Raw genomic sequence first — 72,089 nt, 5'->3', positions numbered from 1 at the left:
AATATACTGTACGGTATATGCTTTTTTTCCACCCTTTGTTTCTGGTGATTTTGCACATTTCCATTTCCTGTGAGTTGCTGCTTTTTAAAATCTTCATTCAATTAGGGAAAGCGTGTTTAGATCACTGTAAAATTCAGTCCAGATGAGATCTGTGTAAATATTGAGGGGCGAACCCTGACTGAGCGAATGCGTTTTAGCTCCAGCATTATAAAATATCTCCCAATGAAAGCAGTCTTCCTGAGGAACAGGTTACATGTTTGTGCAGAGATAGTGAGAAACAGATAGTGGAAGTCAATGACTGAGCTCATGAATCTCCAGATTAGATCAAGATGTTCAACATCTGCAGCTCATCAGCACCGAGAGAGAAGAACCAGAAACAAATGCTGCCAAATGGAGGGAAAAGGAAGTGTTGGAGTGTGTTGGTAGATGTTGAGGAGGTGCTCTCTGAAACTTACAGCATGCAAACACACACGTATATAGACCATAAAGACATGAGCAAAGACCAAATTTGGATACTGAATCATTTTCTACAATATTTCTGGCAATCAGTGACAGTCATCTTGTATATTTATGTCATGTTTTCATACGTATTTTATTTCCATTTAGCAATTAAATTGTGAGTTTACTAGGGAGGGGAATCTCAAGAGAATATTTCCAGGTAATATTTCATTAAACCTACTGTATTTTAGGACCATTGATCATTTTCACTTTGTCATTGTGATTATTGTCATGATAATCAACCACGTTTAAACTCCCAATTCTCATTATAGTGAGAATGAATCATATTTTTAATCAGTGTTTTTGTCTTGTTTTCCAGTAAAGAACATCTAAATATCATTAAAACAAGATTAGTTTACTTGAGAAGCAAAGCTGAATAAAATAAGACTTGTTCTCATATTATTTTATCATTTTTATTTTATAATATTTTTATATATAATATTTAATATTAAAATATTTATACATCTTATTTTTCCTTACAGCTTCGGCAAAGTTAGTGGACAAATACTTGCATATTTACATAAATATTTGTATATACAGGCCATACATATACACCGATCAGGCATAACATTATGACCACCTTCCTAATATTGTGTAGGTCCCCTTTTTGCTACCAAAACAGCCCTGACCCATCGAGGCATGGACTCCACTAGACCCCTGAAGTGGTATCTGGCACCAAGATGTTAGCAACAGATCCTTTAAGTTGTGAGGCGGGGCCTCCATGGATCAGACTTGTTTGTTCAGCTCATCCCACAGATGCTCGACTGGATTGAGAGCTGGGGAATTTGGAGGCCAAGTCAACACCTCAAACTCGTTGTTGAGCTCCTCAAACCATTCCTGGACCATTTTTGCTTTGTGGCAGGGCACATTATCTGCTGAAAGAGCCACAGCCACCTGGGAATCAATGAGACTGGGAACACAAGAGCTGCAGTTTTGGAGATGCTCTGACCCAGTCGTCTATAGCCATCACAATTTGGCCCTTGTCAAACTCGCTCAAATCCTTACGCTTGCCCATTTTTCCTGCTTCTAACACATCAGCTTTGAGGACAAAATGTTCACTTCTGCCTAATGTATCCCACCCACTAACAGGTGCCGTGATGGAGATAATCAGTGTTATTCACTTCACCACTAGATCCATCTGAGTATTAATACAGTATTCATAAGGGGTCTGATGTAACTGATGTCTGTGCTGTTGTCTCATGCGCAGGTTTGTAATAATAATAAGAACTGTCACTGCGAGGCTCTGTGGGCTCCTCCGTTCTGTGATAAAGCTGGATTTGGAGGCAGCATGGACAGCGGCCCGATGAGACCGACAGGTATTAAACACGTGTCTGTGATTGTTGTCCTGCTCTTCAAAAGTGTCTGTTCACCTCACAGATGTGTGTGTGTCTCTGTACAGACAGCAGCAGTGTGACGGTGGGCATCCTGGTGGCGTTTCTGTGTCTGCTGTGTGTTGGAATAATCGCGTGCATTAAGAGGAAAACTCTGCTCAGTCTGTTCTTCAGCAATAAGAAGAACACCATCGAAAAACTGAGGTATTAAACCTGCACAGCTGCAATAAACAATCAATTTGAAGGAGCAAGACACCATGAGTGAATATAAAAGGATTTAACAGCTAGTTTTGTTCCCAATAAAGTCCACTTATGCACCTCACAAAGTCATAATTTGGTAACATCTTATCTCGATATTCCACTTTATACATTCTAAAAGCAACTTTGCAACTACATGTCAACTAGCAGTCATTAGAGTATTAATAGACTGTTTGCTTAAAGGATTAGTTCACTTTTAAATAAACTTTTGCTGATAATTTACTCACCCCCATGTCATCCAAGATGTCCATGTCTTTCTTTCTGCAGTCAAAAAGAAATTAAGATTTTTGATGAAAACATTCCAGGGTTTTTCTCCATATAATGGACTTCAATGGGCTCCAAATGGTTCAAGGTCCAAATGACGGTTTCAGCACAGCTTTAAAGGGCTTTAAACGATACCAGATGATGAATAAGGGTCTTATCTAGCAAAACGATCAGCTTCTGCGAGAAACCGAGCAGTATTTATGCTATTATTTTACCTCTTATCAGACGAACGTGATCATCTCTGAGCTCCACCATAACTTCCGCTAAGTGAGGTCAAAATACGAGCGTGATCATAGATGTATACGTAGGTGCCTCATTAGCGCCTGCACGGATCAGTAGAATGAGGCATCTACGGTCGATATATTTATGACCATGCTCGTATAAGTGAGTCAGGGGCGGTTCTAGACCCTTTTTAGGGGGGCTTCAGCGTGTTCTTCAATCCGCAGCAGAGGTGTTTGCGTTCTCTGAGCCTCATTGGTCTGTCACCGCTCATCAATGTCAAAATATTTGCGAAAACCAATCAAATCAGAGTAGGCGGGCTTTATGTCACACATAATCTGCTGAGGCTAAACGCGAATTTTAGCTGCGCAACTCGACGTCAAGTGAGAGAAATATAAGCTAAGACAGCTGCTTCTTTAAGTCAGAAATGTTAAACAAAGACAAAAGTATTCAGGCAATTGAATAAACTTTTGTCTAATTTCGCCATTTTGAATTGACAATAGGCCTATGTAATGTGATTCATAATGTAATTAACAAACAAGAAATATTAACAAAGCCGTTTTCTTCAGATTAGGCATAAGATTAATAATGAATGTGTACATATTGTAAATGAATATTATTCCATTTGTAACCTTCAGTAAATTAAAAAAAAAGCTCAGCTATTTCAGGCTGTATTGGGCATAAGATTAGTAATGAATGTGTTTATATTGTGAATTAATTTATTACACTTACAACTTTAATAACAACTTTAATTAAACACACCTGGTTTTCAGACCAGCATGCTCATGGGCGAACAGATGGGCACGAATTAGGGGTGTAACGATTCGTTTTAACAACGATTCGATTCGTATCACGATTTGAGGTTGTCGATACGATTCAAGGACGATTTTGGTTCATTTAGAACGATACGATCCGAAACGATTCAGTGACCTGAAATCGATTCAGTAACTTTTTAGCCAAAAATTGTGTGACTGAAATAAATATCTGGATACTGGTCAGTGCAGGTGAAGTTTCCTAGATTCCTGTTGTTTCTTGTAAGGGAATCAGGTATCAATTAATTATGGATATAAACAAACAAGTAAACAACAATTAATGGCAAATGCATTCAAATTTTATTTGAATAAAGTGCAACCAACAGTTTAGGTTGAATTAACAGGAAGTTAACCTTTTCTGCTCTCATTTTCAATATTCAATACATTTTCAATAAAAGCACAGTAAGTGCAACCAACATTTCAACAGTAGGTTAACCTGCTACTTCTGCTTTTGTTATCCAACATAATAATATTACAATATTAATATCAAAAATAAAGTGCAACTAACTTCTCTTCAGGTTTAATTAATAGTAGGTTTACCTGCTACTTTTGCTGTTGTGTTTCAACATTAAAATAATACAAATACAATATTAATATCAAAAATAAAGTGCAACTAACATTTCTTCAGTTTGAATAAACTGGCTGAACCTGCTACTACTCTCAGTTTAATAAACAAACAATATTTAACAAAAGATAAAATGTAACCAACTACTCTTCAATGACTCTACATATTTCTTTTTCAAAAATATCAACATGATCTGACCGCAGAACACTTCTCTGTACGTTCACTATGTTGCCAGCAGTACTAAAAACTCGCTCTGCTGGCACACTGGTGTCAGGAATGCACAGGTAACATTTAGCAAGGGTTGAAAGTACAGGTAACACGTTAATAACTTAGCTCTTTCTCCTGGTGACTTGATCATTTCTCGCTGGTTGGCTTCTCCTCTGCCATACGCCATGCTGTTTTGTTTTCTTAGCGCTGCTGCTGGTGCGTGCGTTGCGATGATGTCACAGATAGGCAGACTGAATCGAGTAACGTTTAACGCCTTTATCATTAAAAGTGCTAAGAAAAAACATCCATTTAAAGTCTGACGTGCTTAAATCCAATGCGTTATTTCCTATGATCGATACAATCGATTGATTACCTTTTAAAACGATGTTAGATCGATATATGTCGTCCGGAAGGCCAACTTGCCGAGCACAGATCGATGTAGTTAGATCATAGGAAAATAAATCGATACATCGATGTAGTAGATGAATCGTTACACCCCTAGCACGAATGCATTTGCTATTTAATCAACGTGGCGCTGGACGTGAAAATGATAACTGCGTTGGGCTGAAACTAGCAAAAAAACATGTGCGTCACGCCTGGGTGTATGACAGGGCCTAAATGTTACCCATAATTTTGTTTTTCAAGACCATTTTCCGATTTTTAGAACTAAACAGGCTGTTTTTGCTACTCTATGTAAATGAGTTGCATTGTGATTGGCTAACCTCTATGTACTGCCACTGCCATAGTTCATTATGTTAATCGGTCAGGGCAAGTTCCTAAATTCTGAACATGCATTGATATGTAAATGTGGGTTCATTTGCACATGATTGCAATGCCATAACCATACAAATTTCCATTTGCAGCCTGGGAATGGCTTTACATTTTTAAGTACAATAATGCACAACATTATTGCAATATCCTATATTATCACTGTTTTATTAATTAAACCACTCGTACACATACTTTATCACTAAAAACACCTAAATAACCCATTAAGTATTATGCAATCATTTAAGACATTTCTCCTTATAGTTTGGCATGAGGGTTCTTTAAAACACTAGAATTCTATATAGAACCCCATTGAATCTTTTTTTTCTAAAGACTGTTCTCTCTTTTTCCTTTTTCTGCAGGTCTGTGGGACCCAACAGGCTGAACAGTCCAGCTCATACACACACTGGCACTCAAACACACTCGATGTACAGAACGTCTCCTCAACGTCAGACTACAGCTTTACCACAAAGTGCCAGCATTTATAAGGTGTGTGTGTGGCCTGGTAAAGCCTACGTTATGGGGACAAAATGCCCCCACAAAGATGGCAATATCTGAAATCCTTGTGGGGACATTTTTTGGTCCCCATGAGGAAAACATCTTCTAAATCAGACTAAGTGATGTTTTTTGAAAATGTAAAAATGTAGAATGTTTCCTGTGATGGGTAGGTTTAGGGGTACGGGTAGTGTATGGGGATAAAATATACAGTTTATACAGTATAAAAACCATTATGTCTATGGAAAGTCCCCATAAAACATGAAAACCCAACATGTGTTTATGCTGCTCTCCTCCCTCATCACTCATCTGTATACACACATATGCATATATTACACATCCCCTCAAACACATAGAGCGAGAGACAGGCATAAACATATTTGTGCATACACAACACGCGTGCATAATGTGTCTCTTCATTATAATTGTCACATGACAATTGCCACTCATCTCACACTCCAGAGGTTTGTTTAATAAAAAACCCAACAAAGATAAATGGAGCATTCAGCGTTTGAAACCTGCTTTAGCTGTCAGACCACACAAGCTCTATACAGCAATTCACAAATTGCTGGAAAATCAGTGGAGGCAGATGCCTGTCAGCCAGATTGTGGATGCATTTGTGATCTCAGGCTTGTTGTTGAGAAAAGCAGTTCAGATCTGTGATTAGAGGATGTGAGAAGTACCACGACTGACCCCTGTGGAGCAGCAGATGCCATATTACGTAGTCAGAGTGAGATTGATCAAAGGTTTGGGGTCAGTTTTTAATGACTTTTATGCTCATCAAGGCTGCATTTTTTAATCAGAAATACAGTAAAAAAAAAGTAAAATTCTTAACTGTTTTCTATTTGAATATACACTGCCGTTCAAAAGTTTTTGATCGATAAGATTTTTCATGTTTTTAGAAGAAGTCTCCTCTGCTCTCCAAGGCTGCATTTATTTGATCAAAAATACAGCAAAAACTGTAATATTGTGAAATATTTTTAAAATTTAAAATAACTTTTTTCTTTGTGAATATATTATAAAATGTCATTTATTCCTGTGATGTAAAGCTGTATTTTCAGCATCATTACTCCAGTCTTCAGTGTCACATGACCATTCAGAAATCATTCTGATATGATGATTCGCTGCTCAAGAAACATTTATGATTATTATCAATGTTGAAAACAGTTTCCGATTCTTTGATGAATAGAAAGTTCAAAAGAACAGCATTTATGTGAAATAATTTTTTTTGTAATATCATAAATGTCTTTACTGATTCATTTAATGCATCCTTGCGGAATAATAATTTAATATAAAATTAAAATAAATTACACTGGCCCCAAACTTTTGAACAGTAATGTAGTTCAGCCAAAAATTACTTTGTTTCTTCTGTGGAACTTAAAGAGGCAGAATGTTCACGCTGCTCTTTAACATGTAAACAGACAGTGACAAAAATGACAAAAACCCACCATATTATTTATATAGAATATAATATTGTAAGCAGTGTTGGGGGTAACGCATTACAAGTAACTTGAGTTACGTAATCAGATAACTTTTTCAAGTAACTTGTAAAGTAAAGCATTACTTTTCAAATTTACAACAAAATATCTGAGTTACTTTTTCAAAAAAGTAACGCATGTAATTTTTCCGCATTTATTTGACTGACAGCTCTCCTGCCCCCATGTTGAGAAAAATTGTGAGTAAGTGCAGAGGCGTTGTGTGTAAACATGATGGTTATTGTTTTTCCTAGACTAAATGTGAGCATTTATTCATCTCACTTGCGCAATAAAGATTCAGTACTCCTCAAAATGAATAAAATCAGTCAAATGCAAAATCAGAATACTATGCAAACCTTCAATAATTAAATGTTAAATAAAACAAATATTTGTATGCATTTAATACCTTTATTGACCAATGTCTTGCTGCTGACCTTTGATGATTCAGTTAAACCATGAGCAAAATTTAATAGATTTTTTTGTTTTTATTGGTAAAACTTTTTTCTCCTGCGTCCTATTCTTCCCAAAGGGGTAATCCAGCACCCGGAAAGCGTACCTTCCATAGGGGCAGCTATTGCTCACCAAACCATCACCTGCTGTTAGCATCCCATTGACTTCCATTCATTTTGGCGTCACTTTGACAGCGAATAACTTTACATCTGAGGCATTTAAAGACTCCATTTGTCCATTGTTTATTTCTAAAGAAACACGACAATGTATAAAAGGCTCCATTAACTTGTATCTTACACTATCGCCCCGTATTAGCCATTTTTGTAAAAAATAGGCTAACGATTGCGTCATAACCACGCCACTCTTTGTTGCTCAGTAGAGAAATTACCATACAGACAGGAGGAGAAGCTCGCAGGCAATCTTTCACTGTCTATGAGGCAATCGGGGGGACGTGGAGGCATAAAGTCTGATAAAGTCAAGGGAGAAGCATGGGGAGAAGCCCATAGAGAGCCAAAATATTTCATCAACGTGATTCAGATTTCACTTTGCACAACTACTAGGAGACTTACAACTGTCAGACTGGTTGCTCACGTCACATCTACGTCTTCAAGCTCAGTCTGAGGCTGCGCAGTACATCAGCCATCAGGAAGTGAGTGCTTCTACTTGACTTCACTTTTCCCCGTCTGAGCCTATGGGGTCGCTGTGTCCATTTCTTTTATGGTCTATGATTCTTCCATTATCCAGAATGGCAGCACAGCACAGCAGAGCTGCCCCCTCTACTGTTCATGTGTGAATTTGCATTTTTACCACAGCCTGGGGCTTAATATTTAAATTTTGTTATGAAGAGGTCTTTATATTTGCACCAAAATATAACTTTTTTGTTATAAAAACACAAAAAACAAGCCCAGCCCAAGTGAGAAAAAGTAACGCAAAAGTAACGTAACGCTAGCCTGACAAGCCAGACCCACATCCAGATGTTGGGTCTGGGAACACGCCATTGGCAGGGCTCAATCTGAGGGGCGGGATAAACTGTCGTCTTTCAAATTCCCTCTGCACGCAATAGGATAGCGCCACAACCAACCAGAGCAACGAAGAAGGTGAAGCGGAGCTAGTTGATAGCTTAAACTTTCGCTGTATCCGGTCGGCAAAATTCAGAACACATCTTCCTTTCAGTGCTGTTCTTTGTTCTTTCCTCAAAGAAAAGCTGAACTCCAAGTCTTCCAGAGTCACGGCCAAAGCCGGTTCGAAAGACCGCCGTTCGCCAGCTTCTTTGTTTACAAGTAGAACGCGGAAGCGCCGCAACTCTGCCGTCATCATGTTAAGCCCGCCCACCGACTCTATACATGATGTGATTGGCCTGACTAGAGTTTGATTTTTCCAGCTCGCAAGCCAACGGAGAGTTGCTAGACAGCCAGGCTGCAAATTATATTTGCTCCCGCTAGTGTGCGTCTAGATTTCTAGGCTAACGTAACGCATTTCTTTTCTTAAAAAGTAACTAAGTAACTCAACTTAGTTACTTTTTAAGTGAGGAATGCAATATTGTAATGCATTACTTTTCAAAGTAACTTTCCCCAACACTGATTGTAAGTACTATATTCTGGAGCTTTGAGGAGCAGGCTGAAATTTAAGTAGTAGTTCAATAATAATCTTACTTAGTTCTCAAATCTTGTTTCTACTTCTGCATATTCAAACTGGCATGCTTTTCTGTTCCAAGGAACAAAGAAAATTAAACAAAAGTAAACAAGTAAATGTCGTTTTTTGGTGTACTGTTCTTTTAAGAGCGACTGCAGTATCTGGTCCTCATAATGTGTGATGGTAACAGGATAGAGAGGATGTAGGTCTGTTTGATGTTAGGCAAGGTGAGGTTATACAGACACACACACGGTTTCTGTCTCTCATCTCCTTTTGTTCTTGTCACATCTGGCTGCAGGTCAAGAGCATAAAGCTCTTCTGATGTGTGTGCGTGTGCTCATATGAGACTCATTTGTATCATTTAAAAGGATAGTTCTGCCAAAAATGAGTCATCATTTACTCACCCTCAAGTCTTTCCAAACCCTCCTTTCTTCTGTGGAAGAGAAAAGGAGATGTTAGGCGGAATGCACATAGTGTCAACCAAACATTATTGGAAGCTTGTGTGACCTGAACTCATTGTGAAGTGTGTTTTCTCTCTGTCCAGCCTCAGTCTCCTCTCCAGACGGTGGGTTCTGTGGTCCCGTCTCATGGCCTCCGCCGTCTGCCCCAGTGCCCTCCGGTCCACCTCTCTCACCCGCTGCCACTGACGCCAACACACACACCCAGAGCCCCCCCATCAGCACTCCCAGCGGGAGCGGCTGTCCGCGGCCTGGCCTGCCAGAACGTCTGCAAGATCGCCATGGTGAGTATGTGTGTATAAATATGCCAGTGATAATTAGAACGCTGCAGAAATTGCATATATAAAACTAGATTTTATTTTGAGTTTTAGGGTGTTCCTGGTGGTAGTTAGGTGGTTGCTAGGGTGTTCTGTGTGGTTCTGGGTGATTGATTAGCCGTCGATAGGGTGGATGATGGTTGCTTAATAGGGTGTTGCTAGGTGGTTGCTAGGGTGCTCTGCATGGCTGCTAGGGTGTTGCTAAGATGTTTTGGGTGGTTGCTAGGACATTTTGGGTGGTTCTGTTTGTTTGCTCTGGGTATTGTTGGGTGGTTTCAATGGTGTTCTAAATGGTTACCAGCTACAATGTTGCTAGGGGGTTGCTAAGATGTTCTGGGTGGTTGCTATGATGTTGCTAAGATGTTCTGGGTGGTTGCTAGGGCGTTGTTAGGACATTCTGTGTGATTCCGTTTGTTTGCTAGGGTATTGTTGGGTGGTTTCAAGGGTGTTCTGCATTGTTTTTAAATGGTTGCTAAGATATTTTGGGTGGTTGCTAGGACATTCTGGGTGATTCTGTTTGTTTGCTCTTGGAATTGTCAGGTGGTTTCAATGGTGTTCTAGGTGGTTGCTAGGGTGTTCTGCTTTGTTTTTAAATGGTTGTTAAGATATTTTGGGTGGTTGCTAAGACAATCTGGGTGGTTCTGTGTGTTTTCTAGGGTATTGTTGGCTGGTTTCAATGGTGTTCTAGATGGTTGCTAGGGCGTTGTTAGGTGGTTGCTAAGATGTTTGGGGTGTTTGCTAGGACATTCTGGGTGGTTCTGTGTGTTTGCTCTTGGTATTGTCAGGTGGTTTCAATGGTGTTCTAGGTGGTTGCTAGGGTGTTCTGCATTGTTTTTAAATGGTTGCTAAGATATTTTGGGTGGTTGCTAGGACATTCTGGGTGGTTCTGTTTGTTTGCTCTTGGTATTGTCAGGTGGTTTCAATGGTGTTCTTGGTGGTTGCTAGGGTGTTGTTAGGTGGTTGCTAAGATGTTTGGGGTGTTTGCTAGGACATTCTGGGTGGTTCCGTTTGTTTGCTAGGGTATTGTTGGGTGGTTTCAGGGGTGTTCTAGATGGTTGCTAGGATGTTGCTAGTGTGTTCTGCATGAGTTTTAAATGGTTGCTAAGATGTTTTGGGTGGTTCTGTGTGTTTGCTAGAGTATTGTCAGGTGGTTTCAATGGTGTTCTATATGGTTGCTAGGGTGTTGCTGGGTGGTTGCTAGGGCATTGTCAGTCGGTTGCTAAGGTGTTTGTGTGGTTTCTAGGGCATTCAGGATGGTTCTGTGTGGTTGCTAGGGTATTGTTAGGTGTTTTCAAGGGTGCTCTGCCCAGTACTGGATCATTGCTAGGGGTATTGTTAAGTTCTGGGTGGTTGCTAGGGTATTTTTAGGTGGTTGCAATGGTGTTCTGGATTGTTGCTAGTGCATTAAGTTGTTGCTAGAGAGTTGCATGTGGATCTGGGTGATCGCTAGGGTGTTCAGGTTATGGTTGCTAGGTGGTTTCTTACTGGTTCAAGTGAAAAGCAGACTTGGGTCCCTCCTTCAATGTGTGTCTAGGGAACCTTTTTTTCTTCCACCCGTTTTATTGTCCAGCAGGAAAATTATTGTGATACTGAGAAAAATAATACCACTCCAGTTTGATTGATGCTTACAGTTGGGGGCTTGTTCAAATCAATGAGCAATAGCACCACTGATAATAACATTGAATACACTTCTATACATGTCAGCAGGTACATAGTACTTTTATTATTTCATTTATTTTCATGGTTTTCTCATTCCCAAGCAGTGTTCCAATGGTGAGTTAGAGCTCATTTTTAGTGCACAATGTAATATTTTATAATAGATTTACAGTTTAATGTTGGAGCTCCAGTGGTGTGAACAGGCCTCTTTCATTAGACCACTGTGCTGTGTTAAATCTCAAGTGTGTTCAGAGGTTCATGCAATCCAAAGAAAACGCAGGATGAAGCTGGCCAGCCAATAGAGACAGAGGGAGTCGATCAGAAAGGTTTTGACATGGCTTAAAATAGTCAGCCTCAGACAGATTGACAAACTCAATTTGAAAATGTATTAGCCTACTGTGGGCAGGTCATTGATCGGCTTATGTTCAATAGGGAAATAACGAACATTTTACTTTTAAACCCACTTTTCACTCGCCTGGCACAATAATATCTTGAAATTGGGATCATTTAGGGTTTTTTCTCAGTGTGAATTGATATATTTGAATAATTTGATTCATTTATTTACAGTCTTAATGTAAACATGTTTAAAGGTGCAGTATGTAATATTGCTAGTGGTTGAAATGGGTACTGCAGTTCAGATTCAAAATATTGAAAAAAGTTGTTTGCCCCGCCCTCTCCTCCTCAGACTTGACGCTCATGCAGGTTGCCAGATTGAGGACACACAACAGGAATGAGCGCAACTGACCGTTCGCAAAGACCCGCCCCCTTTAGTTACTGTTGCTATGTCCAAAAAGCCATGGCGCTCTCAAACCACACACACGTTCTCACGTAGAGAAAATACATCGAGGACACTGACAACACACCGACAGACAGGACAGAGCAGGTTACTTTTGATATGAAATAAAGTCTCAACTTTGAAATTGTCATTTTTTAAAGAAATTTAAACAATAAATAGCGTTTTGTGGCTCTTTACCTGAGGCGCTACTGCGATCATGACACATTAAAGCTGCTCGTGAACCGATTATCTCTCATAGTTCATTGATAAGCATGACATAAACATGAATGAACACTAAAAGAAATGTTGTTTCAACCGCGGAAAGACGTCAGTACACACCGTTTTTTTCCAAGTTCAAGTCCACCAACGTTAATCTACTAACTCTCCTGACTGCTTTGTCGGACAAAACGGCAGATTCGGCAATGTGATTGGTCAGATTGCCTGTCAATCAAACTTGCGGCGAAGGGTGAATTGACAATGGAAAGTGCCGTGACAAGCTTTTAGGGCTGTTCACACAGAACGCATTTTTCCATTCCAATGCGATACTTTTCCATTGTTTTTCAATGTAAACGCATTAGATGGGCTCGTATGACTGTTGCGCTTGCATCTCGTGTCTTTTGCAGCATCTCGCGCATGACATTGCGTTCTAAAAACACACCCCATTCCACTGCCTGTATCTCGTGTTTTCAAAGCATAAAACATGTTCTGTGTGAATGGCCCCTTACACTGTAAATGCAACTCCAATTGGTGGAGTAAGGGGCCAAGCCCAACCCCTGAAAAACAACCCCCACACCATAATCCCCCCTCCACCAAACTTTACACTTGACACAATGCAGTCAGGCAACCGCCAAACCCAGACTCGTCCATCAGATTGCCAGACAGAGAAGTGTGATTGGTCACTCCAGAGAACCCGTCTCCACTGCTCTAGAGTCCAGTGGCGGCGTGCTTTACCCCACTGCATCCGGCGCTTTGCATTGCACTTGGTGATGTAAGGCTTGGATGAGCTGCTCGGTCATGGAAACCCATTCGATGAAGCTCTACACACTATTCTTGAGCTCATCTGAAGGCCACATGAAGTTTGGAGGTCTGTAGCTAATGACTCTGCAGAAAGTTGGCGACTTCTGCGCACTGTGACCCTCAGCATGTGCTGACCCCGCTCTGTGATTTTACGTGGCTGAGTTTCTGTTGCTCCTGATTGCTTCCACTTTGTTTTAACACCACTAACAGTTGACAGTGGAATATTTAGTAGTGAGGAAATTTCCCGAATGGACTTATTGCACAGGTGGCAACCAATCACGGTCCCACGCTTGAGTTCTCTGAGCTCCTGAGAGCGACCCGTTCTTTCACAAATGTGTGTAGAAGCGTCTGCATGCCTAGTGCTTGATTTTATACACTTGTGGCCGTGGAAGTGATTGGAACACCTGAATTCAATGATTTGGAGGGGTGTCCCAATACTTTTGGCAATATAGTGTCTGTTCAAGTGTTCGTTTTTCCAATAAGTTATTTGCTGTAAAAATGGGTGTAACGTCATGATTGACAGCTGTGGTTGCGATTGAGTTTGCTGGAGCGAGAGTGTGTGTGGACCTCCCCTCATGATCACCACCGCCCAGGCTCAGTCCGAACGATGTACATTTCATGGCTGCAATACGCTGTGTTTTCCGCCAAATGGCAACCTGTGGTGTCGAAATACTATTGGGTAAACTGGCAGTGGGTGGGATCACACAGACCAACACAAAAACAGACATTCTGACACGTATCAAAGTAGAACTGTCTGTTTTCAGAGAAACAAATATTTGAACTAAGCATGTTTCCTAAATCTCTGCAGACATATGGTATTTTTATGCTCTAGTACAGTCAAAAACATGACATATAGCATCTTTAAATGGCTGGAAATGCGTGTGTGGCGTTCAGTCACCTCAGACATTTATCTTTAGTAAGTGAATAATGATCTTAATCTTTCTACCATTTGTAAAAATCTCATTAAATGAGGCTCTTACAATCAGTGGCAACAAAGGATAGAAAAGTGTGCATTAAATAACGCCGGCTAGAATGGAGTTGTTAATTACCTGAGGTTCTTTCTCAGATGAGGTTTATATGCAGTCGGGTGAAGATGAGCCTGTCTGTTGTTTGATGAATTGTCACAATTTGTTGGTTTGTCCTATAAAAACCTGCTTGTAAAAGAAGAGCCATTGTCTCTTTTATAAGAAGCTCTGTGGAGAGACAGGTGAGGATGAGCCGCCTCAAGAAAAACAACACAACCTCATTAAAGCAGCCAGGAACCAACAAAACTCCAACACTTTCATCCAAAGTGACTTGCATAATGCATTGCATTCAAAGTTTACATTTGATCAGATCATCACCTGGAAATTGAAACCATGACCTTGACCATATTTATTAATTTTTTCTTTTCTTTTTTTGTCTGTTTAAATAACTAGAGAATAAAAAGTTCTTAATGGAACTAAAAACGATTTTATACAGCGTCAGACTCTAAAACACTATTTTTGGTGCAGATTTGTTTTTTATTTCTTTTTAAATTAATTAATATACATTTAGTACAATTAATTAATGTTAATTTAATTTGTATGCATATCAAGAACGAACCTAAACAACAATATTTGTTCTTTTTTAAATGTTTTTGAAAAAGTATTTTATGCTGGCTAATGTTGCGTTTATTAGATCAATAATATAGTAAAAACAGTAATGTTGTAAAAAAATATTATTATATTTAAAATGACTGTTTTCTATTGTGATATATTATAAAATGTAATTTATTCCAGTGATCAAAGCTGAATTTTCAGCATCATTACTCCAGTGTCTTTAGTGTCACATGATCCTTCAGAAATCTTGCTGACCCCAAACCTTTAAACTGTATTGTACCTTTAAAGGTGCAGTGTGTAGTATTTATGAGGATCTATGGACAGAAATGCAATATAATATACATATCTATGTTTTCAGTGGTGTATAAAGACCTTACATAATGAACCGTTATGTTTTTATGACCTTAGAATGAGCCATTTCTATCTACACACACCGCGGGTCCCCTTACAGTGAAGTCGCCATTTTGTACCGCCATGTTTCTACGGTAGCCCTAAATGGACAAACTTCTCTACAGAGCGCTAGCCACTCTCTGCTGTCTCAGACGACGACATCTTTGTCCTGTGTTGGCCACCGTAGCTTCTCTATGTGCTCCGAAAGGGAGGGGTAAGCGTTTGCAATTCGCAAACCCGACTAGATTCCGCTAATATTTACAAACTGCACCTTTAAACTCAAACACAATATAGTCAGTTTGGGTGAATTAATCCTTTAAATATAATCAGATATCAGTGACATCATGTGTTTGAGATCTGGCAGGACATTCATCCCATGTTAGACTCCTTCCTGCAAGGTTTCTCAAGACCTTTTTATCAGCCACAAAACAACTCTCTGTCGTCAGCAATCATGCAACGCTTGAGATATGAGCAGTTCAGAGCATTTCCTTTATTACATTTTAAAGGACAGAGGGAAGTGAGCAGTGAAATCATGTTTGGATCTCTGGAGCTGAGGTGAGATGATGATGATGATGATGATGATAAGAGAGAGAGAGAGAATGAGGACCAGATGGAGAGCAGGTAGCAGGTTATCGTTACGTCATAGTCCGCGTGTAGATTAGGAACATATGAGCATGTCACATGACCTATGGAGAGCGTTTCTATGGCAGCAGTGAAGCCACATACAGCAGTGACGCTCGATTGGCTTCTACTGCCCTCCGGTGGACGCTCAAAATAAGGGAACTTGTATATATAACTTATTAATGTAATATTATTAATATATAATTTCATTATTATAATTTTTTTAAATATATTTTTATATAATTCATTTATTTTATTCACTTGTTTGTTTATTTTGGCATGTTGTGTGTGTGTATACTTTAGTATTTGAACCAAAGTCCCTTTATAAAGTCTTAGTTTGAACCCAATTTACATCTTTTCTGAAAGAGACATGATTTACTGCAGTGTCCTTTTTTGTATTATTTATTATTATAATAGTATTTATTCATATTTTGAATTAGCTATTATTTTAATAATTAATAATTTCAGTTTACACTTTAGTTTAAATTCTATGTCCTTTTATAATAATAATAATAATAATATATTATATAAGTTTTGCCATCTAATATTGATATTTTATTTTACTTCAGGTTTATTTCAATGACTTAAAATGCTTTTGAATAGTTTAAATTTTTTTTAAATGTAATATTTTATTTCAGATTTATTTCAGTTTACCAAAAAAAAATTTGGAATAGTTTTAGAGAACAAAACATATTTTTTATATTTTATTGTTTTATTTTATTTCAGGTTATTTCAATTATTGGAAAAGATTTTTGGATGAAAAATATCACCCTAAACCATTTTAAAAGGGTTTTTTCTTTTTTGCATTGACATTTTTTATTATTTAAAAAAATATTTTGAATAGTTTTAGTGAACAAAGCATTTTTTCAGATTTATTTCAATTACCGAAAACGATTTTGTGTTGAAAAAAAGATCACCTCAAAGTAAAATAAAAAATAATAAATAACATTTTGCATAAAGAGAAATAGCCATTTTAAATGTTTTTTTTTTTTTGCATTGTGACATTTCTAAACAAAACATATTTTTTTCATCAAATATTTATATTTAATTTTATTTCAGCTTTATTTCAATTACCAATTTTAAAAAAAAAAGATATATTTTAGTTTTAGTTAATAACACTGATTTTTTTCATCTCATTTATATTTTATTTCAGCTTTATTTCACTTACCGAAAAAAAAAAGTGTTGATAATTTAGTTAGTAACAATATGGATTTACTGGAATCTTTTTCTCTGGAGAGATGTAAGAAAAGTCTCCAAAAATCTCATGTCATGGAATATATGAAAGATCTCCTCTGTCACAATGTACATTAATCTTGTTTGCTAAATGAATAAATATATCCCATGTGACACTATGTGTATTCCTCCTCTACTCATCTCTACAGGCGTTTGAGAAGCCCAGTCCACCGCAGAAGCCTCTTCCCGCTGACCCACTGGGTCGAAACGTCCGGGTGATGCGTAACCCGTCCGCTGTCCGACTTCCTGCTCCTATCCCGACCCCGGCCGCCCCCCGACCTGCTCCGCCTCACCCGCAGCCCTGCAGGTACACACACACACACACACACTCATCTGCCGAACATCTCAGATCAAGGGCTCGTTCCTACAGTCTGGTGGATTTTATGTCCTCATGAAACAATAATGCATATTTTACATAAAATATTAATACAGCCTCTAAACCCCTCCTTTCTGAGAGCCTGCTCTGCTCTGATTGGTCAGATGGCCCAGCCTAATGTGATTGGTCTACTTTGATTGGGGTTAGGGTTAATTTTTCCCCCCAGCAAACCTGCTCAGTCCAACATCTACCAAACTATAGGAATGACCCAAAGATGATGGATGCATTTATGATTAACCTATTAATGGATTTGCAGGCCTCCACCTAAACAGCCGCCCACCTTGCCGAAGCCTCACTTCACAGCCGGAGTGAAGTTCAGCAGCTGAGAGCCGGACCGAAGGGATTTCGTCCCTGGAGACACTCGCTTTTTGCACTATGAACCTCTGCGGGACACATCATGTGTCAGAGTCCTGGGGTGAGGGGTGACCTTTGACCCCTGCGGTGCTCTCCCTCTAAACGGTGCTATGAGTCCAAGCTCAGGTACATGTCACGCGTTATTTATGTCGGTTTCGAGTGTATTTATTTGAGCACAGTGCACTGTGGTTGACACTTTCTCAATCGTAGCAATCGGTGGTTCGCCTACGTTGACCTGATTGTCCTTTTGTTGTTGTTGCTATTGTTGTTGTTTTGACCTTTTTCGACTGTGTACCAGCAGAGAAAAGAGAAGACGTGAACTGCGTCATGTGGACGCTAAACTGGATTGAAGCCAGATTTAAATGGAAACGTCAATTGGGAGTTGTACTTTGCAAATGGTTCTGAGTCTGTGATGTAATTTGGTATGTGAAAAGGGCTTTTTTAACAATTTAATATGATTTAATAGCCATTTTTATTATATATTTCAGACATGATTAAGCCTGAATTAGGATTGCAGTGATACTTAAGGGATGTTGAAGGAACCGACATGAAAATACTTTGATATGAGGTTGAATCTCACAAAAACATGTCCGGGTCACATTTCACCCCAAAGTAAAGGGAAAAAAATACATAAAGAATGTATTTTTTTTTTTGTTGTTGTTGCATTGTGACTTGTTTTTATAACATTATTTTCCCCCTCAAATTCTCATGACTGTAATACATCTGAATATTTAATTATTAATAATGATAATTTTTAATTTGAATGATCTATATATCATTACTAATATACAGTCATTGACACATTGATACAGTAAAACTACTATATATATGAGAATCATAAAAGATCATTAGAATTGAAAGAAAATCACACAGATTAGTTGTTTTTGTTTTTTGTATTTAAATCAGAATATAAAAGCAGTAACATTACCAAAAATAATGTATAAATTTTAGTTTAAAATGTATTATTATTATTGTTGTTTTTTCTGTGCATGAATGAGATTTTGAGTGCAAATTGTATAAATTAAATATAATATAAATTCTATAAAATTGTTATAGAAATCTTAATGTTCTTAAAACTAAGTTTCATTTTCTATTCAAGTATAGTCACCTTTATTTTTATATTGCTTTTATACAGTAGATAATAAACAGCAAAATTAATGTACGTCTCCTTGTTTTGGATAAAAGCATCTGCTAAATGATTAAATATAAATGTAATGAAGCAAATATTCATGCTAAAATAGGGTGAATTTAGCCAAAAAGTGTCCCAATCACCCTGAATTCACCCTATATCCAAAATATAAATATATTTATGCTAAATTAAAAACAAAATCTGGAAAATTATCGGGGTAGGATGATGTTCATGGCTGCATTGCAATAATGAGAAGTTGGTTGAAAAATGTGTTTAAAATATCACAATGCAAACAATCATAAGGGTCCTCAAAACAGGCTTCATTGTTGTAAAAAACCCTTTTGACTTTGAGGTGAAATATGAGCTGGACGTGCACAGAGGAGTATACAGTACTGTGCAGATGAATAATGTTCTGAATTCACTTCATTTCACAATATGGTCTTGTTTCTTTTTTTTGGTGAGTATGAAAACATTTGTAACACATTATATGCACCAAGCCCAGCTTTTGTCGATTTCAAAGCTCATAAGGAAGACAAACGAACACAGATGTTGTAATGCAGGTGTGTTCAGATAGACGGTTCACTCAGGAGATCCTGTAAGAGTCCTTTACTGACAGCATGTGCTTACTGGACAGATCTGAGCGACAGAAAGACAAACTCGGCCATACAGACACATACGTTTAAAAATAGCTATTGTGGGGAAATGATTGAATGAATTACATTTGTTCTCTTAAGGACTTTCTGTCTTATCGACCTAAATAATGGAGCATTATAACTGGATTGTGGTTAATGAAAACAGACATATGAATCCTCCTCTAAATATTCCCATAATCCCTCAAACTGCGGTCAGTGGGTTTGTGCCACTGGCAAAGTGTCATAGGCGATTTGTCAGGGTAAATGAACACACTGCACTAAAAGAAAAAGATGTGTGGAAATCATTTAAAAACAGAGGTTTAGGAGTGATTATGGTCATGAATTACTGTCAACAGGGTCAAAATTTAAAACCAAGAATAAACTGGCTTTGGCGAGTAAATCTTTTTTTCCAGTAACTCGCCAGTTTCTGAGCAAATACAACATAATAAACAGTTTAATTGATGATTAGGATGTGAACGCTTGTAAACATCTTTCACTACTCTGTTTTTGGGGTTGGTAAGATTTTTTTGTTGAGTCTCGCCAGGGCTGCATTCATTTGATCAAAAAAACTAGCCTGACGTTGTCATACTCAATTCTAGTCAGAATATGAGTCTGATACTGCCCCGTTGGGCTGTGATTACGGGGCGTGTTTCAACCGAACCAGGAAAGACCTCAATTCGATAGACCAACAACCAATCAGAGCAACGGAGCGACGCATAACGTTAGTTGTCAAATGTCAACAGAACTCAACTGCACACAGTGTTGCCAAGTCTGCGGTTTTCCCGTAGGCTGTTTTTCCATGTCCGCGGGTTGAAGCAACCTCAATTATGTGATATTTAGACCCAGGAATGCGAATTTTAGCAGGCAACCCTGCCAAAAAAACACATATTTTACCCCCAAATGCCATATTTAAAACTTGGCAACCCTGTCTGAACACACTCTGGAAGAAGTAGAAGAAGATGATAAGTGTAAACGATCTTTGCCGGTGTTGTAAAAAATAATTTAAGGATACATATACCCCTTTTCCACCAAGACAGTGCTAGAGCTAGATCGGAGCCAGAGCCTAGTTTCAAATCGGTTCTTTGTGTTTCCACACCCAAAGCCCCAGCTCCGAGCCAGGAAAAGTGGTTCTTAAGTAGCACCAAAACATTGCTGGGCTAGAAGTAAGAACCGATTACGTCAGGCGCTGGGGGCGGAGTCAACAAGACCAACACAAACTTGAGAGCCGCCATTGTTGAAATAGCAGCTAATGGAGCTAACAGCTGCTGCTGGTTTGTAATCTCCGTCTATACAAATTACGGCGAACTGCATAAATGCGTTGGATTCGCTGTGTTTTCGTTGTGTTTTGATGCCGATGTAGGATCGTAAAGCCTTGTGAATCAATAGTAACGCAACGTTTGCTTTGTAGAAACCGATCGCCGTATGATAACGAGTCCAGCGAGAGTACACGACACCTTATGCTTTTGATTCACTCATGCGTTTCTCTCTATGGCTCTGGTGCTGACACAACTGTCATAGTGACAACAGCCAGTCACATTACTTTTCCAGTGTTGCATGAACGCAATTCACCCTTCGCTGGGAGTTTGATTGACAGGCGATCTGACCAATCATAATCCACCATTCGCTGAATCCGACATTTTTTGTCCGACAAAGCAGTAAAGAGAGTTCGTAGATTAACGTCGGTGGACTTGAACTTGTAAAACGGTGTGTACTGACGTCTTTCCGTGGTTGAAACAACATTCCAATTCGGCACCGCATGACGTCCCCCATTCAAAGTAAATGAGAAGCGTTAACGGCGAAGCCCCGTGTGAATGCAGCGTCAGAGCGCCGGAACGGCTGCCGCTTTTGCATAGTTTGTGCTTGCTGTTTAATAATTCATTTGAAACACATATGTCATGGAAACTAGCATGTATAACCCTTAATGAAACAATTGAATAATCAATTAAAAAGGAATTTATACCTGTATGATATTGCGCTGTACCCACATTGGACCAGCGGTTTGTAAAATGAATGGATGATTCAGCTGGGCGGCATCTTCTGGTCAGGTGCAGGAATTCATTCGGTGTGTGACTCTCACAGTGCATTATGAGCATTCTCTAGCCGTTGAGCGTACCTCGGTTATACACTCATTATTGCGGTGCATTATGGGATTGAATGAGTGCATTTGATAACGTCCACTATGGTTTTAGACACCACTACAAATGGCTGTCCCCTCAAATAGTGCCCTATTTAAGAGTATAGGGGGCGATTTTCCAGACACAACACATTCTTTTCAGGATTATAAAAAAACAGCATTTATTTAAAATGGAAATCTTTTGTAACATGTCTTTACTGCAACCTTGCTGAATAAAAGGATAGGAAAATCTTACTGACCCCAAAGTAGTGTACATTAAGAAGAAATAATGCAAAATAGTTGAAATGGCTGGAAATAAATAAATATGTTTGGTAAATTTCACCCTCCATTGGTTAAACAGTTGATGTTTGGCACTGAAACATTGGTATTTGTCGCCACTGAGCCATTCATGATCTCAAACGTTGGTCTTTTAGTCCTGTATACTGGACATCTTATGAGTGCCATTACTTCTCATTGTTTACATTGTAAATTCATCTTCATTCACTGTATTCGCAAACATCTGAAGTGTCCTGTTGCCTTTTTACAGTGTTAAACCACACAGTGCATTACAGTAGAGACTGTTCAGATCTAGACGCTGATTGATTATACGATGATCATGTGACTCTAGGTTAACTGCCTTGCTTGTTTTAATCTCACTTATCATGTACTATTATTCACGTATCCGCACTCAGTAAATCTTCTCATGTAACGTTTGTTTTATTCAGTGTCACGGGTGTAAACTGCTTTTTTTATGATAAATCCTTGATTAATCAAGAAATGTGAAATAAGATGCTGTATGTTGATGTCTGCAACACAAATACGGTCGGCTTAAAGGGCAGCGCTAGTAAAGTTGTTTATTAAACCCATGTGTGTTTGGTCTCATTTAGTCTGACGTCTCGGACTCTTCCAACAGACTGATGATATTCTGGAGGAAATGGTAAAGAAATATAATCAATGATCTACATGCTTGCACAAGTTGTATCAAGAAGAATGGGGTTTTACCTCTCGTTCAAATGCTTTGGCCATCTCCAAAGCGCTAACGCCAGCCTAAAACCCAAAGAAAGAGTCCAGTCAGAGAGATGAATCCAGAACATGTGCTTCTTGATTAGAGAAAATTGTATTGGTCTTTCATAGCTCAGGAGACATAATGGAAATTAAGTATTATGGAAGTATTAAAGGAACACGCCACTTTTTTGAGATGGAAAATTAGCCTATTTTCAAAAAAAAGTGGAGTGTTCCTTTAACTTGGTCTCACGTTTAACATTCATATTAGGAGAAATAGTGACAGTTGGTTTCATAAAATGAATGTGTATTGCATATATCATAGATCAGATCATCATGAGATCTTTTAATGGTCCGTCATTACTCTCAGACAGAAATGAAGAAGATACATCTCATTTGCTGTCTGGTTTTGCTTATGCAGGTTCTGACCTTGTTCTGGATGTTTAGATCGGCTCCTTTCTCCAGAAGTATTTTAACTAGAAGCTCATTATTATTCAGCACAGCCACCTGAAAAACAACATGTTTACACACATTATGTCCTTCAGATGAATGACCTTAATCACTATATAGTACACACGCATATATGCTTTATCACTCACATTAAACACTTAAAATATACAACATTTTATATGCTAAATAAAAAGTCTTTGTTACTGGTAATTGAGGGGAGACTGGGGCTAGTTGTCACATAGGCTGTCTCTCACTATACTATCAGTGTTATTTCAGTATTATAGTATTTATTCATATTTTGAATTGGCTATTTCTGTTTAGCTTTTTATTTAAGTTTTTTTGTTTTTTTTGTTGTTGTTGCAATTTTAGCACTTGAATTAAATTTATATTTGTTACATGCCAGGGCAAAATTTCAAATGTTCTAATTCTAATTATTTCTCATTTTTGTGTTAAGTTTTACATCTGATATTTGTTTTATTTCAGCTTTATTTCACTTACCAAAAACTATTTTTATTAGCTTTAATAGTTTTAGTAAACGATAACAGCACTGATAACTATGAAGTTTGAGTCGAAATTTACATTAGATAATATTAAATATTTAAAACTGAGACTATTAAAACTATTACTCTCTAATTAGTTTCAATAAACAGCAGGTTTCCCATTGTAAAATTTTGGTATTGTCTCGGAATTCCGAGTTTACAAGTCGTAATTCGAACTTTATAACTCACAATTCTGACTATTTTCCTTTATAACTCGTAATTGCGATTATCGTAAAGTTTATAACTTACAATTCCAATTTTTTTTTCTCACAATTCCGAATTTATAACTCATAATTCCTAGTTTATAGATCACAATTTAGAATTTTTTCTCACAATTCTGAGTTTATAACTCGCAATTCCAAGTTTACAATTAAAATCTTTTTTTCCCCACAATTCTGACTTTATATCTTGCAATTCGGACTTTATAACTCACAATACTGACTATTTTCTTGCAATTCTGATTTTTTTCTTACAATTCCTGAGTTTATAACTCATAATTCTGACTTTATAGCTCACAATTCTCACTAATTTCATACAATTACAACTTTATGACTCACAATTCGAAATGTTCTCTCAAAATTACGAGTTTATAACTCACAATTCCAAGTTTATAACTCACTATTCCAAGTTTATAACTCACAATTCTGAGTTTATAACTCACAATTCTGAATTTACAACTCATAATTCCGAGTTTATAACTCACAGTTCCAAGTTTATAACTTACAATTCGAAATGTTCTCTCACAATTCCAAGTTTATAACTTACAATTCCGAATTTATAACTCAATTCTGAATTTATAACTAATAATTCCGTGTTTATAACTGACAATTCTGCCTTTTTTCTCACAATTCTGAGTTTATAAATAACAATTCAAACCTTTTTTTTTTTCCAGAATTCTGACTTGACTCACAATTTTGAGTTCATAGTTTATAATTCTGACTTTATAACTCACAATTCTGACTATTTTCTTGAAATTCTAAATTTAAAACTCACAATTCTGAGTTCCAGTGTATGATTAACATGTGTCCACTGTCCAGTGAACTGTATCTTTTTTCCAGGGCAATAATGGTGGAAAAGTTCAGCATTAAACACGATACAAATAGGCTTGTGTTTTTACGGGATTAAATTTTTTTTTTACAGCGAGAAATATGCTCTTGATTAAAAAGTGTGTCAGCTAACCCCATCTTCCCCTGCTTGCTTATTACATGCTGAGCAGTTTCAGTTCAGACCATCAGTGGTGTTTTCCCGTCTTTGTCCTGTACATTAACATCAGCACCAGCGCTGATTAACAGTGAAGCTATAGCCGTGTCTCCGGTTATAACCGATACCGTCATGAGAGGCGTCCACAGGGTGCTGTCCTGCACATCAGTCTGAGACACAAGAACATTATGAGCAGTAAATCAGGTACAGCTAAAATCATTTATGTCAACGATGTTCTCACCTGACACCCGTCCTGTATGAGGTACTGCAGGATGGACAGGTGTCCTCCAACTGTGGCCCAGTGCAGAGCGCAGCAGCCCGTTCGGTCCCGAGACCTCCAGGACGCACCGCATCTGAGCAGGAACTTCACCACGTCCAGGTGCCCGTGAAAACACGCCAACATCAGGCTGACACACACAAGACCAACGCTTTCATACTCAGGCCCCAGTAAAATATGAACCTACTGATAAATCCTTATGTGCCAAAGGAGATTACTGTGGAAGCTTGTTTCCGGTATGGAATAAAAAAAAAAGTAATTGCTACTTTTTATCCCACAGTTCTAACTCTTTTTTTTGCGAGTTTGTAACTCACACTCGCAAGTTTTTATCTCACAATTCTGCCATTATCTCGCAATTCTAAGTTTATAACTCACAAATGACTTTTTCCACACAATTACAAGTTGCAATTCAGACTTTTTTTCTCGCAATTTCGACTTTCTGACTATTTTCTCGCAATTGTGAGTTTTTATCTCACAATTCTCACAAATCTTTTTTACTATAAATAAAGTCCGAATTGCAAGATATCAACTTGCAATTGCAAGGGGAAAAAAGTTGAATAGTGAGATGTCACAAATCCTTTTTAGCTTATTTCACAGATTACACCAACCAGAGAATAACTTTCCTTGACAATAGTTCGCCAACCATGTCTTGTGTTTTCTGTCAGCTGTTAAGATTTGGATGATGATTCTAGATTTGTGAATTAATCCCTTATTTGATCTAACTGGTCAAACGGGTTTGCAAAAAAGTTCTCGCATAGAAATAGCCAACTTTATAAGACAGAAAACAAAAAGAGCGCTGGATAAGGTGAATATTCACCTACAATTCATATTAGTAAAAATAACTTGGAAATGTATTTCATCATTTGACAGTTGATTTAGCTTCTGTACAACTCTGCTGCATATAAAACTCATTTATACCCTTATATCCATAACTGTATCCCAAAACAAAATCTAGAAACGCTCCTGGTTCATAACATGAGAAATACACAAATGAGTTAAAAAACTTACCTGTCTTTGCCACTGTTGTTCTTTTTGTTCACATCTGCACCATGATCCACCAAAATCTGAACTCCACTAGAACACAAAACACAGATGGATGGATGGATGATAGAGAGAGAGAGAGAGAGAGATAGAGAGCGATAGATTTTATTGCATGACATAAGTATTTGATACATCGGAAAAGCAGAACTTAATATTTAGTACAGAAACCTTTGTTCGCAATTACAGAGATTGTACGTTTCCTGTAGTTCTTGACCAGGTTTGCACACACTGCAGCAGGGATTTTGGCCCACTCCTCCATACAGACCTTCTTCAGATCCTTCAGGTTTCGGGGCTGTCGCTGGGCAATACGGACTTTCAGCTCCTCCAAAAATTTTCTATTGGGTTCAGGCAGGGGCGGTTATAGGATTTCACCCTTAGGGGGGCTTAGCCCTCACTGCTGATAACACTACTGAGTGTTAGGCTCTGTATTGCAGAATGTTGATAGCACAAATATAAAGGATAGCACAAATGTGCTCATAGCTGAATTACATTAGTTTAAATAAACCTAAATCTAAAAATTTTACAGTCTTTGCAAGAAAAAAAAATCTGGAATACAGCTGAATTGTGGGCACAGAAACACTAGAAAATGTTCAGTCTACAGTATTTCCCACAGATTAGAACCCAATTTGTGGTGGCGGGCGGGAGTTGAGGGGGGTTGGGGGGTATTTGGGGTTGGTGATTGGCACAAATATCGATTTCGATCTCGATTCAGCATCAATAGCCTACTGGTACATATAAGGAAAAATAAGTTTGCCTTTTTAGCACCATTTTAAACTTTTCTTGGGTTAAATTATATTTGCTTGCATTCATTAATATTTACTTGTGTGTGCTTATATAAGTATCATTAAAAATATTAGGAAGTGAGTTATTAACATTTTTAAATTTTCACATTTAAAGAAAGTTATGATCTGCAATACTTTTTTGAGCAACTAGAATATATATTTATTAAAGAGCCATACAGGCACCTGGGTGGGTAAACCATGGCATTACAAATGAAATTTATAATTTTTCCAGCCACAAAATGACTAATTTGCCTCTTTGCATTGGAATTCTCTATTTTAACCTTAATTACACTAATTGTAATATAAATAAGAAAAATATTTTAATTAATGAAATGGTCATTCATTAATGGACCATAATTGTTAAGTAAATAGTATATAAATAGTAGGCCTATTTAGTACCAAAAGATCTGCTCAAAATATTCAAGAAATATTATTAAACTAAAATATAGAACATTTACATTCCCTGGCTTTAACTGTTATGCCACATTTTGTTTTAAAATTCTAAAAGCTTAGACTTTGTTTCATATCAAAAGCAGGTTTGGCAATTTGAGAGCAAGAGAAACGCATGAGTGACAGAGAGACAGAGGGAGAGCAGGGAAAGGAAATTAAGCTGAACGAAAACGCTGCGTGTTTTGAATAACGACACGCAATATGTGGCAGCAGGTGTTGATTCTGTGATTCTCACTTTCAATACATTTTGATAACATGATAGTTGATAGTTTTAGGGGGGCTGGCATGACAGACAGGGGGGCTAAAGCCCCCCTAAAAAGGGTCTAGAACCGCCCCTGGGTTCAGGTCTGGAGACTGGCTAGGCCACTCCAGGACCTTGAGATGCTTCTTACGGAGCCACTCCTTAGTTGCCCTGGCTGTGTGTTTCGGGTCGTTGTCATGCTGGAAGACCCACGACCCATCTTCAATGCTCTTACTGAGGGAAGGAGGTTGTAGGCCAAGATCTTGCAATACATGGCCCCATCCATCCTCCCCTCAATACGGTGCAGTCGTCCTGTCCCCTTTGCAGAAAAGCATCCCCAAAGAATGATGTTTCCACCTCCATGCTTCACGGTTTGTCTCATCAGACCACATGACCTTCTCCCATTCCTCCTCTGGATCATCCAGATGGTCATTGGCAAACTTCAGACGGGTCTGGACATGCGCTGGCTTGAGCAGGGGGACCTTGTGTGTGCTGCAGGATTTTAATCCATGACGGCGTAATGTGTTACTAATGGTTTTCTTTGAGACTGTGGTCCCAGCTCTCTTCAGGTCATTGACCAGGTCCTGCCGTGTAGTTCTGGGCTGATCCCTCACCTTCCTCATGATCATTGATGCCCCACAGGGTGAGATCTTGGATGGTGCCCCACACCGAGGGAGATTGACCGTCATCTTGAACATAATTTTCTAATAATTGCGCCAACAGTTGTTGTCTTCTCACCAAGCTGCTTGCCTATTGTCCTGTAGCCCATCCAAGCTTTGTGCAGGTCTACAGTTTTATCCCTGATGTCCTTACACAGCTCTCTGGTCTTGGCCATTGTGGAGAGGTTGGAGTCTGTTTGATTGAGTGTGTGGACAGGTGTCCTTTATACAGGTAACGAGTTCAAACAGGTGCAGTTAATACAGGTAATGAGTGGAGAACAGGAGGGCTTCTTAAAGAAAAACTAACAGGTCTGTGAGAGCCCGAATTCTTACTGGTTGGTAGGTGATCAAATACTTATGTCATGCAATAAAATGCTAATATATTGTTTAAAAATCATACAATGTGATTTTCTGGATTTTTGTTTTAGATTCCGTCACTCACAGCTGAAGCGTAGGCTACCTATGATAAAAATTACAGACTTCTACATACTTTACAAGTAGGAAAACCTGCAAAATCGGCAGTGTATCAAATACTTGTTCTCCCCACTGTAGATAGATAGATAGATGGATAGATGGATTGATAGATAGAGCGTTTTTTGTTACCTAATAAAGTCCTTCGTTACAGCGATCATTAGAGGTGTAAAGTCCATCCTGTCAGGAACGTCCACTGTGACTGTTCTACAGTAACACATCAACACATCTCATCTGTTAGAACATCAAATCTTCCTGCACAAGAACATCTGAGTGTCTCCTTTTGAGAAGCACTTGACCAGACGTCGTTTGGGAGAAAAGCGTCTGCCCGAAAGCATGATGTGATAGTGAATCTCACCTCGACTCCAGCACTCGCCGGAGCTCCACCTCATCTCTCCTGAGGATGGCGTTGTGCAGATTCCTCCCGTTCACTGGCTCCTCTGAGGAAACACAATCACACGCACACACGTTTATTATTCAATTTATTTAAAGGTTACTTCAGTGATTTAGCATTAAGCTTTGTATCAGTAGAAACCCGGTAGTATATTCAAATGATGGTACTTTCCCCCCTCATGTCCCCCTGAGACGAGAGAATTATGCATTTTATTTCTGGAAAAAATCCTCTGACGCAAATATCGTCATTTTCCATCATCGGAGGATTTTTTGGCCAGAGGCTAGAGACTACAGGAGCTAGTTCCTCATGTTATCAACCCGCCCACAGGGGTGGGATACTGAGTAATATTAATTAACTACATGTACTTAACTTACTATAGGGTTAGGAATAGGGTTTGGTTGAGGATGTAATTAGTGTAACAAGGAAACTGTAAAATAAAGTGTTCACACTGGGACGATTTTCGCACGCGTTTATCGCCGATGTTTAACGCCTCATGACGAAACAAAGGGAGCCAATGTGAGTGTGCACACCGACAAGCAAAACACCAGATGTAAAAGTGTAATTTTCTTTTTAAATGCCTTGGGTTAGTTTTTTTGGTTTGATGCGGCGCGTACAAAACTGTCCAACCAATGAGATCTTTTGTCCACGTACCTGGAGCTGCTAAAGTTACAGTAAAACATGACTTGGTGGCGCTCAAGAACAAGACGCTCTTGCTGAGCACACATTGATACGACTAAGAGGAAGTAAGTAGACAAAGAAGAAAGATGAGCGGCTAATGCTGCTTGCCAGTTAGCAAAAAGTGTGTGAATGGTTTTGGCTATAGACATACATAATAAAGGCTAGATGTCTCGTCCGCGCTGCTGGCCAATGGAGGTCGACGTCCGCACCTGGCGGCCATCTTGTTCACTGTCAGCTCGCTCACTCGTAACATTGTGTTTTAATGGTGCATGTACTTTTTAAATGACCATAACTTGCTCAATTTTCTACAGATTTTCAAACGGTTTGGTTTGTTAAAAACGTCAGAGATGTAGTTATGACACTGCATACCTATGAATAATTATTCATAATTTGTTCATCCAGAATTATAGCCACGTTAATAACGTTTGTTAGAAACCAAACCATTTGTAAATCCGTCAAGATTTCAGCGAGATAAGAGTATTTGTGTTTGTGCAGATCACTCGCCTTACATCAGGTACCACAGAGCCCGCCAGAAAGCTTGCCTGTGACAAGATGGCTACCGGTGATGACGTTAGAGACTCCGCTGTAAGACATCTAGCCTTTATTATCTATATCTATGGTTTTGGCAAGCACGTAAATACTGTCTATCTTCTTCTTCGGTGTGACAAGCGAGTGTCAGAAGCGTAAAGTGGCGCAGCACAACCTTGTGAATCTACTGAATTTGCATGTTCACTCGGCGCATCGTTAGTGAAAATCGCTAGGGTGTCGACACAAAGACGAGCCGAAAACCGTCTCGAAAAACGCTGGCGATAAGGGGAAAGATAACCTTGTTCAGCTTCACAAATAACCCAGCATTAAGGAAACAGTGGAGGCAGTTTTTTTTTCCGGAGCAGCAACAGAGTTCTGCAAGTGTGTGTGTTTGTTCCCGGTCATGAGTGGAAACCGCAGGTGGAGAGTGAATCTGCATCACAGCGCGGCGATCGGCGCATAAGTGCATATGATTTAAACAACACAAATGTATAGTGAATCAAAAGTTATCCATGGAGTGTGTGTGTGCTCGAGATTCTTTAGCTCCGCCCACTGCATGCCTCCACGAGTTTGGCTGTTTTCAAAGACGTATCTGTCTTTTATAAATTTGATCAAACTAAAGACTCTTCAGAGATATGAAGGATGAAATACTAATCTATAGATACTCAAGATTAACATGAGATTGGCAGAAACGGTGTGTGTAATGTACCCTTAAATAATCTAAAGAATATTTTTCCACGATGAATATTTTTTATGGAATGGATTCCGTGGATGTTAAAGGTTATTAATGGAACCATCAATATCAATACAGAACCTTTATTTTTACACTGTAAAATAAAAGTTGCTTCCTTGAAATTTTAAGTATAATCATCTTGGATGTCTAAGGGCGTTTTCACACCTGAAAGTCCGCACCAAGGTCCAACCCGAAGTTCATGTTTTGATACTTTTTATATATTCGGTTAGTTTTGGTTTGGTTTCACATTGCAATTATGTGAGCGGACTAAAGAACTTTACATGACGCATTTGCGTCCACTCGTCTATATGGGCAGCATCTGGACATTGTTTGGTTTGTAAACGGACGTGCGTCTGACGTCAGCGTCTTTGACAAGTTGAATGAACGGACGCACAATCGTTGCCACTAGTGAACAGTGCGCATTGCTTGACTATTTTTTTATTCGTTACATTTAAAAGTGGACAATTCAAGCTTTATATAAACATATTTCTCATGTTTGTGAGGCAAGTAGCTGCTGAGTTTCGGTTTATTTGAGACGCGCTCAAGTTCATGTGTATGTGATCGCTCCCGTGATTATTGTCTGCTATAGACTATTTGCTTCTTATTTATTAAATCCAGTCAATTATCTGATTAAACGTTGATTAAAATTAAGATACAATTTATACAAAACGAAATTCCCATTAAAGAAATGCTTTCTAAGCAAAATCATACAAAATTTCGTTCAAAATTATTTCTGACTTTCTGTCTACTGACTTATTGCGCATCTTTTCACTTTTCATAATCAATGTAGCCTAGATTGAATTTAAAAATAACGTTATAATATTTAAACATAAACAGGAACTCCCTGTAAATGGTCTGAAAGTCCGAACCATACAGAAAATGCTTTCACACTAGAAACGAACCGAACCTTTGTTCAGTTTGATCCGGACCGAGACCACCTCTTTTCGTCGGACCAAATTTAGTCTGTTTGGTCCGGACCGTGGTACGGGGGAGGTTTCACACCTGCAATTTCGATTCGGACCAAACTGAAAAGTCAGAAAATCCGGACCAAACAAAGAAGGTGTGAAAACGCCCTAAGTAATTTCAATTTGAATTACATTAAACTGACTTTAAAGCTACACTGTGTAACTTTTTTAGTTTATTCTTAGCTAAAAACACTTCAAAAATATATGTGCTCATTAATGTATATTTACTTCTTTCAAGTAATAAAGTATTTTCGTAAGTTTATAATATGCCATTGAAAATACATACGGGTAAGGGGTTTGAATGCGGGTCGCCATGTTGCCCCTCCATCTTGAAAGTACATTAGCCAAAGAGGGACATACCCGTAAATTCAAGCTTCGCCTTTCGCGTTTTAACACTCGATGGCACAGTGTCGAATGTGGACGAGGTCGAACTGGAAGCCATCTTAATCTTGGACTAAATCGGCCACCGTAGGAGTTAAAACGAAATCGGAATTGAGAGGAACAGAAACTAATATTCACTGGATGGTCATATACCTTTTCACCACTAGATGGGGGAAAATATCACACAGTGTAGCTTTAAAGGTGCACTATGTAACTTTTCCGTCCACTAGAGGTCGCCTATTCAAAACAAAGGCGTAGTTTGATGATGCCACATTTGAGCGCAGAATCTTGGGACATGTGGTCTTCACCTCACAGCCGGTGGAAAAGAATCGGGATAGGACTCGGGCAGAAATCATGTTCATGGATGTGATTATTAACGTTACTGTAGTATGAAGCAGAGCAGGAGCGATTGTTAATAAGAAGAGCGAAACCCATGCCTCGCAAGCAACGGGACTTTTATTATGGCATAGTCGCCGGCGGGACTTGTATTATGCCACAGTCGCCATTTCTGCTTTTCCGGTCATGAGTATGAGGTAACGCAGCTCTGTTTATCATATTAGATACATCTGAGTGTGTTGAAAATGACGTTACTCTGTGCGTTCGCTCGGCGGCTGCTATGACACTTGTTCACACTGCAGTGAGAGTAAAGCGTTTCTGCAAAATAAAACCGGAAACCGAGGGTAACGCTGATATGACGCCATTGACAGGCGACTCCCTCACACGTCCCGGTTCCTTGGTTAAAATAGCAATTTTCTCACGATTTACAAATAGTTGGAAACATTTGGGATATTGTAAGTACTCAACTGAACAAAATATATAACACTGGCCTAGTGGTTTTTGGATATTTTACTGAAAAAAACTGTACATTGTGCACCTTTAAAAATAAAGTTAAATCTTGTATAAAAAGTTGAAAATTGCTTAACTTATTTTGATTGAGTTATAGCAATGTTGTCATAACCGGATTTACAGCATACAATTGAAATGCATAACATTCTTCAAAAATGTGTATGAGGCACTGACATACAAACGGCAAATTAATATTATGATAATTGTAGTACATAGTACACTGAGATTAAAATATTAAGTTCACATTCAATTAATTTCGCTTTTATCCAACAGATAAACAAACTCCAGCAAAAATAATTTGATTCTCATGAAATGTACAATAACTCAGTGTCTTGTTTTGTGTCCTTACTTTCTGTCGAAGCAGAGATTAATGGGTAATACCGCTCCCGACCAGACGGCCACGTGACCTTCAGTCTGAATGTGTATGTAGTTGTTGGCTCTAGATTCTCCACCGTGAAGCTTGTGTTGTACCCCCTAAACATGCCATAAACATTCAGAAAATACTGTCAACTAACCAAGAGCCTGTAGTATTTACAGGAGAACAAATGAGCATTTAAAGGTATAAATCAGAGCTGTAATGAGTGCAGGCCTCACTTGTGTATCTCTTTATATGAGTGTGTTCTGGCGTTCTTCTGCTCCAGGATGAAGCAGGTCCAGTGGTCCGGTGGGTCAGTCCATCCAGTGCCGTGTTCTCTCGTCCAGCTGAGCTCGATGCTGTGATGACTCACCTGTCCTACAGTCAGAACCCCAGACCGCTGCTGCTCACCTGGACACGAGGGGGAATGTGGTCATGAGCGTCACGTGCAACATTCGACCACGAGATGGCGCCAAAAAGACAAACATGGCTGGAGTTGCACTTTTTTTTTTTTTTTACAATCGCTCCATTTCTCAATACTTCAATACTTAGGTCACTTTTTCAAAACTCCTCACACAGTGATAACCACAGCAGTGTATGCGAGCTAAACTGTGGATAATTTATTATTTATTTGACACAAAATACATTCAATCACGACATCTAACAAATTAGCTGAATTGTGAGTAGAATTATTTTCGACACAAACACCACCAAAACGTTATGTAGGCCTACTAGGCCAATTTGCCTAGTAATGTTTATATTCTCTTTTCAAACCTGTTAAACTTACATTTGTAGTTGTATAATGTACGTTCACATTAGACAGGCTTAATAATGTTAAATATCTAGCAATTTATGCAATTAGTTATATATTAGCCATTGGTCGATGCAGCATTTCTTGTACAATTATGTTGTTTTTTAAACTTAATATTAACTGAGAGTTAATATAAACTTAATATTAATTTGTACAACATTAATTTGTCATGAAATCTGAAAAAAAACGTTTTAGCCTAAATATTAATGTTGAACTAATACACAAACACACACACACACACTCTCTCTCTCTCACACACACACACACACGCACACACGCGCGCGCATGTAACCAAAATTGCAAAAAAAACTATTTAACTATTTAAAAGTTAAAACATCATTGATTTGTGCAGCTGCATTTCATGGTTTTGAAACAGAAATAAGAAACATGTAAAAAATGTATTATAAAATTATATATTATTTTATTATAAAAAATATATTTTAAAGAAAATGAAATGGAAATCTAAAGAAATCTAATGAATCAGATGAATAATGTAGGGGAATTTGCATCTTCAAAAATGAATCACAAAAGTTAAAGGTATAGTTCACACAAAAATGAAAATGACCGCATGATTTCACCCTCAAGTCATCAGGTGTATATGACATTCTTCTTTCAGACGAATACAATCAGAGTTATATTACCAAAAAATCCTGGCTAATCCAATTATAATGGCCCAAAAAAGTGCATCCATCCATTATAAAAGTGTTCCACATGGCTCGGGGGGTTAATAAAGGCCTTCTGAAGCGAATCGATGGGTTTGTGTAAGAAAAATATAAATTGTAAAATATCTAGCTTCCGGTGGACCGCCTTCTGTATTCAACTAACGGAAATAGTGTAACTTCTCTCGCAGTTCAAAGTCACGCCAGTTATGTTTTTTTTCCGCAAGTTAAATACAGAAGGTGGTCCGTCTGAAGCTTGATATTTTACTTTTTAACGTGTTAAAGGGTTAGTTCACCCAAAAATGAAAATTCTGTCTTCATACACTAATGGAGATCTTCAAAATACACCGGTAAAATAGTCCATGTGACTCCAGTGGTCAACCTTAATTTAATGAAGCGATGAGAATACTTTTTGTGCGCAGAAACAAACAAAAATGATAACTTCATTCAACTATTTCGTTCTAGCCTGTGTCAGTCACCTATTCAAAGTTTCCGTTGTAAATACAGTGCAGCTCCTGCGTCATCACACGCATGCGTCGTGGTGCTCACGTGAACAGCTTGAATGCACTGCTCTGCTATCCCTTTAAATATGGATATTTTACTTTATAACGTGTTAAATATGGATATTTTTCTTACACAAACACACCACTTCGCTTTAGAAGGCCTTTATTAAACCCTGGAGCAGTTATATGATGGATAGATGCCCTTTATGGACTTCAAAAACGACCCAACAATTCATTATAACTCTGATATAACAAGAAGAATGTCAAATATACACCTAGGATGACTTGAGGGTGAGTAAATCATGGGGTCATTTTGATTTTTGGGTGAACTAACCCTTTACAAAAATTTACAATTGCTAGGACCCATTTCTCAATACTTGGGACATTTTTTCAAAACTCTTCACACAGTTCTCCAAACAAACTTTCAGCTTGGCGCAGCAGTTAATCTCACATTCAAAATGCTCTAAAACTACCAAAACACTTCATTATTTTCTTAAATCAAGTCATTCTTCCATAACACTATAGGTTTTCAACCAACAAACACACTTTGTCAATCATAAAACGCAGAGCTAAAAAACACTAACATCAACCTTACGAAAATGAACCATGGTTTTGCTACTCTAACCATATTAACCATGGTATTTGTGGTAAAACTGTGGTCATATAAATGGTAATCAATTAACCAAAAAAAAAAAAATGGTTACTACATTTTTACTATAATAAAACCATGGTTATTTTTCGTAAGGGCAGGTAGCATTATATAATGATTTCAATGATTATATCAATGATTTTCTTTTGTAAAATGTCTTTACAAAACCAACACTCTCTACTGCTCTACTGTTACATAGTCCATGTTTATATTACAGGACAAAATTATTCATAAGTTTTTTTCTCTTTTGAATGGATGGTAATGTGTAGGTGTTCAGTTACATAGTTTCTTTGATCGTATTAGATTTTTTTAGATTCAGAATATATATCAATGTGGCATTACTGTAAAAGAAAATGTTGTTTTGTAATATATTACCTGCAGGATCCATTTGCAATAGCCTACCAGTCCTTAAAATCAATAAACAAATCGATCCAGGTGATTGTTGAATTTGAGAGGCTGTATTGGTCGTTGTATGTTACTGTTTCTATAGCAACACAAGTTCATCTGCAGTAAACAAGTGAAATGTGTAAAACAATCATGATGATCTTTAACATTTTATATAATGCTAAGAGAGGACGGGGCTATTTTTTTGTGAACACATTTTTTGTCAATATTTATCAGTGTAGGTTTATTTTGATATATATAAAAAACAAAAAACTATGATGATGGTTATTATTTAACTGTAGAGCAGTTACAGTGCGCGGGTTGTGATCATGTGATCGGTGAATTAACTGGATTAACTGGGCACGTCACGCGCCCGCGGTCACGACAGCGCGCACACGAGCGCGCACGCGAGAGCGCGCAGTGCGTTTCCCCAGACAGTACTGTGAGATTTCCAACACATGTCCAACTGTAGGCTAGCGAACTTTTAAGGGTGTTTTGGCCACATGCACGAGCACAGAGGAGTGAAGCATTTGATCGATCTCCACAGGAGTGAGTTTGTGAACGTATAATAATAACAACCACATGCGTACAGCTGATCATTATGGCTGGAAACAGTGAGATATCAGAAGGGGAGCTCAAGAGAGAGGAGGATTCTGATTCTGATCTGTTCGAGTTTGGAGATGATCTGGAGCTCAATCAGTTTGATGGACTGCCATACTCTTCCAGATACTACAGACTCCTGCAGGAGAGGAAAACTCTGCCTGTGTGGAAACACAGACATGAATTCATGACTCTGCTGGAAAAGAATCAGATTGTTATAGTCTCAGGTACAACCAGGACTGGCAAAAGCACACAGGTGAGCATGCTTATTTATTTATTTATTTATATATCTCGCTTTTACTGTATTTACACATCAATCTTTGCTCTTGGTAAATGTCGACATGCTAGGCGTCTAAACTCTTTAATGAGTTCATCCTATGTCGATTTGTTTACTATATTTGTTTTTTTTTTTCTTATCTAAAATGCCATTGATTTGACATTTGGCTGGTGTTGAAATTCAACTGCAAAAGACTTCATTCATATAGTATGATCTCGGGAAAGTGTGTAAATATAGCATCAGTTATAACTTCAGCTCACAAATAATGCTGTTGTTGTATGGCAAGCCATTTTGACATTTATTCATGAATTCTTGATATCAACAATTCATTTTCACTGGTTAAATGGTAATTTTTGATATCAGAAATGGATTTTTACTAGTAACAATGGCAATTCTTGATATCAAGAATTACATTTCAAATAGTAAAAACTATCATTCTTGATATCTGTAATTGTATTTTCACTAGTGAAATGTCACCATAGGCTGCCATTCAAATTCAATTGTTGATTTCAACAATTTATTCTTACTAGTAAAAAATCATAATTTTTGATATCAATAATTATGTGGTTACAAGTAAAAATATAAATCCCTGCTATCTAGAACTCAATTTTGGAAAACTTTACTTAAAGCCTAGCCTTTATGTATAAAACATTATAAAAATATCCATATGTATGGTGTAATGTTTTATACCTTTTCATAAGCAATTATAATCAAAGTTAAAATTAATTATAGTATTCACAGATTCCTTGTTACATCTGAAATTGGTTCTTGTTGTGTTTTAAAGCATTATGCTTTCCAAAAATGTATTATAATACATTTTATAATGCATTTTAAGGTGCATTACAAGGCATACTTAATGCATTATTATACCTAAAGGCTTTAAATGTATTTCAACATGTTAATTTTTTTTATTTCTGGTATCTGAACATATATTTCTGATATCAATAATTAGGAGAGTAATTTCAGAGATCTAAAATGGCTTTCTTACTAGTAACAATCACATTCATGATTTCAGAAATTAACATTGTCACTCATGACAATAGAATTATTGATATAAAAATGATTCAGTTGTTGATATCAAGAACAGACATTTGCACTAGTAACCATGCAAATATTGATATCAAAAATAAAGGTTTTTACTAGTAAGAATTGTATTTCTGATATGTAAAATTGGAATTTCAACTAGTAAGAAATGAATTCTTGAGATAAACAATGGAATTTGAATGGCAGCTTATGGTGACATTTAACTAGAGAAAACACAATTACGGTTATCAAGAATTATAGATTTATTAGTTGAAATTGAATTCTTGATATCAATCATTTGTATTTCTGCGAAAATTAACATTTTTACTAGTGGAGATGTAATTCCTGATATCAAAAATTGCCATTGTTACAAAAAAAATGTCTGATATTAAAAATGAGCATTTAACTGATAAAAATGTAATTGTCGATATTAAGAATTCATATCCTGGAAATCAAGGTGAAAACGGCTTGCCATAGTATTGGCACCCTGGAGAAGCACTAAAAATAGCATTGAGAAACATAAGGCCACACTGCCATGAGTTTGAGAGGTTGAGCTATTTGCTTCACTGTTCATTGACTGGCACCTCATCATTACTATGAAAATCAACTGTCTGTCACAGTTATATATTGTCAATAATAGTTATTGCTTTATTATTGTCACTTTGTGGGAAAAGTCAGTGTGTTAAATGTTTTGACAGTGTTTGTGTAATCAATTGATATCTACATATATTGGAATATCTATGCATTTTAAATCCAAATGAATGATGTAATTTTTTATTTTGATGCAACACTTGCATTGGACTTATTAGCTGTATTTTTAATTTCTCTGAATTTTAATTCAGTTCAACATCCTGCAGGTTGCGGCCAATTTCAGTCAGATTCCAGACATTCTAGGAATTTAACATAAGATATTATAATTTATAAACGATATACTTTCACCATTGCTAGGCATGATATGAGTCTCGGAGCTGCTGGTTGCATGACGTGGCCTGATCATGATTCTTAAGCAAATACTTTACTAATCGTTTTAAATGTGGTCATCAGTTCTGTGTGAAGGGAATGTTTGCTGTGGAGTGAGTCAGCCTAGCCATTGTGTATGAGCAAATAGGGTTCATTCAGCTGATGCTATGGTCAGTCGTGACAAAACATTGCCTCTGCTTTCATTTTTATATAATTTGAGTTGAGTTTAGCAACCAGTGTTGAGCACCCCTAGTGAAAACCTTTATTTAAAACACATTTATTTCGTGCTAAGTATACTACAACTCCATTAACATATATACTGACAGTGACATATCGCTTGAGACTTACTGAAATGAATATTATAATGAAACTTTTTTGGAGTACTTTTTTATTGCACAATGCACATTTCTTAATATTAAAACGCCTAAAATGTGTTTTAATATCACTGTTAGTAAGGATAGTATGATCTCTGTGTAACATCAGTCTTTAAATACAAGATATTTCAAGTGTACCTAAAATATACTTGCAATAGTTCCATTTTAGTATCTGGTATATTTATTTTTCGCAAAGGACCTTAAAGGGTTAGTTCACCCAAAATGAAAATTCTGTCATTAATTACTCACCCTCATGTCGTTCGACACCCGTAAGACCTCCGTTCATCTTCAGAACACAAATGAAGATATTTTAGTTGAAATCTGATGGCTCTGAAAGGCCTCCATTGGCACAATGCACGGTTCACTCTCAAGACCCTTAAAAGGCACTAAAGACGTCGTTACAAAGTCCATCTCACTACAGTGGTTCTACAATAACTTTATAAAGTGACGAGAATAGTTTTTGTGCGCAAAAAAACCCTAAATAACGACTTATATAGTGATGACTGATTTCAAAACACGGCCTCATGAAGCTTCGAAGCGTTATGAATCAGTTAGTCGATTCAGCGGTTTGGATCGCCAAAGTCACGTGATTTCAGCAGTTTGGCGGTTTGACATGCGATCCGAATCATGATTCGACTCACTGATTCATAACGCTTCGAAGCTTCATGAGGCATTATTTTGAAATCGGTCATCACTATATAAGTCGTTATTTAGGTTTTTTTTGCGCACAAAAACTATTCTCGTCGCTTTATAAAGTTATTGTAAAACCACTGTAGTGAGATGGACTTTGTAACGACTAGGGTTGGGCATCGAGAACCGGTTCCAACTTGGAACCGTTTAAAAAATAACGATGCCATTGGAATCGTTTAGAAATTTTGTTTTCGATTCCGATCATCGGTTCCAAACGCGCAAGTTTTCGGAAGTGCTTGCCGCGCCCGTTTGTTCTGTTGCAGCCATGGAGCACGGTAAGTGGCGCTCAAAAGTGTGGCTTTATTTCACAAAAAAAAAAAAAAACCTGGGTCGGCACAGTGCAACACATGACAAACTTATTTCTTGCACGGGAGGATGCACTACAGGTCTGTCCCTCGGGCAACCCTGCGCTAACCAACGTTATTAACGGGATAGTTCACCCTGAAATGAAAATAAAGCCTTCTTTTACTTACCCTGATGTTGTCCCAGTGCCCTATGTCCTATGACATTTAAAATACTGTTCCTGCACGCGCTCCTTCCTATTATGGCAGTGAATGGCGATCAGCTAAAACATTACAAAAAGTAAACAAATGTATCACGCAACGATACAGGGAGACGCGCGCCATATGGAAAGTGTTCAGTGGGCACACTATAGGTTTTGCGAGAAAGAAACCGTATTATTCAGTCAAAACACTGAGCTCGGCCGTTATTCTGAGCGCGCTCCTCTGTGTACACTATGAGCCGTCAGCAGCCGCCGCTCATGCCTACTATAATAACTCGCACTGTTGTCATTGCACCCACGATAAGCACACACACACACACACACACGCGCGCGCGCGCGCGCACCATTTTGAGAATTCAAGCTCAATAGAAAAAAACGCGATTCTCGTCTTTTCTATAACGTATATGATAAGAAATAATAATAATAATATAACCTCCTTAAGTGAATATTGTGTACCGGTTGTCATGACAATATTGCACGAGGCTACTGCGGCTTGGAGTGCGCACACACTGGAACACGCGCATTTGAACAACAGCTGGGTGAGTAAAAGATGGCTTTATTTTCATTTCAGGGTGAACTAACATTATCCCACCTCATCATAATCAGGTAAGTGATTGTAGTGTAAACCCCTTGACCAAATTGCGAATTGTGGTGAACAACAACGTTACTGAAATTATTTTTCCCCCTCGTAGATAAATGTAGCTATAGGCCTACGCAAATTGCCCACGCTAGTAGCAGTCCTAATGACTGCTGTTAATGCTATTGTTAAACCGGGACTCGGTGTGGAACTCCATTCACCTTTGCAGCAAAGCAAGTGAAAATGCCAGCGGAGAAAGTCCCAAAACTAAAACTCATTATTGAATCAAAATACAATTTTCCTCTGTGAAATGAGCCTGTGACATGTTGTGACTCCACCCCTCAAAGAATCGGAATCGAGAATCGAAAAGAACCGTAATCGAAACTAAGAATCGGAATCGGAATCAGAATCGTTCAAATCAAAACGATGCCCAACCCTAGTAACGACGTCTTTAGTACCTTTTATGGGTCTTGAGAGTGTACCGTGCATTGTGCCAATGGAGGCCTTTCTGAGCGATTGGATTTCAACTAGGGCTGGGCGATATATCGCATGACATTGTTAGGCGCATCTCGTCAGTAAAGCCGGTTCCTTGATTAGTAGTAAATCGCCATCACCTGCTTTCAGATAGAGCGGCATTTACTACACAGAGCCGTAGTTCACTGACAAGCTGAGCCATATTGCATTAATTATCACGGACGTATCGCCTGCGATAATTAATGCGATATGGCTCAGCTTGTCAGTGAACTACGGCTCTGTGTTGTAAATGCCGATCTATCTGAAAGCAGGTGATGGCGTCTTACGGGTGTCGAACGACGTGAGGGTAAGTAATTAATGACAGAATTTTCATTTTTGGGTGAACTAACCCTTTAAAATAGTTTTTAGAAAATAAGAAATGGTACATTTAATTAGGATACTCGAAAACAAGTAATGCTGATTAAGGACAGATTTTAATCAACAAAATATATCCACCTAAATCAAATAAATGTGAGGAGATTTTTCAAAAGAGTTTTTCAGGAGAGTTTTACAAAATTGCTTTTTATTTATTTTTGTTAAACAGTAGTTTTCTGAAAAAAAAGTGTCTGTCCTTAAATTAATTAAATTATAACTAAAAGTTTATTGAAGATATTGCTGTAAACTATAGGGAGGCCTTACTTGCACATTGTACTATTAACCCCCTAAAGTCTGTGTTTTTTCTCCAATTTGTTGTTGAAATATAATAATTTACCGGTATACACAGTGTCTGTCATTTTCATGACAGGTTTATTTAAATATACATGAAATAATCAAACATCACTAACAGGTTAAGTAGAATATAATGAATATATAGGCTAATATAGTGCATATATTTATAGTGAAAGAGTTGATTTCTCTAGTGAATACAATTCTGCGGACACTGAATGACTCCTGAGGTAAATGTGATGCTACATGGCATTGTTTAGTTTACAGCAGTTATATTGAGGTCTTTCCGTAGTTGAAACACTGATTGAGCGATTACACCACATATGATACTGTTGTAATGTATCCTCAACATACCTTCAGATGTTCATTCATGTTTATTCTTTAGGAAGAGATGATCGATCGCGTTCACACGTGCGGGAGTTGCGCGGCCGCTCGAACTGTGATCAGTGATCAGTCACGTCCATAGATTGTAAAAAAATATGGACGTAGTGTCCATGATGTCACCCATAGGATTCTTAAGAGCAGTTTTGAACCGTAAAGTATGGACGAGATGGCCATGCGTCACTCCCGGATAACAGAAAATGGGCAAAAAGGCAGGACGTGGGCGGACTAACAGACAGCAGATAAATGGCTATCCACCTGTCGCTCGAAGTGGCCATGCCCTTAATTATGCAGAACTTTAAGGCTTTATATAATGTAAACGAATGCGTCATGAAGGGCAAAATTAACCGTATAGACCAAAACCACAATTTGTACCAGGCTGTAAACGTGTTTTTCTGCTGTAAAGTTGGGCATTTAAACATGGGGCTCAATGAGATTCTGCTCCTTCTGGAGCCTGTCCCTAGCGGCCAGTCGATGAATTGCAGTTTAAGTCACTTCCGTATTGGCTTAAAGAGAAACTGCGGGAGGTTGCCGCTTGGTCACGCCACATTAAAGAGCGTCAAAACGGCATTTATTGTTTGAATTTCATGATAAAATGGACTGAATACTTAATATGTTCGTGTGGGAACTCGGATTGAAGTGTGTTCCACGCTTAAAACAAGCCGACTGTTAACTGTTCAAGATTGCATTCACACGTGCACCGAACCGAAAGCCCTGTACCGAAATGGTTCGGTACGAATACGTGTACCATTACACCCCTATTAACCGATAAATCTAAATCCAGATTTTTATATAATTTGATAAAAAAAGCACTTTTAGCATAGCTTAGCACAGAGCATTTAATCTGATTGGACCGTTAGCATCTCGTTAAAAAAATGACCAAAGAGTTTCGATATTTTTCCTATTTAAAACTTTTCTGTAGTTACATCGTGAACTAAGATCGACAGAAAATGAAAAGTTGTGATTTTTATAGGCCGATATGGCTAAGAATTATACTCTCATTCCTGCGTAATAATCAAGGAACTTTGCTGCCGTACCATGGGCACAGCGGTGCAATGATATTACACAGCGCCTGAAAATAGACGGATTAACTTCCGTCAACATAACCAATGTGACAACTAGTGATGCACCAATCATGATTTTACACGGCCGATTCCGAAACCGATGTTTTTCAAGAAAACTGGCTGATTCCGATACCGATTTCCGTGTTTTTTTTTGTTTTTTTTACACAATAAAAGAATGAAAGTATACATGTACAAGATGTTTATTTGGTATTTAACAGGCTAAATTGGCTTTTGGCTAATGAAAACAAGTCCGCAATCTGAAATTAACGGGAAATTGAATTGGAAATTAAAAGGCTGAAAGGTGAAATTAAAGGCAACAACTGCATATTCTGCAATCCAAACAAAGATGTTACTTAAATCAGCATTTGTTTTTAAATTCAGTGTAAAGAAAAAAAAGTCTTTACCAGTGAAATTAAATAAAACCAAAGTATATAATTGTTCCAAAATGTTAAATCAAATAATGTTTAGTGCAATGAAAAAAACTAAGATGCTACAGCAGGTGCTTTTTAAATCAAATTAAGTCAATGTAATTTTAAGGTAAAATAAAAATGATCATCCTATAGGCTACAGAACTGATAGTATTTCATTTCAAAAGTGCGTGCATGTTCTTCTTTAGGCTACAAAAAGAAGTATTTCGGCTTTTTCTGTTTTGTTCTCATCCGATCCAACACGTGAGAAGCTGAGCTGAACAAACGCTCACTATCTGCTTGTGCAGGGCACGGAGAGGTAAGCTCGCGCAACTTCAGCTCGCGCAGGAAAGCGGCTCTTCATTCCCTTCAGCGTATTTCATCTCTTCCCTCAGTTCTCCAGTTTCCGTTTGTAACACACAAGTGACATGTTCGTGAATGATTGCAATATAGGCGTATGTGCACGCGGGCGCACTTCCGGAAAAATCGGCAGAAAAACACAAAGAAAACCGATTTTTGTCCGGTCAACCGGTGCATCCCTAGTGACAACCTGCTTGCACAGGGAGCGTGCTGGGAACTATTTACAGGCATTGGAAAAAGAAGCCTATTTTCAAAAATAGTGGCGTGTTCCTTTAATATATCCGCTAAATGTTCTTATCAGGCCGATAACGATAGCATGAAAAATGAAGATATATCGGCCGATACGATATGGTGGCCGATATATCGTGCATCCCTACTTCTTTTTTATTTCTTGCCTTGATGAGTCCTTAATTGCACCTGTCATCTAAATCTGTTTATAAAAGTGTGTTTGTTTCTTTGTATGATTGACATTTGAATGGAATACATACTTTATCTTGTTTCCAGTTGTCCAGTTTTATTATCTGAAAGATTACAAATCAGTAGAATCGGATGTTGCATTAATACATAATGCATATTCTCGCATTATGATTTGCAGTTTGTAAAAGTGGAAATAGGAAGCCGTGCATCTGTTAAGTTCACCCGACCTGTCCTTAGCAGATGCCCAGACTGCTCAAACCTGCAGCTGTTAAACACAGTTGCGGACAGATTTGAATGTTGACCGCCTGCAGAGACAGATTGACATCAAAGTGCTTTGTGTGGCACATGGAGAGATGAGCGCAACAGGCTAATATTTGTATTAATTGTTACGTGAAGGCTTCCATATGTACTGTAATGTTGTAATCGAATGGGTCCAGGTGTTAATAATGTGTTTTCACTGTCTACTGTAGATCCCTCAGTGGTGTGCCGAGTTCTGTCTGTCTGCACAGTACCAGAATGGCGTGGTGGTGTGCAGTCAGATCCAGAGGCGGCAGGCTGTAGATTTGGCCCTCCGTGTTGCCGACGAGATGGACATAAACATCGGCCACGAGATCGGATACAGCATCCCGCTGGAGACGTGCTGCTCGAACGACACTATTCTCAGGTCTGTGTGAGACTCGCATGCATGCAGCACACAAAGTGTGAAAAGCTGCACTGAAATGCTCAAAATTACCAAAGGTTTTCAAGTTGGCGATATTTTAGTTTTGTGGTTTGGCTTGCCCAGCTAAAGTATGAGAAGAATGTGCTGTCTCCTCAAATGCACAACACACTTGAGGCCTTTTTGCTTCAGTATTCGGGTCACTGAAGATCAGGAGGCCTTTCTCTGGCTATGACTTCCCTATGGAGAACTACTGAATAATCAAATGCTAATATTTTCTAACTTTTGTCATATGGATTTTACCAAAATGTAGTGTTTTGCAGCACATATTTTATAATAATTATAATTAGTAATTTAAAGGATTAGTTCACTTTTAAATAAACTTTTGCTGATAATTTACTCACCCCCATGTCATCCAAGATGTCCATGTCTTTCTTTCTTCAGTCGAAAAGAAATTAAGGTTTTTGATGAAAACATTCCAGGATTTTTCTCCATATAATGGACTTCAATGGGCTCCAAACGGTTCAAGGTCCAAATGACAGTTTCAGTACAGCTTCAAAGGGCTTTAAACAATACCAAACTACGAATAAGGGTCTTATCTAGCAAAACGATCAGTTTCTGCGAGAAACCGAGCAGTATTTATGCTATTATTTTACCTCTTATATGACGAACGTGATCATCTCTGAGCTCAGCCATAACTTCCGCTTAGTGAGGTCAAAATAGAGCGTGGTCATAGATGTATACGTAGATTCCTCATTAGCGCCTGCACGGATCAGAAGAATGAGGCATCTACGGTCGATACATCTATGACCACGCTCGTATTTTTACCTCACTTAGCGGAAGTTATGGCGGAGCTTATAACTTCTTATATATATATTATATTAAAATGTAATATATATGTATATTCACACACACACACACACACACACACACACACACACACACACACACACACACACACACACATTATATAAACAAACTTTTATGTTAGATGAGATTAATCGTGATTAATTGATTTGACAGTACTACAAAAAAAACTATTAATAAAAAACATTAGATAAAAATCCATATTTTGTTTTATAAAGAATTGTGTAATCATATGACTTTTTATTTTATTATAGAAATGTCTAGTCAAACATGTCTAAACCTTTTTAATAAAAGTAATAATAAAAAAAGTTTCTTTGTCTAGTCAAACAGTTTATAAAAGCATATACGCTAATAAAATAAAATACATTTAATGTTTTTGTTTTGGTGTATCTCTTTTTGCACATATTTTTGTTGAACAAGTCACCAATAATACTGATAAAAGATTGTACAATTAAGCTGTGTGTGTGTGTGTGTGTGTGTGTGTGTGTGTGTGTGTGTGTGTGTGTGTGTGTGTGTGTGTGTGTGTGTGTGTGTGTGTGTGTGTGTGTGTGTGTGTGTGTGTGTGTGTGTGTGTGTGTGTGTGTGTGTGTGTGTGTGTGTGTGTGTGTGTGTGTGTGTGTGTGTGTGTGTGTGTGTGTGTGTGTGTGTGTGTGTGTGTGTGTGTGTGTGTGTGTGTGTGTGTTTGTACCTATTTTGTAGCACATTTCTCTGTAAATGTCAAACTTTTGTTGCAGGTACTGCACTGATGACATACTGCTGCGGGAGATGATGTCAGACCCCATGCTGGAGCATTATGGGGTGGTGGTGTTAGACCAGGCCCACGAGAGGACCGTGAGCACTGACGTTCTCCTGGGTCTGCTCAGAGAGGTGCTTCTCCAGCGGCCCGAGCTCCGGGTGGTGGTCCTGTCCGCCCCGCCCGCGTCAGACACGCTCCTCACGCACTACGGGAACGTCCCACGCCTGCAGCTGGAAGCCCCGTGCGCCGGTGAGGTGATCCACAGCAACAGCAGCAGCACTGAAAGCTTCTATTCGGCTCTGAGACTCGCTCTGGAGGTCCATCGATCCAGAGAGCCAGGAGACGTAGCTGTGTTTTTAGCTTCTGAGCAGGTGAGGTGAAGTGGGCTCATGGATTACAACAACTCGTGTACTTTTATGTACTGTGTGTTACAACGAGAGCTGAGGCCTGTTCACACCAAGAGTGAAAGTTTAGTCTTCTAAATTTTCTCACCGACCAAATTCGATAAGAGCATTTATGTGCTGACTGACTGGTACATTTCCTTTCAAAAGTGTGGAGTCGGTAAGATTTTTTTATGTTTTTGGCTGCATTTGTTTGATCAAAAATACAGTGAAATATTATTACAATTTAAAAGAACTGTTTTCTATTTGAATATATTGTAAAATGTAATTTATTCCTGTGATCAAAGCTGCATCTTCAGTAGGGCTGATATCGAAATATCGCAAATGTACATATCGCAATATGCATATCGCAAGGGTACGCAATATCTGAATGATTTTAATATGCTACTTCAACATTGTGAAAAGTGTACGTTTTAGGTTGATGCATATAGCAGAGAATAGACTGAGCGCACGACTGTTGCTTATGTGACTTGCTTGACGTTAAAAAGAGTTATTAAACGCAATAACTTGCGAAAAACAACTCTTTGCAGTCTCGCGCTGTCTGACACACACGAAACGTGCACACAAGCCGTTCTTTTTTTCGTGTCTTGTTACACACTTGAACTGTCAAATACACACACAGTTATGTCAAAATGGCTGTCTTGATGAGTATTCATGTAAACACAGTCAGTTATGCTTTAAGTGAAAGATATCAGCTGGGGAAATAAATACACACTTAAAGCAATATCGTATTGCTTATCGAATATCGCATTATTTAACAAGGATATCGCATATCGCATTTTTCTTCAATATCGCACAGCCCTAATTTTCAGTATCATAACTCCAGTCTTCAGTGTCACATGACCCTTCAGAAATCATTTTAATATGATGATTTGATGCTCAAGAAACATTTCTGATTTTTATCATTGTATAATTAACAGTCTCTGTGATATTCTGGCCTGTAGATATGGCTTGAGTCCTTTCTTTAATGTAATGTTTCTCTATTTTTCTTTCATTCTTATTGGCTGCCATGTGGAAAATGTTTGATCACTTAGAAAAATAATAGCACGTCACCAACAAGTTGCACACAGAAGATGGGTTAGACATTGTTTACACCCCTAATCATAACTTTTAGCTATAGCAGCTAACAGTGATGCAGCACTAACACAATCTTCTCCATGATGTCAATGACATTGTTGTGTTCAGCAGGCTCAGCAGCGTCTGAATGAATGCGTCCACTCAGCTCTTCCACTGTTACTGACACTGCTCTGTAAAATCACATTAATGTCTCATGTTTGCTCATATTTGTGGTTAGTGACTTGAACAAATTTGCGAGTATTAAACCTTGGCATACGGTTTGCTTTTAAGGATTAGTTCACCCAAAAAGTCATCCTGGGTGTATATGACATTCTTCTTTCAGACGAATATAATTCAGAGTTATATTAAAAATGTCCTGGCTCTTCCAAGCTTTATAATGGCAGTGTATTGTTGGGTCATTTTTGAAGTCCATAAAAGTGCATCTATCCATCATATAACTGCTCCACACGGCTCCGGGGGGTTGATAAAGGCCTTCTGAAGCGAAGTGGCGCGTTTGTGTAAGAAAAATATCCATATTTAAAACTTTATATACTAAAATAACTAGCTTCCGGCGGTCAACCGTAAGTCGACTTTTATGGACTTCAAAAATGACCCAACAATTCATTATAACTCTGATGGTATTCGTCTAAAAGAAGAATGTCATACACACTTAGGATGACTTGAGGGTCAGTAAATCATGGGCTAATTTTCGTTTTTGGGTGAACTATCCCTTTAAGACGGCATTTGTGCAACAGACAGGAATGTTACTTCGATTCATATGTCTCATTGAGTTAAAGGTGAGATGTTACATTTCTAACCTGTTGGACATATTTTGTGTTGCTGATGATGGTGTGTGTGTGTTTCAGGAGGTTGTCTGTGCCTGTAATATTCTCACTAAAGAAGCGTCCAGAATGAGTGCATCTCTGGGAGAGCTGTTAGCGGTACCTCTGTTCCCTGGACTCACTGGAATGTGTCCACCAATCACAGAAAGCCAACAGACAAGTAGGAGGGTCTTCGTTTCCTGTAGCCAATCAGAGGATCTCTTCTGGCTGGTGGACACCATTAGTTTTGTCATTGATACTGGAGTAGAGAAGAGATTAGTGAGTGTGCTGAAAATCCAAAATATGAATTCACACCTTTTTACCTCTTAATATTTCCACCAAAAATATGGAGTGAAAATTCTTGTTTGTTGTTTGTAGGTGTATAACCCACGAGTGAGAGCCAGTTCAGAGGTCATCCGACCCATCAGTAGATGTCAAGCCGAAATCCGTAAACAACTGACTGGATCAACAGGTGCGTCGACTTTCTGCAGAATCTGTGCTCAAGCAACTGTTTCTTTAAGACTTAAAGGGCCCTATTTTAACGATCTGAGCGCATGGTCTGAAGCTCATGGCGCAGGTGCATTTAGGGCATGTCCGAATCCACTTTTGCTAGTTTAACGATGGAAAAAACAGTCGGTTCCAGGCGTATGGTCCAAAAGAGTTGTATCTAGTCTCTTAATAAGTCATGGTTGTGTTTTGGGCGTAACCTACAATAAACCAATCAGAGTCTCATCTCCCATTCCCTTTAAAAGCCAATTACGCTCACGCCATGACGGATTCACTATTTACGGCTGTATGATAGGGCCCAAAGAGTTGCGTTTCTTTCAGCAAAACAACAAAAGAAAATGTGTTAACTTGGCTCAGGTTTTTGCCTTATTATTAAAAGTCAATATACCAAAGCAGATTTTCTGTTGTCATGAATTGTGCCAATCATAATTCTGTATGCAAATATGTTGCACCAGTTGCAATTCACTTTGCAAATATTATAATATCATCACTGTCGGTTCCTTTTTGAATGGCAAATTTTCAAGTCAGTAGGAGATCTTCAAAAAGCAAAACATCGGTACAAGTTTGAATTGATTTTTGACATTATGAGCTTCATGCTGAATTAATTGCAGAAAATTGTGAAGGATAAAAAAATGTCTATTCTTAGTACAACAAAATGTTTCCGTCCTTCGGGTGAGACGTTAAACCGAGGTCCTGACTCTCTGTGGTCATTAAAAATCCCAGGATGTCCTTCGATAAAGAGTAGGGGTGTAACCCCGGCATCCTGGCCATATTTGCCCATTGGCCCCTCTCCATCATGGCCTCCTAATCATCCCCATATGATTAGGAGTACATATACAGATTGGCTTCATCACTCTGTCTCCTCTCCACCAATCAGCTGGTGTGTGGTGGGCGTTCTGGCGCAATATGGCTGCCGTCGCATCATCCAGGTGGATGCTGCACATTGGTGGTGGTTGAGGAGATTCCCCCCTTCCATGTAAAGCGCTTTGAGTGCCTAGAAAAGCGCTATATAAATGTAACAAATTATTATTATTATATATTTTGCTCCAATATCCCAGGAAGTGATGATTTTGTTCTCTTGAGCACATGGGGTGGAAACGGGGCTTTATTCTTAAATGTTTTATGCAATATTTAACCCTCTGAACCTGCCGGCACGCTCTGCTGGATTTTTGGCCTCACAGATATGAAAAATATGTAAAATTTGCAACTTTAGATGGAAACATAACGATGTTGAATCTGTTCATTTGAAGGGAAGTGCTTCTGTTTGTATCCTGAGGACATTCAGCTGCCCGACGAGATCCCTCCTCGGATTCTGGAGTCAAACATCACGTCCACGGCGCTCTTTCTGAAGAGGATGGAGGTGGCCGGGATCGGACACTGTGACTTCATTAGCAGACCTGGTGGGTGAGATTTCATTTCACAGTGGCATATGAGAACTTTAGAGAGGATCTTCAACATCTGACTTTACAGATGAGAGAAATGTCTCTAAACACCACCGACAGATCAGCTGAAAATGAAACAGCAGGTTCAGTCTGCATATTCTTTTCTAAAAGTCTAATGGCGAAGTTAATTTTCTGTTCTTTGCTTTGGGGTAAAAAGAAGTTTGAAATACAGTATGTGAGCAGCGATAAACCGTTAGCGAACATCCTGACGCCTGACACTCTGATGAGAGTGGCATTTAGATGAATATTTAAATGTAAATATGAATATGTAAATATGTGCTGAACGCTTTCCTTTCAACAACAAAATAAACAACAAAAATGACAGTAATGAGAAAACCGCAGTTAAGAAAGCATCTGATCATAGTGATGTGGATGTTTGCACTCAGCTCTCCAGTAAAGTCACGTCACATGTATTTATGTAACACATTATTATACAATAGATTGCTTAAAATCAGCAGCTTTACAGTATTAAACATGAAAAACAGTGTCAGTGTCGGTTACAATTTTAACTTCTACTATAAACTTTACTTTTCTACTATAAAGTCAACAATTTTGATAACTGTTGACTTTCACTTTAAAGCAGGGGTCTCAAACTCGCGGCCCGCAGGATGATATTTTGTGGCCCGCTACTTGACATCAAAGTTTAGTGTTAGTAAGGCCCGCGCGTTGTTCTGAAAAGCACCTTTTTACCTTTTCGTTGCGTGTGCCGCGCTTGCCAACTCCTTTGTGTGTGTGAGAGAGAGAGCGTTGACTCGCCCCTCCCTCATGCAGTATAATTGGTTGACACAGCATGATTGACAGGAACAGAATGTGAGGCTGATTGAGATCAATCAAATCAAAGTAGGCGGGGTTTACGTTCTCTTTTGGCTCGTGCAGTCTTCACATAGACGAGCGCGTCAATCTATCGCTTAATGTCGTTGCGGAGAGAGACTGTATTCTTTCCGGAGAAATCACAAACCAAAATGCACAAACGTGTCCAAGCTCTTAATATACAATCATTGATGAACAGCTTTGATTTTAATGACGAAAAAAAAAACTAAATGAGAGCGGATTAGAACCCGGAACCTTTGACACGGTTTACAAAAATTCTACCATCAGACCATTAGGGAACTCAAATGTTAACATTGAATATATGTATTTAAGAATCTCGGGACTAATAATATATTTGACACAAATTAATGCAAATATTGTTTGCAAATAGTCCCAAAAAGATTATTTCCCAACTAGAATTAGACCTAGACCTAGAATTTCATTCACTGTTCTGTTTGATCTGGTTACGGCCTTGCTTTGAATTAATCTATTATTTGAAATAAAATTAAAATCATTCATTATTTCATTATTAATCTGTCTGACGCACCCACCGCTAGCCTTGCTTAGCACAAAGACTGGAGGTACTTAGTACACGCTGTGACTATACACATCACTACATAGGAAAATGTTGGCGTTATTTTGTCACTTATTGAGCAGTATGCTAGCTGGAGCCATTTACCTCCAGTCTTTGTGCTAAGCTAGGCTAGCGGTGGGTGCGTCAGACAGAGTTATGGCACGCACAGAGATGAGAATGGTATGTATGGACTTATCTAACTCTGGGGGATACGGGGAATAAGATAAAGTCCCAAAAAGTCGGCGTGTTCCTTTAAACATGACTGACTGTGTTTTGGGAAATACTCGCCAAGACCTGCATTTTGGCATTATTTTGTGTGTATTTGACTGTTTAAGTGCAATAAGCAGTGAAAAAGAGCTCAACTTAGTGGTGAGAGGCGGCTTTATGTGTGCACACTTTGGGTGCGAGCACAAAATCTCCGGGAATGAGTAAAATTATGCGCAATACACCCAATCCCACACCGAAATTCAAGCCCTGAAACAGCAACTGTATTCATCCAGAGTAAATGAAACGAGTGTGTGAGGGGAGGAGGGTTTGTGTGTCACTCGCTGTCGGAGAGATGAGAGACAGAGCAGCTGGTATCATGTATATATTCTGCGGAAAATAAGTATTGGAAGCGTTTCAGGATCGATATGTAGCGAAAATTTATATTTTTGACAACACTGCATTGCATTTAGTTTATTATTTCAGATGCCTTTATTAGTGGTGCCAACAATAAGCGATTCGGCAATGCATCGCAATGCGGGGCATGCACGATTCAGCATCGATGCGGCTAAGTGCCATAATCGATTATGTCAACGTTTATTTTCTGGCCTTGAGTTGGACAATAAAGTTGTGAAGTTCCAATTACTTCCGGGGTCATAACAACAACAACAATCAAGATGGCTGAGTCGGAGGGAGATTACTGATTAATTAAAACACTTATGTTCACTGCTGGAAAAAGTTGGCTGTTATTATTGCTCTATTTAATTTCAAATGGTTCTAAAGCAGAGAAGAGAAACATTTCTCATTCAAAGCACTGAAAGCAGTGATTTATGTTTTCTTTTTCAGGTTTGAAAATGTCATATCCAATACCCTGTACCATTCAATTTTATTTTATTTAATGACATTTATGTCAAAGATACAGGAGAGTGATAATACACACATAGCAGCCAATAAAATCTGTTGTTCAATATCTGACTTCTTGTATTGCCTCATGACTGATTAAAAGTGTGCCTTGTTGTGTGCAGTAGAATTTTGATGCATCGCAATGCATCGTAGAATCGAATTGAATCGAATCGTTACCTGGTGAATCGTAATTGAATCGAATTGTGAGGGCAGTCCCAATGCACACCCCTAGCCTTTTTAAAAGACTACAATTGAAAAATGTATATACAATTCAACCCGCCAAAGAGTTGCGAGTAGGAGTGACTGCGTTACACGCCACTGCTGAAATACAACCGCATTTGGCAGGTCTTAATGTCAAGCCCTGACTATAAAGCAGCCCTCCTGTGTGTTAATTTTTTTACTTGCGAACGTCCGTCCTCGAGGGACTGAAGAGAAGAAATGGACTGGAGAAGATTTCCACATTAAGGAAGGCGGAGCCTCAGAGCCACACTTACCTATTACATCATCGCCACAGACCAATGGTAGTTGGTGTTTTTTTTCCAGAAAGTTCGCTTTGGCAACTCTCGAAACGAACACAAAACAAATTTTGTTTGAAATGATTTGGCACTAGTTCGTTTGAAGTATATCGGGCCTTTATTATATCGTAATCTGTAACTGTTGCTCGTATGAGGTGTCCTCATGCACAGATGGGTTTGCTGGTTGGTGTTCGGTCATGCGTGCATTTGCTGAACTGACAACTCTATCTGCTGGGTTTAGACTCATTGTTTCTGGCCACTGTTTGGACTGCGGGAAGCTCAGAGGAGAAAGAGAGATATTCATTAGTGACCCAAGCACAGCCAACAGACATAATAAACAGGAAGAGAAAAGCTCAGTGAATGTGGAAACACGGAGAACTGCCTGCTGAAGTGCTTTAAAATGTGCAGCGTTATTCAATGTGTTGACGTAATTTCCACTGAAACAGGAAGACGGGGTGGGACATATCAAACAGCTCCGCCCCTTTTTTTAATAGCCAATAGCGTTAAGTTTAAAACACAGTTTGGCCAGAGCCGTTGAGCCAGTTTCCTTTCTAATCTCTCCACCGTATCACTTTAAAATACAGAATTCAAATGGGTCCGATACGTTTTCTGGTCCGTGCCGACTTATACATATGATCCGCTCTGTGCTATTGTGTCTGAACACCAGTCATGGATCATGTCATGAAACCAGACCTAATTCGCCCCAATGGAAAGCATATTTACACCGTCTGAATCGTTCCCTATCCCCTATATAGTGCACTATGTGCCATTCACCATGTAGGAAATAGTAAATGTGTGAACAAGTGACTGATTTCAGCTGCAGCTTCAGCCTCTATTTATAGTTTAGGGGGCGGGGCCTTAGATTCTAGAGAGCATTTGATTGGACAGAAAATCTGATGAGAAGCTGAAGTGATCTTTTTCAGACCTCAAAAGGAGAAATTTTGAAAAACGCCCTGCACACCAGTATTAATTTTGACAGCAAATTTTTCTTTATTTTTTTTTTTTATTTCGAACAACAACCAATAAAATAATAAAAAATAAAGTAAAATATGAACATACAACATTTGTGTTACCAAATAGACGCAATATCAAAAATAAAATTACATGTGTTCGAAAAGGAGCGGGATGAAGCAAAAAGCTTGTTATTTTCCCACCCCTTATATAACCATACAAAATTTCATCAAAATTGAATTATCTCACCACATACATCATATACTTATTGCACAACAACCATTGCACAAATACATTAAATAAAATAAAAATAAGAAAAAAATATCTTATACTCAATCTTTTAACCCACCCTCATTATTCTTGTTCCACGTCATAACCTTTTAGTAACTCGATTTTATACAGCTTTTTAAACTGTTTAAAGTTTGTACAGTATTTTAACACCTGTTCCAACTTATTCCACAACCTCACCCCACATATAGTGATGCACATACTTTTCAGAGTAGTTCTTATATTGAGCTTTTTAAAGTTTAATTCATCTCTCAAATTATACCCACCCTGCCTCTCCATAAACATTTTTTGTATATTTTCCGGAAGTAAATTATTTCTTGCTTTAAACATGACTTGTGCCGTCTTAAATTTAACCAAATCCAAAAACTTTAATATATATGATTTCAAGAATAATGAATTTGTGTGTTCAAGATATCCGACATTATTTATAATTCTGATTGCTCTCTTTTGTATTTATCCAGTCCAGCTAAATTTTGATTTAGTTTTAGTCATATTTTTGTCACCTGAATTGTTTTTAGTTTTGTTTTTAGTTTTAGTCTAGTTTTAGTCAACTAAATATCCAGCCAACTAAATTTTGATTTAGTTTTAGTCATATTTTAGTCACCTGAATTGTTTTTAGTTTTAGTCTAGTTTTAGTCAACTAAATATCATAAGATTTTAGTCGACTAAATCCACAGTAGATTCAGTATCCCAAAATCTAATGAGTTTAGTTAAATTGTAATAAATTAAGCATTTAAGCATTACATAACCGACTGTCACTTGAACTGACATTTTGACATCATTTTGTTTTTGACATTAAAAATACACGAAAGAGCTCAATTCATTTTTTTGTTTGTTTTTTAAAAACAGCTATATAGTTTTTATAACTTTGTATTTCTGTTTAGTCAGTAGGCCATATCAGGTTAAGCTAAAGCTTCAAATAAGTTTGTTTATTTTATTTAATTTATTTAATTTCAAGTAATGAAGATTTTTTTAAATGGTTTTAGTTAACTATTATAACCCTGATACTTTATTGAATATGTGTCAAATACTGGTCTTTCCTCCTGAATATGAATTAAATGGGAATGAAATTAAATACAGTTTATTGTGTAACCAAAAATGAATATATAATGCGTGACTTGTAATTATAAACAAGCTCGAAATACACCGGGACTCTTATTTTGAAATCTCGGCTTACTATTGCAGTTGCAGGAGCTCATTCAAGTTCAGATGAGGAGATAAAATATGCATTGTTACAACCGTTTTAAACATATTACTATATAAACATCGTAAAGTAAACATTGTCATTATTCATCAGCATTAGTTCATTAACAATTGCCTGGCATAAATGTGCGCTATTCATTGATTGTGAGCCGCTCTGGAGCGCTGGATTGGGGATGCGTGAGCCTGTAGAAGCGCAACAGCGCCTGTGTTTTCCAGCGGTTAGATCAGCACGTTCAAATCAAATGTGCGCATTTGTTAGACAGGATATATCAGTTCTGACTGGATCTCTTCCCTAATCGTCCCTCCCTAACATTTTCGTCTCGTTTTTATTTATTGACGAAAATGACAGTTGATTTCCGTCATAGTTTTTGTCATCCAACCCTAGTTTTTATTTAGTTATAGTCTCGTTTTCGTCAGTGAAAAAAGGTAGTTGAAGAAAATTATTCGTCAACGAAATTAACACTGCTGCACACGCTCCTCCATATAATGGCAGTGAATGGCGACCAGGCTTAATCTTTACAAAAATGATACAAAAGTATCACGCAATGATACAGTGAGACGCGCGCCATATATGGAAAGTATTCAGGAGGCATACTATAAGGTTTTGCGAGGAAGAAACCGTATTATTCAGTCAAAATACTGAGCTCAGCCGTTACTCTGTGCACGTTCCTGTGAGTGTGTGTGAGCCGTCATGGCGTGCGGGACGTTTTTTCACATTTCTGCTTTCGAGGTCCGAAAAAGATAGACGGACATAAGGCATTAGAACAACAGCAGGCCAGGGTGGGGAAAAGATGGCTTTATTTTCATTTCAGGGTGAACTATCCCTTTAAGGTAGCCTGACGTCGTCATACTCAATTCTAGTCAGAATGTGAGTCTGATTCTGCTCCGTTGGGCTGTGATTATGGGGCGTGTTTCAACCGAACCAGGAAAAACCTCAATTGGATAGACCTACAACCAATCAGAGCAACGGAGCGACGCATAACGTTAGTTGTCAAATGTCAACAGAACTCAACTGCACTGTGTTGCCATGTCCGCGGGTTGAAGCGACCCCAATTATGTGATATACAGACCCAGGAATGCGAATTTTAGCTGACAGCCCTGCCAAAATAACACATATTTTACCCCCCAAATGCCTTTTTTCCCGGAGAACCCCCCCTGGACAGCTATTGGGCTTGTTTTTGGCTAGTTTTGAGGAACGTTAGCAATTGGGCGGGTTTTGTTGTAAAAACTTGGCAACCCTGTACCTGCACGCACGCTGGAATAAGTAGCCTAACATTAGAAGAAAAAGATGAGTGTAAACGATCTTTGCCGGTGTTGTAAAAAAAGAATTTAAGGATACACAGAGTACTTACCAACATGATCATCATTTCTGAGAGAAATAGTAAAGGTGAATGCATTTACGAACAAGTTCTCCGTTTAGGATTAGAACAAACTTAACCCAAGCACCTTTGATGACGTGGATGATTACGTTAATGTTGATCATCTGTCCATCATCGTCTAAAGCCCGCCCTGACAATTTCATTGGTCCGAACAGTTTCTGTTCGGGCATAATTACTTCTCTATGGATCAAGTCCAGACCGAACTGCCCGAGTAAAAATGTTGTGGGCGGGGCTAAGTTCGCCTGGCATCCAGGCTACCTTTAAGGCTTTAAAAGGCTAACATATTCATACTAGAAGCCAAAAAACTTCAATTTTGATTTCATGGGGACTTGCCAGGAATTATTGCCTACACTCATTTCATTAGTCAGCACATGTTTAATAAGTCACAGGAAGTACAGAAGGACACATTTGCATGATGATTGTCGCTTTACAATTTCCAGATCCCGAGGGGCTCATGCAGGCGTTGGAGGAGCTCGATTATCTCGCTGCTTTAGACAATGATGGAAACCTGTCAGAGATGGGCATCATCATGTCCGAGCTTCCTCTGGATCCACAGATGGCGAAAGCTTTGCTGGCGTCCTGCGAGTTTGACTGCGCTAGTGAGATGCTAACCATCGCTGCAATGCTCGCAGGTAATGTTTTAACACCTACTGGAGAAAGGGTATCATGTTTTAAAGTGTTCAATACGTACATCTGTTTCCATCAGCACCAAGCTGCTTCATTGAGCCTCCTGTTGGGATGGTAACAGAAGTCATGCGGTGCCATATGAAGTTCCAGCATCCCGAGGGCGACCACTTCACCCTGATCAACATTTACAACACCTTCAAACGCAGCCAGAAGGAGCCATGTGAGCCGACACACTTTGACTAATGAGCGCTCGGGTGGAGGAGCGAGTCGAGTGAACCGTGTGTGCTGTGTCTCTGACAGATTTCAGCCAGGAGCAGTGGTGTGAGGAGTACTTCCTGTGCTGTGCCGCCCTGCAGACGGCAGACGCCATCCGAGCCCAGCTCACAGACATTCTGAAGAGGATCGAGCTTCCCATTTCAGAAGCAGCCTTTGGCACCAAGACCAACGCACTCAATATCAAGAGGGCGCTGCTCGCTGGCTACTTCATGCAGGTCTGTATAGTTTTTTTATGTCTTGTGTATGTTTATATCATTTCTCTTCATCCCCTATGGGACATAAGGCTTCAATGAGCACTCTCCATTGTATTCGGTCCCTGGCAGCATGTTGGGCCTCTCCCCACAGGTTCATCTGTTCCAGCTCTTGTCACAGGTGGTTTTGGGTCTCCCTGGTTTTCTTTTACCAGGTGGTTTCCATCTTAGGGCGACTTTTGTGATGCTGTCCTGCTCCATCCTTAACACGTGTCCTAGCCATCTCAAGCGTCTGTGTGTAATCTCCTTGGTGATACTCCAGCTACCCGTGTTCTTGTACAATTCATTGTTGGGAGATGTTATTAGGCCAAAAATATGTTTATATACTAATTATAATGTTTTTTGTTTTACTATGTATATTATACATCAATTTATGTTATATTATATTTATATTATACATCAATTTGTATATTATACATAAATTCCCATAAGTTGAGCTCTATTTGTTTTATAACCCTTTTTCTATAAATGAACAGAGCTCAATTTTTGTTATTAATTTTGTTAAATAAATATTTTTTATTAATTTCCACTAAATTTTGCACACAAATTTTGACCTATATTTATTTTTTCTTTTATTTATTAATTTCCCCTGAAGTGCACTTAAAATGTTAGTAAAGTTTAATAACCATTTCTTAAATAGATGAGTTAAATGTTTTAAATTTTTTTAATACATATTATATATTTAATTTATTAATTTCCATAAGTTTACAATTTTTGCAAGTTATTTTATTTTCCTTTTTTTCCTAACCATTTGTCCATGTGTTTTGAGCTCTATTTATATTTATACAGTTATTTAAAAAAAGTATTTATTTAATTAATTTATTCATTTCCCTGATATCCACCTATAATGTTAGTGAGTTTGTATAACCATTTTCCATAAGTTTTATGCTTTATTTATATTTACATATTTAAAGAAATGGTTCATTCATTCACTGTCTACTATTAAAGGTCTATTTAAAATGTTAGTAAAATGTAACTTTAAAATGTGTTAGGCCCGCTAAAATTTCGTTCCAAGGACGGTAACGAACTGCAGTTGAAGGTCGCTGCAAAATGGATTTAATTATTATATTCTTTATCTGACTCCATTTTATCATAATTTCGAATTTAACATAAAATGCCAATTGGTTGTTTGGTCATTTATATTTAATAGTTAGTCACACATTTAATCATTCCGTTTTAATGACTCCGTACTGGAGATAGTTAATAATTACAGAGTAATTCAGAAAGGATAAAAAATGTAAGGTAATGTATAATGCCAATTACATAATCAATTCAAAGATAATCCATACACAACATCAAATACTCTGTAGCAAATATATTGAGACCTGACTTCTGAATATTACGTAACGCAGGGTGTCAAGACACTTTCTGTTACATCGCTTTAAGTAGTTCAGACCAGACCGAAACCTCTTTCAAATGGAAACACAAGATAACAAAGGGAATTGAAATTGATCCAATCTCCCATTTGCCTGGATTGAAAGAAGAGACCAAAGCCACACCCATCATAATATGCTAAATATCTTTAAGCTCTAAAAACTCTTATTAACTTCTTGTATACTTCTGTGGGGACGAGACTTTTGTACCAGTCGCACTCAGACATTACTGAGACCTTTCAAACGATATCAAACACATATAAAATGTTGAGTGGGATGTGGGAAATTTAGGAGAAGGGAAATACATGTAAATTAAGGCTATTTTCAGTTGATTCGCTCAGTGTGACGTCGGCTGCGAAAAATGTCCTCTCAGTGAGTAATTGTTTTCCACCAGACATCTTGGTGTTATGCAAGTTTTCGCAATGTTTATCTTTTTTTTTTGTTTTATGTAAATGTGTTTTCATTTTTCTGTTTTACTATAATTTCATTGCCCTTTTCACATTATTTTTCCAGAGCCCTTAAAGTTTAAAGGCTGCTAGTTGTGCCATTTTATGAGAAACATTTTCCAGTTTTGAGATTAGAACTAGTACAATATACCAAATATATCTTTTTAATCAGAATATTTCTGTATTGTCTAAGAACTCAGTGTGGTCTCATTTAAATATGTTTTGGGCTTGAATATGAAGCGTCCCTGATGTGTTTGATGAAGCTCTCTGGCGTCTCCTGTGTTCTTCAGATCGCCCGAGATGTGGACGGCTCCGGGAATTACTTCATGCTGCTGAATAAACACGTGGCTCAGGTTCACCGTCTGTCTGGTTACGGAGCAAAAGCTCATAAACTGGGTCTGCCGGAGTGGGTTCTGTTCCACGAGTACAACCTCTCGGACGACAACTGCATTCGGACCGTCACACAGATCTCACCGCAGGCGTAAGTTTGTTCTTCCTACTCCTACAACTAATGTATGTACGTAAAGACACTCTTCTTCTGACTCAAGCTTGCCCACTGCTACAAACATTATTATGCCACATCATCCAGAGTAATCATGTTTTTTGATGTGTCATCATTAGTAATCTGGATTTACAATAGAGAGCTTTTCAGATTACACATCCCTTGATGTGCATGAGGATTAAACCAGATCAGATGCAGCTCACCGTTGCTATTTTTGTACATCTATTCATTTAGCAGATGTGTAAACACAACCATTATGAACATCCTGGATATTATAAATGTTACAATTCTGCTGTCCAGAATGCAATACTAGCTTTGTTTTTTATTATTATTTCTTAATGAATTAAGCACAATGAACATTTGATGGCAGTTTATAAAATAAAATAAAAAAGAACAGACAAGTACAGAGAATTTCATTAAGATGCCTGTTTAATTCAGCCAAGGTGTCCAGTTCTCATCTTTGGAAATATAAACACATTTTTATACCTCTAATAAAATGCTGTAATGTCTTCCCAAGAGTTAATGAATATTGCAGTAATATTGTTCAGAGTTATTAATGGTTTTGAAAGAAGTCTCTTCTGCTTACCAAGGCTGCATTTATAGGATCAAAAGACAATAATATTGTGAAATATTATTCACATTTAAAATAGACATTTTCTATTTGAATATATTGTAAAATGTAATTTATTCCTGTGGTCAAAGCTGAATTTTCAGCATCATTACTCAGTCTTCAGTGTCACAAAATCATTCTAATATGAGGATTTATTATCAGTGTTGAAAACAGTTGCACTGCTTCATATTTCTGGTGGAAACCATGTTTTTTTTTTTTTTTTAGGATTCTTTAATGAACAGAAAATTCTAAATGATAGCATACACTTTATAAATTGGCTTTACTTTCCCTATTGATCAATTTAATTGTAGTATTCCTTTCTTTAAAACAAAAACAGACCAAAAAAAAAAACCCTGCATGCTTGCATATTTTCAGTCTCGTTCCCTTCTGTGTTTTCAGGTTCATTCAAATGGCACCACAGTACTTCTTCTGTAACCTGCCCTCTAGTGAAAGTAAAGAGATCCTGCAGCACATTCTGGACAGCGACCGTACGGGACATGTGAGAGCGAAGCCTCAACCAGCTGCGCCAGAGACGGAGGAGGCCGAATCACATGACCGGTGTGTCATACAGTGACCTCATGAAAACATGCGTGTGTAAATAGTGTTTAAATGTTTTGTATTGTTACTTCTGAAAAGACACTCAAGAATCTTGTTTGGGCCATTTATTTTGTGGGTAATTTCAACTGATTATGTACAGAATTAATAAATTATTTCACTGGTTTGGGGTGATTTTGTTGTCAAACTGTTTTGTGGCCAGTTTAAACTTTTTTTTTTTTTACGGCCTGGGACATTTAACATCATCGAAACTCTTTCTTGAACATCGTTTAAAAATAAACCACAAGAAGAGCAGAGTTCAGTTCAAACGGAGAGATATTCAGTCATTTTAGCCATGATGGTTCCCATCCGGTCCATCGGGATCACCATCACGGTGCGGAACGGTTTCAGCGGTACGTCGTCATACGACCACTTTCCCGTCGCACAGGAATCGGCCTCGTCCTGAACGGAGTAGCTGAACTTCAGCGTGGCTTGCTGTGACAAAAAGAAATTGTGTTTAAGGTCGAGCCAAGACTAAATGTTAATGTTTTTCTGCATGATAAGAAATTCACAAAGTGGGGGGAAGAATCGTTCACAATTAAACCAAGAATGTGTATTAATAAACAGGGTTTCAGCAGGTTTTATGAAGTTAAATTTAAGAAATTTACGGACTAAATGGAAGGTAATATGTTCTCTAAATGTAAATGGCTAGAAAGCACACAATGAGTTGTGCATTAGCAACACTTCAAAGTTTGAAAATAAAATTTCCAACAGATCTCCATTACTTTTTCATTAATTTTACAATAAAAATAGCTTATATTTGAATAGCTCTGCTCCCAAACACTACAATATGGAAATAGCTTTTACTGATCATCACACTGCAAAAAAGATGTTCTTTTTCAGTAGTTTTGTCTTGTTTTCCAGTGCAAATAAATCAAGATACATTTACTTGAGAAGCTAAATGACATGAGAAATCTTGTGAAAGTGATTTTGTGGTTAAAAGAACAACAAATATCTGCCATACCCATTGACATTTGTTCTTGTTTTAAGCATAAAATCAATTAATTTCTCAGAAATCAAGACTTCATTTTCTTAATTTTAAATATCAAGCAAATGTATTGATTTAAGGATGTTTAGATATTATTTTTTTGCAGTACATGTAATTTCATTTTCTAACTTAATTTAGAGCCACAGGATGAAATCCTGTTTAAATTAATTAATTGAAATCGAGAAAAATACAAATTAACAGCAATTTATTAAAAGTTTAACATGAAATACATGTTTTTTCCATTTTTGGGTGAACTATTTACTCACAGGAGGGTGAGACTATGAGGACTCAATTATCATTTTTGGTAAACTGTCCCTTTAAGTGTACTGACCCATCCTATTTTTGACTTATGCCGGGTGCACTGTGCGATTTTGGCCGTCTGAGACAAATTTTTCAAATCCTAAAAGATTCCTCTGATCCTAGGCTAAAAAATGAATGAAATGAAATGTTCACCAGCAGCCGATTAATGACCGCTGCGATCAAATTTTACATTTACAGTGTCAGATTTGGCACACAGTCCTGCAGCGTTCTGCAATTATCTTCGTTTTTTAAGACAAACTATGACCAAAATGAGTGCTAGAGATTTCTTTGTAGACACCATCAGTCCCACGTGTAATGCAGCTCACTGTCACCGAACGCGTCATTGATTGATAATATATATATAAAAAAAAGTTCTTGCGTGTGTCCGTTTTTAGCGCGCCTTGACTATCGTACAGTCTGACATTAATGATAAATTAGATCTTACAGTGAGGATCGCCTGACAAGGAACAAACGGAACGGACTATTATATATCGCACAGTGCGGCTTTATTCATCCAAAAGTTGACAAACTCCATTAAATTTTTTTAAATTACCATTTTGTAAATTCCATTTTTTTGAATGGATTCTGCGATTCCGTACCCGTTTCCTGAATCACAGAAATCATATTAATAATTTAATTCCAGGATATTCAATTTAAGACGTTCTGCTCCAATTTAAGACCGGTGGAAACTAGGGATGCACCGATACCATTTTTTCAGAACCGATCCGATATTTAAAATTCTGAGTATCAGCCGATAACGATACCAATGCAGTTTTGTTTAAATCTATGTAGAATTTCTATACCTCAGTGTGATAATCACTCTTTTGTGAGTTAAACACAATCTACTAAATACAGACAACTTCATTATAAAGAAAAACAACAAATTATAAAAATAAATCACAATCTATGACAAAAATACTACTATAAACTAGATTATGGATAAACTAGATTAGTGAATAAAAAGCACAAAATGTTACTCTAGAAAAATCACAAGTGCACAATAATTGTAGAAAATCTAAACATTTAGTGTGGGGGGGGGGGGGGGGGGGCATAAATGTGAATAAGTAGCTCTAAATCTGGTAAAATGTTGTACAATACATTAATGAAAAACAAGTAAATATATTTATAGATCTAGGGCCTATACTAAGAAATTAAGACATTTATTTTAAATGTATAACGCAGCTTTTTAATGAGGCAGCAACATCATATAGATGGGGCAGAACAAGAAAGGCTATTAATAATCTTTCATAGCATAAAGGTATTATAATACTAACAGCTCCAATAGAGAGCGCGCCGCTCCGTCCGCATTGAAAAGTTCAACTTTAAAACACAAAGGGAAGATATATCAATGCGTAGTGTATCTATGCAATATTTTACTGAGGCGTTTCTTTTAACAGTTTAACACTTCAGTTACCGCGTGTGAAGGACAACACAATCTCTAGTCCAGTGTTGTGATCTAACACACACCCGGTAGAAAGTAATGTTAACACGATTTACAGCATTAAACTCCAGCAAGATAAAGTCAAGTTATGCAAAACCATAGAGCGTTATATACAGATCAAGCGTAATAATAGGAACACTGAATCATCTTGGAGAGAGTGTCATCGTGTTGACTGTCATAACCGTTAAAGCTGAATGGAGAATGCCTGACAGACGCAGCGGAGGGAAGCACTCGCGTAAACTTGAATTTAATTATTAAATATTCATCTGTACCTCACATTAAACTATGGAATGGAACACTTTATATGGTGCAAGAAGAAGAGTTGATGATGCTTTATAATGTTTTTGTGGGGCACTGGGGCTGAACAATAACAGAATATTATACGCACAGTATCGGATTTGGATCGGCCCCGTCTGATCGATACCCGATCCGGCAAATAATGGCAGATCGGAGCCCCCTAGTGGAAACCCTGGATAAGGCAAATGTCACTTATGCTTTCATAACTACCTCATAGAAGAACTCCTCCTCATCGTTCACAAACCGGAGCTCTTCTTTGGGTTGAGCTTGACCGGATATGCTCTTCTTGGCTGGTTTACAGGTTTTGCTGATCATCAGGCAGAACTGGCATTTACCGCTGGGTTTATTGGTCCTCTGTGCTTCGGCCATTTCCTTCCTGCAAAACCCAACAGCAGCATTATCATCAATATGTGTTAAATAATTGCATCTCAAACCAGATCCACCTCAAACTTGTTCTGTCAAGCAGATATTGAATGTTCTGGCAACATGAGAGTTTAATAATTTCAGAAAACATTGTATATCAGTGGACACATTGGTCATAATTATGGCTCAATATTTCCAGATGTATACAGGAGTTTTGGGGGATGTAATTTGGCTTATCTAAGAGTTGACCCATATAAGAGACAATGTTAAATAAGATCCTTATAAAGCCACATGATGGAATTAGTGCCTGACACAACATGAGAGCATCACTAGAGTATCAGTAACAGTGACAGATATTATCCTCTAGTAGGATGACAGTAATGAGTGACGATGCAAAAACTGTACATGGTAAGTATTATAGTGCCCCTATTATGCTATTTTAAAGGTTTCTCATTTGTTTTGGAGTCTCCTACAATTGGTTTACATGCATCCAAGATCACTTTCATTTTCCTATAATATACCCTACCGGTCAAAAGTTTGAAAACATTAAGGTTTGTTTAATGTTTTTGAAAGTAGTCTCTTCTGCTCACCAAGGCGGTGTAGTAAAACAGTAATATTGTGAAATATTATTACAATTTTAAAGAACTGTTTTCTATGTGAATATATTATAAAATGTAATTTATTCCTGTGATCAAAGCTGTATTTTCAGCATCATTACTCCAGTCGTCAGTGTCACATGATCCTTCAGAAATCATTCTGAGATAACTTATTATTATCAAAATTATAAAACGTATTTTATTTATTAATTATTATTTTTGGAAATCATGATATACTGCTATTCAGAAGTTTGGAGTAAGATTTAAGCCTCTGGGGCTCTTCGGTCATTTCTGACCCGAATTTTTAAAAATGTATTTTTTTAAAAATCGTAGCTTCATCGGAATGGTCCGAAACTTGGTGACTTTATTGGTACTTGGTATATGAACACCCAAAAACATTGGGTACAGGATTTGAAAAGACTAAGTGGTCGTAAAAAAAAGTCACACTCAGGACCTTCGGGTCAAAAATGACCCCCATAGGAAATGAATGGGAAATTGGCAAAAATATGAAAATACAGAGTTCTTTTGTGCAGACAATCTACAAATCAGCCAGGATGCAGAAAAAAGGACTAAACAGTGAAGGGGTGAATCTCTAAAACATCAAGAGTGCAAAACAGACAAAAAAAACTCACACACATAAAAACACAATTAGCTTTTGGAATGGCACGCGTTAATATGTGTGTGCGTGTGTTTTTGTGTGTGAGTTTATTTGTCTGTTTTGCACTCTTGATGTTTTAGAGATTCACCCCTTCACTTTTGAGTCCTTTTTTCTGCATCCTGGCTGATTTGTAGATTGTATGCACAAAAAAATTAATTTCCCATTCATTTCCTATGGTGGTCATTTTTGACCCGAAGGTCCTGAGTGTGACTATTTTTTACGACCACTTAAGACTTTTCAAAGCCTGTCCCCAATTTTTTTGGGTGTTCATATACCAATAAAGTCACCAAGTTTCGGACCATTCCGATGAAGCTACATTTTTTTATTTTTCCAAGATCCACTATAGTGATAAAAATGCTCAATGTGTCCACCGGATGGCACCGATCTCATTAAAAAATTGCTTTCATGAGGCCTAGGCTTGACTCTAAAATGAAATACAGCTTTAAGAAAAAAGAAAAAAAAACATTATATATATATACATTTTTTATTATATTCAATGGGAAAAAATGGGTCATAATTATTTCATAAATATTCATTATAAATCATAAAATTATCTCAAAACACCAAAAAAGAAAAGAAAAAATATTATTGAACAAAAATATATTTCATTGATTTTACTCAAATCTTTTTTATCTTAATCCCGCCCTCCGGGTCATTTTTGACCCAAAGGTCCTGAGTGTGACCCATAAATGAACCCCAGAGGGTTAAAAATATATATAATAATAATACTTTTATTCAGGCACATTAAATTGATAAAAAAGACATTGACATAATAAATACTGTTCTTTTAAACTTTCTATTCCTCAAACAATCCTAAAAAAAAAAAGAGTTTCCACAATAATATTAAGCAGCACAACTGTGTTTAACATTAATAATAATAATCATAAATGTTTCTTGAGCAGCAAATCATCATATTAGAATGATTTCTGAAGGATCATGTGACACTGAAGCTGAAAATTCAGCTTTGATCACAGGATTTTTTATAATAATATTTTTACTTTTTAACCATTTGAATGTTTTAACCCGATTTCGTGCTGTAATTATTTTCAGATCCACACACTCCCTCTGCTGGTTACAACTATTGAACACTTACTGGAGTTGTTTGTGCAAGGGTAGGGCGATCTGTGGCGGGACGTTAACGAATCTCTCGCTCAGCAGCAGCCCGACTGAGTGTCCGCTACCCGACAGAAGCTGCTCAAACTTCTCCTGGACATCCAGGGAGCTGGAACTCACACACTGCTCAATAATCATGTCCTTCAGCTTCTCCAGACACTCCACACCCTGTTCAACACACACACACACACACACGAGACAAACTGCCATCAGAAAACCACACAGGAACACAAACAGCTTTATTAATATGAGTATGGTCAGTCTCTGACCTGTCTCTCTGTGAGGTTGACCATGCTGATGAACCCAAACACCTCATCTGGGTCGCCCTCATCATCACTGTCCTCCGGTACCTCCGCTTGCTGGAGCAAAACAGAAAATATTCAAAAACATGCATTGCAATGATATGATCATTAAGTATACGACCACTATTTATCCAGATGTTCGTTACAGTTGATGAATATTATAAATAGTTATCAATGTATTTTAAAGCAGGGGTTTTCAATCTTATAGATGCCACAGACCCCCAAATATGGTCATTCTATATGATCAGCAATATATTTTAGCGTATAAAGACCCAATTTGTACTGTAAAGTTTTTTTTTAAATAAATATGTGAATGTACAGTGAGTATATTAAATTTTTCCTAGTCACTATAGCACTGTACTATTAGATGCACTTTGTTTATTTTAATCAATTTATTTATTTACGTCTTATTATGCGTTTCTCTAAACCTTTCCATGGACTCGCCTCCTGATTACAATTAATGCACATAAAATACTAATAAATCTGTTTAATTGAAATGATAAATGTGAATATATAGTTAGTACATTAAATTAATTTATTTTTACACTTTTTCCTACTCACTATAGCACATTCGATGCATTTAATCTTTAATATATATATATTATTTCATTCTTATTTTTATTATGGATTTATTTTTATATTTTTGTCTAAACCTTTCCACGGTCTCCCTGGAGCCCTCAAATTACAATGAATGCACATAAAATGGCTGTAAATCTCATAATGAAATATACAGCTATCAACAGTACAAATTAAGAAAGGAATTTTTGCACACACAAAAAAAATATTCTAATAATTATTTAAATGAGTCTCACCCTGATGACACTGCCAATGTGATTCTGCTGAATGATGATGTCAGTGAGATCAGAGATGTTCACGTGAGATTTCAGGAACAGCTGGAAAAACAAAAATATACATTTATATTATGTATGTACGTAACGTGTACACATATTCGTTGCCATTTTTAATCTCTGCTGAAGTGCAAACTGTGCAATGTAAATAATATCTGTATATTCAGTGCAACGCAAACACTGCTGTCTGTAACTTACCTGTTGCAGAAGGGTTTTAATGCCATGAAAGTCGTTTTCAGATATCGTGTGTGCTTCAAAGTCCACGATGACCTCCTAAACACAAATCAAAATAAACATGTTGCTCACGAAACAGCGTGTTTACACGCAGAACCAGCATGGCCTGCACACCACGATGTTTTTGGTTGCAATAACAGTTAAAAAAGCAACTCACCTCGTTTATTTCTTCTTCTGAATGTTCACTGCCCTCGTCCCCAGAGTCTTCCAGACCCTCGTCCGAGCTTTCATTGCTGTCTTGGGGGTTTTGACCCGTTTCAATAGCTCGCCGCTTCGCAGACGAAGCCATGCTGCTCACTACAGTACGCAGGAAACAGACACGAGTTCACGCACAGCGACGTTTTGTGTTATGCACATGTTAGGAAACTAAGGAGTATTGTCAGCCATCTTGGCTCACAGTAGACGTTCGGACACAGGCACAATACCCCCTGCACAAGATCCAAAATGGCGTCTGTTTCAGATCACTAGATTGGGCAGCAGACGATACCATATTTTACAAAGGGGTGCTGCGTGAAAATCATTTATTTATTTATTTATTAAGAAAGCAATGACACTGAATCAAGTTTTAAATAGCCATGTTTGGCTTATATAGACATGAATGTCCCCGATGTTTTACGTGGTTATTTTACCTTAGCATTTAGTTTGTGTCATTTTACAAAATAGACCTTAGTCTATCTATCTATCTATCTATCTATCTATCTATCTATCTATCTATCTATCTATCTATCTATCTATCTATCTATCTATCTATCTATCTATCTATCTATCTATCTATCTATCTATCTATCTATCTATCTATCTATCTATCCTACCTACCTACCTACCTACCTACCTACCTACCTACCTATCCTACCTACCTACCTACTTATCTATCTATCTATCTATCTATCTATCTATCTATCTATCTATCTATCTATCTATCTATCTATCTATCTATCTATCTATCTATCTATCTATCTATCTATCCATCCATCCATCCATCCATCCATCCATCCATCCATCCTACCTACCTACCTACCTACCTACCTACCTAGTACCTACCTACCTACCTACCTACCTACCTACCTACCTACCTACCTACCTATCTATCTATCTATCTATCTATCTATCTATCTATCTATCTATCTGTCTGTCTGTCTATCTATCTATCTATCTATCTATCTATCTATCTATCTATCTATCTATCTATCTATCTATCTATCTATCTATCTATCTATCTATCTATCTATCTATCTATCTATCTATCTATCTATCTATCTATCTATCTATCTATCTATCTATCTATCTAGTGAAAGAATGCGAAATTATCGTTTAATTAGATTAAAACAAACAAACTGTTTATTTGAGAAGATTCGGGAAAGGGAAACGTCTCGAACGAACCAAGCCGTTGATGTCACCGGGGGGCGTGGCGTAGGGCGGAAGTGCAGGTGGATCATCGTAGAATGTAGAACGTCAATTTTACACAAACAGAAATCAAACATGGCCCTGAACGGCAATCATTCTGAATCAGGAGGCGTTATC

The 72,089-nt window shown here is 37.9% G+C and overlaps 5 protein-coding genes across 6 annotated transcripts in view; 3 read left to right on the top strand and 2 right to left on the bottom strand.

Moving 5' to 3' along the window:
* The window catches only part of adam12a (ADAM metallopeptidase domain 12a), a 173,656-nt gene extending 155,803 nt beyond the window's left edge, over positions 1-17,853 (top strand). For both annotated transcript variants that reach the window (XM_079846048.1, XM_079846049.1), the window contains 6 exons: positions 1,706-1,814; positions 1,898-2,033; positions 5,285-5,411; positions 9,519-9,716; positions 17,171-17,328; positions 17,654-17,853. In XM_079846048.1, the coding sequence (XP_079702174.1) occupies positions 1,706-1,814; positions 1,898-2,033; positions 5,285-5,411; positions 9,519-9,716; positions 17,171-17,328; positions 17,654-17,723 (798 nt within the window). In that variant the 3' untranslated portion in view covers positions 17,724-17,853. The remainder of the gene's footprint in view (positions 1-1,705; positions 1,815-1,897; positions 2,034-5,284; positions 5,412-9,518; positions 9,717-17,170; positions 17,329-17,653) is intronic.
* A 5,583-nt stretch (positions 17,854-23,436) lies between these two features.
* fank1 (fibronectin type III and ankyrin repeat domains 1) lies at positions 23,437-36,627 on the bottom strand (the record flags this gene model as incomplete). Its single annotated transcript, XM_079845554.1, has 8 exons — positions 23,437-24,986; positions 25,058-25,223; positions 26,102-26,167; positions 28,870-28,944; positions 29,096-29,177; positions 33,612-33,736; positions 33,857-34,028; positions 36,615-36,627. 8 exons carry the CDS (start codon positions 36,625-36,627, stop codon positions 24,840-24,842), a joined length of 846 nt encoding a protein of 281 aa, XP_079701680.1. The 3' UTR covers positions 23,437-24,839.
* A 377-nt stretch (positions 36,628-37,004) lies between these two features.
* dhx32a (DEAH (Asp-Glu-Ala-His) box polypeptide 32a) lies at positions 37,005-63,562 on the top strand. Its single transcript, XM_079846053.1, has 11 exons — positions 37,005-37,479; positions 45,905-46,098; positions 47,694-48,066; positions 50,019-50,252; positions 50,352-50,445; positions 51,731-51,880; positions 59,190-59,381; positions 59,456-59,596; positions 59,677-59,867; positions 62,013-62,203; positions 63,234-63,562. The coding sequence occupies exons 1-11, from the start codon at positions 37,225-37,227 to the stop codon at positions 63,406-63,408; spliced, it is 2,190 nt and encodes a 729-aa protein (XP_079702179.1). The 5' UTR covers positions 37,005-37,224; the 3' UTR covers positions 63,409-63,562.
* Positions 63,482-70,887, bottom strand: bccip (BRCA2 and CDKN1A interacting protein). The gene is made up of 7 exons (XM_079846068.1): positions 70,726-70,887; positions 70,533-70,607; positions 70,299-70,379; positions 69,454-69,543; positions 69,165-69,352; positions 66,665-66,830; positions 63,482-63,863 (listed from the first exon to the last, which is right to left on the bottom strand). Exons 1-7 carry the CDS (start codon positions 70,855-70,857, stop codon positions 63,693-63,695), a joined length of 903 nt encoding a protein of 300 aa, XP_079702194.1. The 5' UTR covers positions 70,858-70,887; the 3' UTR covers positions 63,482-63,692.
* Positions 70,888-71,963: 1,076 nt separating this feature from the next.
* wbp2 (WW domain binding protein 2) overlaps positions 71,964-72,089 on the top strand; it is a 14,248-nt gene continuing 14,122 nt past the window's right edge. The window contains exon 1 of the mRNA XM_079846069.1: positions 71,964-72,089. This exon is cut by the window's right edge and continues 17 nt beyond it. Within this exon, the coding sequence (XP_079702195.1) occupies positions 72,048-72,089 (42 nt within the window). The 5' untranslated portion in view covers positions 71,964-72,047.

Source organism: Gobio gobio, assembly GCF_949357685.1.
Source record: "Gobio gobio genome assembly, chromosome: 20".
Lineage (NCBI taxonomy): Eukaryota > Metazoa > Chordata > Actinopteri > Cypriniformes > Gobionidae > Gobio > Gobio gobio.
This window is presented reverse-complemented; position numbering and strand designations above follow the sequence as displayed.

What these genes read in the sequence shown, in the direction of transcription:
- dhx32a (XM_079846053.1), top strand. Translation starts at nt 37,225, where the DNA reads ATGGCTGGAAACAGTGAGATATCAGAAGGGGAGCTCAAGAGAGAGGAG. An exon ending in ACGCAGCCAGAAGGAGCCAT is followed by an intron (nt 59,597 to 59,676) that starts GTGAGCCGACAC and finishes TGTCTCTGACAG; the next exon opens with ATTTCAGCCAGGAGCAGTGG. An exon ending in TCGCTGGCTACTTCATGCAG is followed by an intron (nt 59,868 to 62,012) that starts GTCTGTATAGTT and finishes TGTGTTCTTCAG; the next exon opens with ATCGCCCGAGATGTGGACGG.
- bccip (XM_079846068.1), bottom strand. Translation starts at nt 70,857, where the DNA reads ATGGCTTCGTCTGCGAAGCGGCGAGCTATTGAAACGGGTCAAAACCCC. An exon ending in CAGAAGAAGAAATAAACGAG is followed by an intron (nt 70,608 to 70,725) that starts GTGAGTTGCTTT and finishes ATTTGTGTTTAG; the next exon opens with GAGGTCATCGTGGACTTTGA. An exon ending in TCAACCTCACAGAGAGACAG is followed by an intron (nt 69,353 to 69,453) that starts GTCAGAGACTGA and finishes TGTGTTGAACAG; the next exon opens with GGTGTGGAGTGTCTGGAGAA.